Below are 64,529 nucleotides of genomic sequence, written 5' to 3' on the forward strand. Positions count from 1 at the left end.
TGCGTCTTGGTGCCCCTGCTGTCCCAAAGGCAAACATAGCAGGGAAACTTGGTAAAACCGCCTTGGAGACCCATCAGGAATGCCACCATTTTGAAGTCTCCTATGACCTCCCAGCCATACTCATCATACTTCAAGGCGTCCAGCAAGGTCTTGATGCTGTTGTAATCCTCTTTGAGGTGCACCGAGTGAGCCAGGGGAAGAGACGGGTACTTGTTACCATTATGGAGCAGCACGGCTTTGAGGCTCCTGGATGAGCTGTCAATGAAGAGGTGCCACTCATTCTGGTTACAGGCGATTCCGATTGCCTCGAACAGACTGGTCACATTGTGGCAGAAGCAGAGCCCATCTTGACGGGTGAAGAAGCTGGAAAAAGGTTGGTGATGCTTCCTCTGATCTGCGACTTGCACACTTTCATCCAACAAGTTCCACTGCTTGAGCCTAGACGTCAAAAGCTCGGCATTGGACTTGGTGAGACCAAGATCTCTAATCAAGTTGTTGAGGTCTTTTTGGTTGGGGTAATATGGGTTTCTCTCCTCAGCTCCACCTCTGAAATTGTCATCTGGATCTACAACGTCTTCCTCGCTCTCTGACTTGCTGCTCTCTTCTAAAGACAACTGCTCTCTCTCCGGAGGAGTGGGTACGGGGAGCTCATGGCAGTGTGGCACTGGGGCGATGGATGAAGGAAGGTCCGGATACGTGATAGCAGGTGCATTCTTGCCAGCCCGACGTTTGGAAGGGTCCACCATGCAGAAGTAGCAGTTGCTTGAGTGGTCAGTGGGTTCCCGCCAAATTCTTGGGATAGCGAACTTCATGGCTCTCTTTTCCCCTCTGTACCATCCTACAAAAATACATTTATTTCACCCATGACTAATGTGTAAGAGATTCTCGCAACATTTTTCATATATGATATATTTTTTCAATAACATTGAAAATTGTAAAACATTTTAAAATTAAAAACTTTTACAATTTTTTAAAAATTTTAACAAATTTTATAACATAAAATTCAGAGCAACAATTGTCCATCTTACCTTCCAGAGTTTTTTTGCAGCGCTCGCAGGTGAAATGAGGTGCCCAGGGTTTGTCTTGATCCCCGACAGGCATGCCGAAATATGCCTTGTAGGCCTCACACATCTTAGCAGATGCTTCCACGGAGTACTTTTTCGCTCTTGTCTTGATAAATTGGCTGCAGACATAGCAAAATGCGTCTGCCGGATGCTTGCAGCCTCTTGATGCCATCTCAGAAAAATGCAGATATGTATCCACTTAGGCAGCTGGAACTAAACTGAACTGGTGGGCTTAAGGCCCCTGTATTTATACTACTATTTATATTACTGGAAAGTTCTAGAAAGTTCTAGAAGTTACTCCAAGTTTACTCAGCACTGAATCTATCTGGAATGTTCTGGAAAATAGGTAAATTTCAAAATATCACTGTCCTGGTCACAAAAGCAAAGTTTGTGGGGAATAATAGTCATTTTCTATACTTTTGAGGCATAAGCAATTAGGAAATGACACTTACTACCCAGGAAAAAAAAAAAAAAAAAAGTTACACGGTGTAAGCAATTTGCTATAAAGTATTTTTTTCAGATTGCCTTAGTGTTCTTGTTGGTCTATTTTAAAACACAATGTCACTATAGAGTCTAGACAATGTAGCTTTTTTATTTAACCGTCCTCAAGTAATCACATTAGCTTTGAATAACCCGGGAACAAAAGCATCTCTTGTGCGTGCATTACCCCCAGAGTTAGGAAGGGTATTGATTAGTAATTCCTTTCAGCCATGTTGTACATAGTGGTCAACTTCAGTGGTTCCCTTCAATGGAAGAGACTAGTATTATAAGAGAGGGGGGTTGAAAAAATGTTTTACTTTGAAATGCTGTTTTAATTGTTTCAGTCCATGCTTTTTTATATTTTGTATTTTCTGGTTGATTTTTTCAAGAACTGCAGTGTTTGGACGACCCTTTTGTAATCAATATAAATGAGTGGGTTTGGATTTAATAAAAACATATCAATAAAATCTGCCTCAAGAAGCAATTGATCCACTAAAAACTTAAATGTATTTCTGTTAAAAACAAAAACACACTTTTTTTCTTTTCTGTTTAAATCAAAAGCAGTGTTTTCATAGTCTTGGATATTCGATAAAAGTACAAATGTAATGATAAAAAGAAAAACAATAACTTCAGAAACTACTATGAATCAGAAATTCGGTTTCAGAAATACAGACTCTTAGTAACAATAAATTAAAAACAAACAAAGTTAGAATAGCAAAACCATTACTATGAGATACCATGCAAAAAAAAACAAACCAAAACACAGCTCTTTTGAAATGATTGACCAAAAGTTTAGACACAGTGGAATTTGTTACACAAAAACACAGTGGCTCAAAAGATATGCAAGATTTGGTTTGGTTTGCCCACAGTAATAGGGTTCAAGTCTGTATACTGTATCTACTGTAACCAAGTACTTCCTGTAAATCATGGCTTAGAGGTATCCCACAGAACACTGAGACATAGTATTGGTTCCTAATTCTAATAATTCCTATAGCTAAAATGTATGCAACTACGCCCAACACTCTATATACAAAGAAACGCTGTTAAAGATGTGAACGCCATCATTTATTTTTACCATGCAATAGTTCCACTTTTCCAAAAGGAAATGAACACTATTTCCATGATGTATTTGAATGTAATAGTATGGTCTAGATGAAGTATTCGTTTAAGATTATCATAATACATGACTCTGAACAGTGCATTTTTTTTTTTTTTAGTATTGAAACATTTCCCTTTTTTTTTTTTTTTTTTAATTCCACGTTGTAAAGTTGAGTAAGTTTTGCACCAGAGCCTTTTACCACGAGTGTGGTTTAATCTGATTGTGGATTTAGCTGCTCTACTCACTCACCCAACCTGACGCCCTCCAAATAATTCCAAACAAGCGCCACGGACATGAAAATGAAAACAAATGCAGCATACAGTACACTGAGACTCAGTGCACATTAAGGCGCTCTTTTGCAGGTACGTGTGTCCAGTATGTCTGTGTGTCAGGGTACTGCAGAATTGTAGCCTCTTGTTTTGTGGGTCTTCCCCTCCAGATTCTCCGCCCAGCATTGCTGTCTGCAGTTCTGCCCTAAGGTTAGAAGGGCAAACTGTTACGAAGCACAGCCAGCAAGGTTAAACTACACAAAATTATATTATTTCTAGCAGTATTATTCTAGCGCTTTTCCTCCAGGCCTTTCTCATAAATCTGTAACCGCACGTGCAACCCCAAACTTAGCGTGTCAGCCGGGTGCATGCTTGGCTTCTGATGATGGGTTTTATGAGTCGTGTTATTTCTCCGTTTTGTGGAAGCTATTCAATCTACATTAGTGTCAAACCTACTGCAGCTCCTTTTTCTTCTAGCGTTCACGGTGAAGGGATAGGACTCTGATAAAGGAGTCAAGCTGATAACTTAAGGTTTAAGGGGTCATTATCATTTTGGACAATTAGACACTTTTATGCCAGTGACATAGTAACATTTAATCAGCCTATCTGCTGTCTGTAAAACACACCAAGGCACAGTTTGTATTTTTCAGCCAGAAATGAATTTGGCTCTGGCTACCGGCAGCGCTTTGCTGCAAAAGCGTCACAAGTTGTGGTTTGGCAAAGTGTACTTTCGGAAACGCATTAAGCAAATGGTCCAGTGATGGTTAGCAAAGGAGCCCCAGAAGAGTGATAAGGGATTGAAACATCTTCATTATATCTATATATCAAAAACGATTGCTGCTGCTGCTCAGTGTGCGCGTTCTTTACTGAGAAGTTCTTATGAAATAACCACCAGGGAGAAGTAGTGGTAACAAGCCACTTCTCCATTATTGTTGCGACAGTGGTGATCTGGGGACAATGATATATGGAGGTGTTTTTTTTTTTTTTTTTTTTTTAACTTTACCCCTTGTGTCTGAAGGTTTCAGCTCAAGTATCATTTTACATTTTTTGCTCAACAAAATGGAACCACAGTTGCAATAAATGGCCGAATATTTTTGCCCCCCCCTGTTTTATTTTAATATATAATTAGTCACAACCGTTTTGGACTGACAAACTGCTGGTTTAGGACAGAATACCAGTGTCTTAAAACTTTTAATTACGTCTTTGGATGCACAAAGTCAAAAGGTAGTATTTGCATTGTGCTGTGTGGTCCAGTGGTTAAAGAAAAGGGCTTGTAACCAGGAGGTCCCCGGTTCAAATCCCACCTCAGCCACTGACTCATTGTGTGACCCTGAGCAAGTCACTTAACCTCCTTGTGCTCCGTCTTTCGGGTGAGAGGTAGTTGTAAGTGACTCTGCAGCTGATGCATAGTTCACACACCCTAGTCTCTGCAAGTCGCCTTGGATAAAGGTGTCTGAAAACAATTCAATCAGCCGCTATTGTTACTTATGCAGCCGCGCCTGAGTAAGAGTGGACACACGCTTAATCGAAATCACGCACTCTTACAGGTGGATGAGAATTGTGAAACTAGTCACACTGTAAACTTTGTGCTGCTAAACAAAAATTAAATATTTATAGAGAATATATAATACCGTTAAAAAAAACAAAACAAGATTTATCTTACCTTTTTATTTTGTATTTCAAGCCTTTGCATAAACCCATTTTTATTCTGAGGGGAAACCGAACCAGAAGCAGCCCGATCTCCACACAACCCGCAAGAAAACCATTTCAATAAATACATAAGTTGTGGGGTTGAGAAACGAGATGAGGAAAACATACAGTACTAATGTACAACAACTCTACCCATCAAAGAGGAAGGAACACACACAGAACAATCGGCACCACATACATGTAATACAACCTTTAGGATCACTGAACCTAAACATACATTAAATTATAGTGAATGAGAAAATACAAGCACCCCTTTAAATGCAGAACGGTAGCACTTCAGAACATTAATGGACTGTGACATAACCCCCCTATTGTGAAGACAGTATCTTCTTTACTCAGTGTTCTGTAGTTTTCGGAAAGCAGTTTATCACACTGTGGTTCGATAGTAGTACAGCAGTCCTGTCCAGGGCAAGGTTTTGTTGTAATCAAATCCTAAATTATGCATATAAAATCTGCATACCTTCCAAATGCACACAAAAAGGAGTTGCTTAAAAAAAAAAAAAAATCTGCCATCATTTGTCTGGGTGTAGCCTGTAATCTAATTTATTTCAAATGTTATATTGTGATATACATAACAAAAATTGGGCCCAGAAGAACTTTGTTACCCGACTGACCTTTTGGAGCCAAGAGTAAAAATTGAGAAGTCGGTTACAATGTGGTGACATTGCTGAAGAACTGGTGGCTTATTACTTCCTTTTGCTTAGTCATTCACTTGCAGTTTTTTTTCTTTGACAGTATTGCAGCAAGTATGTTATAAAGTTCTTCGACCTGCTGATCAGCAATTTGCTATAAAGTATTTTTTTCAGATTGCCTTAGTGTTCTTGTTGGTCTATTTTAAAACACAATGTCACTATAGAGTCTAGACAATGTAGCTTTTTTATTTAACCGTCCTCAAGTAATCACATTAGCTTTGAATAACCCGGGAACAAAAGCATCTCTTGTGCGTGTATCACCCCCAGAGTTAGGAAGGGTATCGATTAGTAATTCCTTTCAGCCATGTTGTAAATAGTGGTCAACTTCAGTGGTTCCCTTCAATGGAAGAGACTAGTATTATAAGAGAGGGGGGTTGAAAAAATGTTTTACTTTGAAATGCTGTTTTAATTGTTTCAGTCCATGCTTTTTTACATTTTGTATTTAAGAACAGCAGTGTTTGGACGACCCTTTTGTAATCAATATAAATGAGTGGGTTTGGATTTAATAAAAACATATCAATAAAATCTGCCTCAAGAAGCAATTGATCCACTAAAAACTTAAATGTATTTCTGTTAAAAACAAAAACACACTTTTTTTCTTTTCTGTTTAAATCAAAAGCAGTGTTTTCATAGTCTTGGATATTCGATAAAAGTATAAATGTAATGATAAAAAGAAAAACAATAACTTCAGAAACTACTATGAATCAGAAATTCGGTTTCAGAAATACAGACTCTTAGTAACAATAAATTAAAAACAAACAAAGTTAGAATAGCAAAACCATTACTATGAGATACCATCCAAAAAAACACAGCTCTTTTGAAATGATTGACCAAAAGTTTAGACACAGTGGAATTTCTTACACAAAAACAGTGGCTCAAGATTGGGTTTGTGTTTGCCCACAGCAATAGGGTTCAAGTCTGTATACTGCATCTACTGTAACCAGGTACTTACTGTCATGACTTGTAGTGGTATCCCACAAAACACTGAGATATAGTATTGGTTCCTAATTCTAATAATTCCTATAGCTAAAATGTATGCAACTACGCCCAACACTCTATATACAAAGAAACGCTGTTAAAGATGTGAACGCCATCATTTATTTTTACCATGCAATAGTTCCACTTTTCCAAAAGGAAATGAACACTATTTCCATGATATTTGAATGTAATAGTATGGTCCAGATGAAGTATTCGTTTAAGGTTATCGTAATACCTGACTCTGAAGAGTGCGTGTTTTTTTTTTTTTTTTTTAATTCCACGTTGTAAAGTTGAGTAAGTTTTGCACCAGAGCCTTTTACCACGAGTGTGGTTTAATCTGATTGTGGATTTAGCTGCTCTACTCACTCACCCAACCTGACGCCCTCCAAATAATTCCAAACAAGCGCCACGGACATGAAAATGAAAACAAATGCAGCATACAGTACATTGAGACACAGTGCACATTAAGGCGCTCTTTTACAGGTACGTGTGTCCAGTATGTCTGTGTGTCAGGGTACTGCAGAATTGTAGCCTCTTGTTTTGTGGGTCTTCCCCTCCAGATTCTCCGCCCAGCGTTGCTGTCTGCAGTTCTGCCCTAGGGTTAGAAGGGCAAACTGTTAGGAAGCACAGCAAGCAAGGTTCAGCTTCACAAAATAATTAAAACAGGCCAGGACCATGGGACACACTTAACTAATCCCAAGGCAAAAGGGTGCGAGGTGAAGTGAGCCTATTGGGTGTAGAAAACAGAAGGTTTTTAAAAGCTTAGTTTAACAGAATAGGGTTTCAGGTATTCTAATATCAACTTATTATCAAATAAGATAATAAATCAATACATTAATAGAAGCAGCTGTAAAACACTGTTTGGTATTATTGCCTAAGACAGTTAGCATTGTGAAACGTTTACTTTAGGTTGTAGATATGTAAACTACATCTGTAAACAACTACAAACTGCCTCTCTCTAAACTACGTTTTAAAAAAACAACAAACATGAATTTGGCATATTTATTGGCAGTACAACCAGCTCTGTGTTCTTCCACAGCTTCAGATTCAGTACCTCTTTGCACTGCTCCCATCAGACCTCTGTGGAGCAGCCACTCAGTGCACCGTCAGGCTTATTCTGCAATTCAAATAAAAACACCACCATTGGAAAGGTTAACAGACAGCAGTAATGCACCATGGCAAATGGCTTCTTGAGACTTTACACTGGCAATGCATAACTGAGGTGATTTTCTAGTACGCTAGCTTCTCGTTAATCCAAAACATTTGGGACGGAACCCTGTTCATATTGGTGATTTGTTTGGATTGCTGATTGTAACCTGTACCACACTAACATGCCATGCTTTCGAGAGCTGTTGTGAGCATGCATTTCTTTTGAGAACAAGGCATTCAACATTTAAGTGCATGAGAATGTGAACAGAGACACTGAATTTTCACGTACACAGTACGGTTTAAAACGTTTTGTCATTTTTTTATTGGTTCAGTGCAAAATTAAAAGCAAATAAAGTATGGGTTAGGCAAACCTAGCAGAAATTAAGAGGTAATGAAGTGGATTTTGAATTTATTTCACTTCAAAATCAGGATTCTTTATTGGATTACACATGCTGCTTCAATATCGCAGCGAGGACATTCAGAACTGAATGTTGAGATCATGCCACTTTCATCCAAGCTTTCATTTTTTCCATTCCCTTTAGCTTGGTGACATTTTGGATGCAAAAAGCAGGAGAGAAAGAGAAATGTCTTTTACAATCCTTCCAATACTACGCATTTAATAAGTTATAGGCACGAAAGTGTACAACTCGCTTTCACTGAAGAGGAGGAGGGATCTGGCAGTAGAACAAGCCATTTAAATTCTGCATGCCAGAATGGACTGGGCTCTAGCCAAGTGGAAGCTGTGTCTGTCTTTTAAAACAGATGTGCGCTTTCTTTGCTGGTACAGGAATCGGCAGCTGGGTTTTCAGTCAGTATCTTTAATATCCTCTGCAGTCTAACATTAGAACTGATCAGAGGTCCGAATTCAAGGAACTGAAAAAATTTCAACCCTGAGCTTTTCTGCTATTCGTCATATTTAAAAAAAAAAAAAGAGCAAATAGCAAGACTTTCTCACGCCATTGAAATGGTTGCCAATTCAATAGGAGAAGTGAACATTCAGAGCGATGGATGAATGCATGCATGGACTATTCAGATACAAGCAATGCTGTTGCTGCTGCAGTAGCTCACCGTCCCAGCGTGCTGTGCTGCTGTCTTTATCTCTGGAGTTGTGGCGGAGGAGGACCTGGGTTTGTAGTGCAGGTGAGGGGCTCGTCTGATGAAGTCATGCTGGGGCTCGGGGGAAGGGCTTGGTTTGGAGCACAGGGAGGAGACGGAGGATGTCTCTTCAGCCTCTCCTCCAACCACGGAGAGGCAGCTGTGATCCGAGCTGCTGAACCCACTGATGCTCTCGCCAGAGGACTCCGAGCTGTCCACTGCAAACCAAAAGAGGGGGTCACAGTACAGGAGACTGGATTCCGCCTTTCATTGGGGTTTGGATATCTGCTTCAGCCTTGTGACCAACATAATAAACAGTGGATCCTATTCAGAGAACATTAAGTATTTTAGACATTTTAAACATTCTCTTAGATTAAACAAACATTGAGAATAAGTTTAAACCTTGAGAATAAACACTAAAACCCACAGATTCCCAGAACTGCAATCTTAATTTAATTAATCAACGATGGCTTTTAGTCTTGAACTAAATGACTACAAGCTGTTTCCTCAAGGGAGCCTAGTTTTAACGTGAAAGATTATAAGTAATGCTGGCACAGAACTGCGGTAAGGGCCAGTACAGGTAAGGATCATGCTTACACAGGAGGTGGAGGGGCTCAGCCTCATTGTCCAGCTCATCCTCCTCCAATCCGCCCAGCGCTCTGTAACAGCCCTGGCTCGCCTCGCCTTGCCTTGATTGGCTGTAGTAATAACCGTGGGGAGGGAGGGACCCCCGCCCCGAGGAGGATGAGGAGTGGCTGCCAGAAGATGACGCGCTGCTTCCTGAGCCAATCGAGTTTGGTCTCTGAGAGAGAAGGTGTTCGTAGGAGGCGGGGAGAATGGCAGGAGGCAGTGTTTTACATTCTGGAAAGAAAGTGCAACGAGAACGTCGTCAAAACTAGTTTTGTTTCAGCACCGCCCAGTTCCTTTAAACAATGTGACACTTACAAAATAGATGGATTTATAATTATCTGACATTTATTATGGAATTTGTAAGTAGGTGGTTTTTATTTACAAAATGTTTCTTTAACCAGTTCAGAGTTATCAGTTGAATCATACAATGAATCAACTAAAAGATCAAATGCTAGGTTAAAGATATTACAAGGCATAAACAGTTATTACAATTCTATTAACTAGGTAATTACCAGTGATTCTTGCTGTAACATGGTAACTACTGTGCAATTACACTGAAGTAGCCTTGAACAACATTTTGTCACTTAAATGATAAGAGCATGGAGCAGGTCATTACAATTACACACTTGGTATCATGCAAGAGCAAAATTACACGATCACATCCCGTCATTGAAAGTGCCATCTCTAGCGAGGTACAGACAATGTATTTTGTTTACTTTAGCATTTGCTTTTCATTGAAATAACTAGGGTAGTCATCCAGGCCAGTGGATGGCGCTGTACCTTTTCCTGCCGGGACGCAGTTGATAGCCCTGTCACTGATGGCCGCCTCGCTGTGTTTGATGTCCATAAAGGGTTTGCTGCCGATTCCCATGAACACCCTCTCTTGCATTCGGACTTCTGTAGGAGAAAGGCGGATAGGAAACAACATAATAAAACTCCAGTCTGCATTGCTAAAAGGTTAACCTTTCCAATCAGGGTTCACAGTGCTAACTGTGCTTACTTGGCACTGTTTACAGGGCAGAGAGGCTTGGCATTCTTGGCATATTTTTATTGGTAATTATATGGCATCAGTAGTGTAATACTTACCCTGTCGTATGTGAATTATTGTCAAACATTAAATTATCTAGAAAGTAGCATTAAAATAAATAAAATGTTATAAAACATACAGAAAATATTTTTCAAATCTAACCCAGATGTGTAGCTCGTGGGCATTAAATCCAAACCAGATTGTGACGAACACTTCATTATTGTAGACAGGCTTTTTGCTATTTCATGGCAGATCTAGGCTACAGCACTCGCCTCTGTTGCGGAGGGCTTGTTCCCAAAGGATCCTCTCCAGATCCTTGGTCCAGGCGTCCTTCACCTCTGCTGAGGCTGCCTGGAAGGTGTAGGTGTCCTGGGATTTCCTCCGCCGGAACCAGATCTCGAAGCACAGCCCGCTGTCTCCAGCGTTGTGGGTCATCCCGATATCAGAGGTCTGGGGGGAAAAAAAAAATAGGTCTCCTTAATTGATTACGGTAAATTATCAATATTAAATCTGCACCAGCATATACCAAGCAAGTCCTCATCTATAAATGGATACATATGGAAATCACATATGGAACCACAGAGAATTGTAATCTACCCACAGGAAATTGAACGCTTACCACATCAGTCATATTTTGAACTTGAAAACTTTTGTATGGGAGTTTATATTTTATAAAACCTTTACTGGCTCAAAACGGATATTCAAATGGAGTCTTACTTCCAGACCTGTGACAGCAATGCCCTGGCACTGTCCACCGCTGGTACGATCAAGGATTACTGTATATACCGTGTGTTAGAATGCGAGACATCATTCAGCTGTACCTTGAAGGACTGTTTGTAGAGGTATACATCGTTCCCCACGTCTGTTTTTTTGGTTTTGCTGAAGAGGATTAGATCCTGGAACAGGAAGATGTGACGGAAACACTTCCTCTTCCTGTAGGACACAAGGAATTCGTCCTGTCGGATGAGCTGGCCCTGCTCCTTCATGTTCACCTGCAGAGAGATACAGGGCAAAGTTCAGTACAGTGGAGGGATCCCACAAACACATTTCTACCATTTTTTAAAAATAATCAAATCTAAGAAAAAAAAAGTCAAGTAGACAAATGTTTCAGCTAGTGCCTTTTTAAATCAGTGCAATTGGAATCTTCTGTTAGAAATTCCAGTATGTCGAAAATAGAGAGCTGGTCCCAATTGAGGATGATCTTTAACAAACTGACTGACCAGAGAGTTAGTGGTTAATAGATGGTGTGGGCAATACTGCACAGACAAAAGGTAGAGAAGCCAGCAGTGTGGTCCTAATTAACTGGTACATGTTGTTCCCCCTAAGCAAGCTAGTATTAATACCAAGCCAGTTACAAGGAGCAGCTGTATGATAACAGGATAACAATAACTGATGGCTGAAGTGTGACAAGCTTCCTCGTGAAGGCTGAGGAAAGTTTCTGTGGACACATCTGGTCTTTAAATGATATTGCCTGAGCAAGGGCCCTGGTTCAAAAGGACTGGTTACAAGCGGCTGTTCTTACGTCGCAGTCGTGGATGTCGTCCATGGCGAGCAGGTCGTTTCCATGGCGCAGCTGGAAGCGCACGACCTCGAGGGCGGCCTGCAGCTCGGCTCTCTCCTGGCCCCGCTCCGGCCCGCACTCCTTCACCATGTCCTGCAGCAGCAGGTTGTACTTGCTGATTCTCTGCACTGGCTTCAGCAGGTACGACAGCAGGTCCATCTTATCTCCCAGCTCCAGCTGTTTGTTCTGCACTCAGTAAGGGAGAAAGACAAGCACACCACAGGTCACACACTTCATTTTACATGGCAAAAGAGTTCTAAAGTTTCAGTATCTTGCATGGAAATCATTTATACAAGCATTCTAAATGGCATTCCCGAGACTGACCAATTAGCTGGACAGTTGTTTTTAGTTAGTTTTCCAGTAATGCACACGCAGTTCTGCAGTGTTGAGACAGGTTCAATTGTATGTCAGAATTCCAAATGTTTTGTTTATCTGCTTATATGCCAGTTGAATTTGGTCTCACTTTATGTAAATGCAGAATAATAAAAGTAGAATTGAATAAGTATTCTGAATAATGATTATTTGTGTGTCTGTAAACAGTGCCCTGCACAAGCTACAAGCTAGAGTAAGTCAGTTGTATTACTACAGCATGTAGACAAACAAATATCTAGATAAATACTTTACACCTTATTATTCGGATTACCTTAAAGAAGTCCTGAGCATAGTTTATCAGCAGAGCATCAGACCGGGGTTTGTTTTTGCTGTACAAAGCATAAAGACCAAAGCTTTCTTTCTGAAAAGTAAAAGAAAATGCAATGTGAAAAAACAGTTGAATGTTTCAGCTGTGCCACCGGTAGAACATGAAAATGAACCAGTGTAAAACCTGGTAGGACTACAGCAAGCGAGGGTAATAAAGCTTCAGTGAGACCGTACTCTATCGTGTGTATCGCTTACATGTCGGAGGAAGCTTCGGCCCACCCGCAGCGGCTCTTTGAGGCTGCCCTCCAGCTCCTTGAGGAAGAAGTGCCGGTGGAAGTCGTACAGCTTCTCCAGGTTGCCGAAGATGAGTCCTCGCTGGCCCCGCAGATCCTGCGGCAGGTCCAGGCGCTCCATCTCTGGGAAGTAGTGTGTGATGATGTACTCCAGCGAGCGCACATAGTCCCTCTCCGTCAGCAGCAGCTCCTCCATGATGCACTGCAGCTTCCTGCAAACGCACAGAGCGAGCCCCAGTCAATTCAGGGGTTCCTGAATTGAAATCCCAGCTCCGTCACTGATTCACTGCGAAATCTATGAATTATAGCATCATTATCTCATTTTTAAATTTAAAAGTCTGAGGTTGGGGCTAGATGTAAACAAAAACACTTTAAAACAAGTAGGCGTTGGATATAAAATATGTAAGCGTTTTACCGTTTCTAATGCCTAGCTCCAAAAAACATGGAATATAGCAACTGAAACCTTTGGATTAATGTCATCGGGACTAAAGGTGAATTCCTGGATCTCAAAGCATGGTGGAGAACTTGTGAAGATTGCAAATCCTGGAGAATGCACTGCCCAGGGCCATCATTAACCTCAAAGGCAGGTCACAGACCAATGTTTCTTGGTCTGTTGTGGGACCAACACATTGGCAAGATAATCTGACAGCACAATGTTTGTTGCTGGTTCCACAAGATCTACTAAACAAGCCATTGTGTGACCGCAACCCCCTTTCTGAGCAATGCAGAAGAAAATCCCAGTGAGGAGCCAACCCACCCAAATGAGCACAATAGGGAGGCAGTTACTGCCCTGTACCTGTGAAGCTTCCTTGTAGGCTTTGTAAAAAAAAACAAAAAAGAGGAAGAGATTATGAGTTTGAAACACAGGCACAGATCTTAGGAAAATGAATAGATCGGCATTAAAAACTGTGGTGAATATAAAGAATTTAGTCGAAAATTGTTGTAGCGGTTGTATTTCAGGTATTTAATACAAAACATGCCATCAGATTTCTTGAAAATCTAAGATCTTTCTGCTAATGCCACCATACAGGCTTATTCAATACATTCATCAGAAACATGAAAGCAATTTAATCCACAGATTCCAATCATGGCTATGGTAACGCAAGCAATATAGTTAGGGGTAATGACTTTCAATTGCAAGATGGTTAATTACTTTGTGTCACTGCTGAATGGCACAGTATTATTTATAAATGCTCTTTAACTTTGGTGCACATAGTAAGGATACTAACCAATAGTTCCCAGAGTGCTCCCCTGGTTCACTAGGCCCTGGATCCCCTGCTGTTCCCAGTGTCTGGGGAACCCTGGGACTGGCAGCTGGCAGTGAGGACACTCTGGTCAGGTCAACGGTGCAGTCACCCGTGGGCCTGGAACACGAGTCTTCAGAGCAGAAGCTGCCGTGTCGAGATATCTGGAACTGCTGAGCAGCCTCTAGGATCTTCCTCGAGGGATGACCTCGTATTCGAGTGGAAGGAGAGGCCAGGGGGTCCGTATGGGAGGACAGGGAGCAAGACGCGCTGGACTCCTCACTGAGGGACCTAACCAGGCCCTGCTGCCATGAAAACCACTCGCAGGTCGGGGAGGCCACACGTGCGAAATCCAGGCCTTTGCTGGCTTCCCCGGAGCTCTTTGGAGTTGTCACTTCAGTCTTGTTGGATACTTGGTGGGCAGCCTCTTTTTTCAGGTTAGGGCCCTTTGAATCTTTGCTGTCTGGCTTGAATTTTAACTTGAAGCAAGTTACATTTGCGTAATCGTTTTCACGGTGTTGGTATTTTCTTCTTTCAGGCAGAGATTTGGGAGTTTTGACTGGGTGCTGTTGGTGTACAGGTCTTAAGTTCTCAGGGCCTTCACTGGTAGTGGGTGCTAATGGTGCCGGGCCTGCAGGTACTGGCCTCTTAGCCTCGGGTGAAGCTACCCTAGACTGCTGGGCCTTCTGTATATCCTGCAGCCTCTCCTCAAGTTGCTGCCTGACTTCCTGGCACTTGAGCCAGGCAACATTCCAAATCCGCATCCCCCTGGAACCTTTAAGGGTGTAGGCCTGAACCTTCACTTGTTGGAACTGCTCTGCTGAGAAGGCAGTGAAGTCCAGTCTGTACTTTTCAAGGGTCTTTAAGCTTTCTAGGCTGGTTGCTGAGCCGTTGCATGGATTGACTTTTTCCAGGAACTGTCTACAGTCTTTGGCAAGCTGTGTAGCCTGGAAAAACAAAAAGACAAGTATACCAAATCAGTTTTAAGTTTTTATTTTGATTTGTTTTATTAAACATCTGCTGCAATATAAAAATAATCCAAAATGTCCATCAGGAATTGGCAACACAACTTTCACTCTAGTATCCAATTGTTAGCAGTTCAGTAAAATTAGAAGAAGTCTTCAAAAAAATATGAACTCTGGTGTTTAAAAGCTGTTCTGTTGAATTCACCCACCTTCTCACAGAAGCGGTACAGGTTCACCATGGTCTCAAGCTGAGCCCGGCATTCCTGCGCCCTCGTCAGAAAGTCTGCCAGCCCTGATTTGAAGGTGTACACCATCATCCTGAAAACTTCGGCCTCGGGATAGGAAGAGCCTTGAACCTTCTCTGCCTCGGTCACCAGTGCCATAGCCTTGTGTTGCTGCTCCTTAACAAGAGCAAAACCCAACGTTAAAACGGGTCAGCGTTTAAAAACGTCAATATGCACCATCTCTTGGTAGCTCAGTGGTAATTGAGCCTTTTTTGAAAGTTTACCACCACAGTTCATATGCAAATCTATGGAAGCCTAGGTAAATACAACCATCTCTATCCAACCAGTAGAGGCTTAACTCTGTGGCTGGAGTACAGACACCATCTTGAACATACATCGCTATCAGAAACACAGGGCCACCACTGATTCAGACTCCACAGTCACAGGGGCCCCTCACAACTTACTGTGGCCTGGTCGAGGAACTGGTTAAAGTGGTGCAATGTCTGCTCCACTCTGTCCAGGGAATCCTCCACCGAATCGGCCTCCAGCAGCCGCTTCTCCCCCTCCGCATCGAACCACTCTCTGATCTGCAGGCAAGAGAACACGGACAGCACGTCAACAGTCAGTGCGTAATGCTAATGTAGAAAAAAGCGTGTACAACCTGTTGCCGTTGGTAACAGAACAGGTGTTACCTTATTAAATCTTCCCTCCAGCTCCCGGAGTTTGAGCAGAAAGTCGAGGTGCTGCAGGCCCTTGTTGGATTTCATCACCAGCATGTGAACCCTCTCCTCCAGCTGGTTATACAGCATGGTCACCGCGTCCATCGCATCGCTAGGGACAGGCCAATTGTATAATCCTTAATTGGGATACCAGAAAACTCTTCCTTAAATAACAAAACTAAAAACCTGTGCTGGAAGGGCCCAAGTTGCCCATCCATGCCCTAAGGTTGCTCAGTTGAAATTTTTATTTTTATAATATATTCACTGAAGAGTTTCTGAAGGTACAAAACTGTAGGACAGCCATCTCGTCTATGCCACTCCACTCCTATTCACGTACATCATGCTTTCTGTATTGGACAGAGGAAGCCCCATTTCTAGTTAGACCCCTATTTGCCATCCTCCCATGATGGAACAGTGGGAATAGTGGAAGTAGAATAATACTTGTCCTTTAGCCCAAGATTCCCAGCCCTATAAGCATTCTGATCCAGTCTCTCTCACCGGTAATCCTCGGAGTAAACTAATCGAGTCTCCTCCTTCTTCAGCCTGGCAAGTATAGCTCCACCCTCCCGCTGCAGGCCAACCAATCGTGCATCCTGCAGGACTGACATCATCATGGTCTTCTGCTCCTGAATGCACTGCTGCACATCCTTTTGACAATTAACATTGGAGTCAGTGAGCAAATACAAAGGTTGCATATAGAAGAAAGGTGTTTAAGACAATATATTCCTGGGTAGTACTTTTTATCCACTGCTTGCACTCAGCAATGCAACGCTAATATCCACAGAATGTGTTAGTAAGTCAGGCATCACTGGGAAGATTGGTTGTTCCTCGTTGTTTTTCAGGTGTAAATTGCCTTTAAGCAAAGTGGAATGAATTCAGATCATTCAGATGTGTGGTGCAGATAGTCACCAAGGTGTGGCTGTCAATTTAACAGAGAACATCCTAATCTGCATAATACAGTGTATGATATTGCTGCTGTCTTGAGTTATCAGTCCTGTATCCATACATAGGGTCAGCAGTGTGGAAAGAGTTGATCCAGAGAAAATCAGAAAGATGAATTTGTTTTGTTTTTTCCACCCAAAACACATTATGATCCCTAATGTATTATTAAAACCATTTTAGCATGAAGTAATAAAGTCAGAATCCACACACCTGAACAGTGTCAAGGCGTTTGTTGCTCTCAAACGTTCGGATGGCTTTGTGCAGCAAGCTCGAGGCCTCTCGTAGGTCTGAGAAGAAGGGATCCAGCTTCTGAAATGCAAACATGTGCAGGATATATTAACAGCAGACTCTGTGGTTCAACTGCTGTAGGTGCAAGAGCTTATGTGATTTAAAAGTGCAATTTCCTTACAGGCATTGTAAAGACTGAGGTATCTCCTCCATCATGAGACTATTATTGAAACCCTATGTTTACGACTGTCTAATCGAGGGTGTAAATTGGTATTTCGGAGGGAGATTTTCCCAATTTAAGTGAGAAAAGGTTCTATTTTTCATGACTCCAGTGGGCCCCTTTAGTTATCCTAGTAACGATTGCTGCATAGTACTTGGTAAAGGCATTATCAGAATCATTTTCTAAAAGGTCCTACCACCTCTCTCTCCAGCCTAGCCTCCTCGTACACAGTCCCCACCAATGCTCCCAATCCTGCCCTCCAGTGGCGAGTAGTCTGTGCTGTCCCAGTGAACCGCTGAAGGGATACAGACCTGCGGGAGCTGGAGCCAGTCGCTGTGGCTGTATGGAAGAGACCCATCCAGTTCTGCCGTCAGCTGGCTCCCATCAATGAACTTGTGTAGAGCCTTCAGCGAGGTCAGCACCTCCACCTGATAGAAGTGCATAGAAGACATGACTGTCTTGTGTTGCTGACTGAGGAGTCTGCTATGATATTAGAAAACGCCAAGGATTGAGATCAGTCTCTGTTTAGATCAATTAAACAGCCACCACCGTGTGCATTTTGTCTAAGCGCTCGTCCAGAGTGAATATAAATTACAGTACTCACCCTTTATAACGCTATAGTGGGGAGTCATAGTTACAAGACTGTGCTATTTGCATGTTATAACCGATTCCACACTATAACAGGGCGCGTTATAACGGGTGAGCACTGTATAAGTTAAAGTACTAAATTGTGACATTTTAAACTTTGAAAATATGTAACTTTCCAGTTGTGGATGTACTCACGGGGAGGCCTGGTTGTCTCTCCAGTCGAGTGCCGGTCTCCTTGTCCACCAGCACCAGGACACAGTGAAGCATGCGAGGGACCTGCTCCTGTGACATCAGGGCAATACAGTACTTAACATGCAGTCCACATACTTACACATCATTGTCACACAAGTGATTTATCTAATGTTGATCCAGCTCATTTGTCATGTCATTTGCCCACAATTGAAGATTAGGAATTGGCTGAAATTGGATGAAAGCTCACCAGCTGCTTTTTTTTCTTTTCGTCTAGTACCAATTTATGATATAAAAAATTAAAGAGCTTCATAAATATTACAATAGACTTTAACAGTGTTTGGCTCTAGGAGCTGTATTATCAATCTTCTTTATATACCCTCCCCTCACCAATGTGCTTCAATACTGCCCCCTGTGATCAGAAAGGGTAGTTTGCTAATTATTCTATTTAGCCCTCTTGTTTTAGAGCGTGATAACAACAGTGTTAGCCCTGTTGGAATGGCATGCATACAGTTCCCAGTGCTCCATGTCCCTGGCTGTGGTTTGATGGAGGTAAGCCCTGCATACCTGTGCCATTGACAAGGCTTTATACAGGGCTAGAGGAGGGGGCTGCTTCCTTGCATCTACGACAATGGTCATTCCACGCTCTCTGACGTCTTTCCTGGAAATGCACAGAAAACAAAGTTACACATGCTGTGCACACAGAACATGACCACCTTGAGAATTAAAATGAGAATGCTTAACAAGCAAAGACCAGGCAGGCAATGAGCAAAAGGATTATTTTTCTTTGAAATAACCAGCTTCATCACACTCGTTACATTATTGAATACAACCTGCTGCAGAGATTAAAAAGAAATAGTGTAATTTGTTTCACATACAAGGTGTGCTGCCCTTTGCTCCCCCTTTGAACTTGCAATTACGATACCCCTTGGACAGAGCCTTTCAATTCCACAGGCTATACTGCCACCTTGTGGCATAGAGATATAACTACAACAACTGCAGCACAGTGGATTGATCCAGTACACACACGACACAGAGTGCGACTGCTATGAGTCATACCTGGGAATGGAGTTGAAGTAGAGGAGGAGTTTGGAGAGCTCGGTGCTGGTGGTGGCTGCTGATCTCCAGGCTGTGTGATCGCTGCACACCTGAACCACTGCCCTCCCTGCCTTGTCTCTGCTGCCTGCATGGGGAGGACTCCATTACTGCTTTCTCAGAACAGGGATTCACTCTGCTGGGGGGTAACCAGCCTCAGCCGTGGCAGCTAAGACTGGCTGGATTCATACAGCATCGCAACATCTTATAAACAGTGCAACTCAAAATAAAGCCCAAAGTAGAATACTTTTAAAGCTATGTTTCCTACTTTGTATCCATGTTTTAATGTCAGCCCCATCTTTAAACAATATCTTTTAATAAAGTACCGCGTCTCGTAATGCTGAACGACACACCAAAGGCTGAAGTTGTTAATGATGTTGCTCACTTTAAAGAAATAGATGCAGGAAAAATGATCTGGAAAAAATGATCTGAAAAATCACCAAAAATGCACAAGTGGGCCTGCATAAGATGTAATACACATGAGAAAAAAATACACAATGGTAGATCCTTAAAGGTGAAACAAGCTCCATTGTAAATATGTACTTATTTTTGGCAAAATCCCCAACTTTCTGACCCTTTCCCTTTGGATGTAATTAAACTGGTTCGTAAAGTGTAATAACAAACTTCATAATAAAACCTGTGACACCGCTTAATCTCCAGATCTCCCGCACCTGGTAGACACATGATGCCTGAGTGAAGAATCTGGCTGCATGGCCCCTGAGAAGTAGCTGGCGCCACCCTCCTGGTCACTGCGGTCCGCGGCCTGTCTACAGACAAGTCCTGTGGGCCTTTTTCACTGCCTGCCCCGGCAAGGGAGGCATCTGCTTGTGCCGTGCAGGTGGGACTGGCATCTTTGAAAGAAAGAAAGAAAGAAAAAGAAAGAAAGAAGCCACAGGTATTGTTTCATCAGTTACCAATGTAGGCTGACAATTTGATCAAAGCTGTCTTAGGGGCAAGTTTTTGAATGAAGGTATGACATCATTTTCCTGTCTAAGAATCCTACATGTGAAAAGAAGAACAATTGTGACAAAACTGTACAAAAATAAACCTTTTTTTGTCATGGATTAGCAGTTGTAGGTTCTATGTCTTCAGTATATTACTGTTGAACCTGACAGAAAACACATATTGTGATTGAATAAAACTGCAGAAGGAGAAATCACACACGCAAAAGGTGACGTCACAACTAACCCTACTGCAGCTACAAGTAGCGCAAGCAGGGAAAAGGTTGCCCACTCAGTCATGATCTAATACAGGGGGGTATGGCACACACAAACACACACAGGGAGCCACAGGAGAATGCATCCTCCCACAGTGCCAGCTTCCCTTTTGTTGTCCCCTCTGAAGCTGTGACATGCCCTGGTAAAGTGATGGATTGTTTTACCCCCCCCACCCCCACCCCACAGGTGACCAATTCATCTAAATATTAACCTCACAGGCTTGCCATGCTTCAGGGCTTTTTATGAGGCTCTGTAAAAAGTTATTATTACAGAGGGCTGCATGCAGCTCTGAGCAAGAAGCCCACCAGTGTCACCGAGGTATGTAACACAGAGGGTGGGGGCGGGACATGAAAGGGCATGGGGGTGAGGTCACATTACAGATGGAATTGGAAGCCTCTACAAGCATTCTACAAGGATAATAATAATAATAATGTACAATAGCAAGACAGTTTGATTACTTTCATCTTTTACAGTGGGTAACAGGTGATGTAGGATTGTGTTGTTCCACAGCAAATGGTACAGGGAGATATTTAGCATTGCATTAAATACATTTGGTTATTTCCTAATCACTATGTACGTATCAATTTAATGTCTTCTCATTTTCCGCAGTATTTTATTCTTTAAATAGTCAATAAAAATAATGAAAGATTAAAAGTTGGCAGGAAACAAACACTGCAGCTCATCAATCCCAGCAACAACCAGCAGGTAGCGCTACACCCCACAAATTCAATTTTTTTTAATATATATATATATATATATATATATATATATATATATATAGCCCATTTGGACTAACTTTAAATAATACTGTGTAGTTTATTTGGAGACATTCATGGGCCCTGCCTAGTGTCTTGATTGCCCATGCTGAAGCAGCTGCTTAGCTGTTTAAGGCAAACTGTCCACTGTGCCTCCCCCCCTCCCCACCTCCCCACCTCCCCACCCCACCACTCGTTTATCCCGATCTCACCTAGCAGTAAATCGCTCAAGACTCGGGCAAGACTAATTACTGGTTAAATCTGAACACCACAAGGTACAACAAGCCTGCAGGGCAAGTGGTCCCATCCCTACAGTGACCCTTTCACGTGCCATCAGAACATCCGATTCCCAGAACACATTGGATCAGCCCCGTCTGTTCACTTACATTTTTCACATGCTGCTACCGGAAGTGCTATTTAGTGACTCCACATCACATAGCAGATACTCCAATGTACAGTAACCCCAGATATTTTGGTGGGAGTGTTATTTTTCTTTGGTGTGGAATGCCTCCCTTTCTATATATAAAAAGGCACTGAGAATGGGCTGCTAAGTGCTATGATTGTCTGGGTCTTTGCTGTCCCACAGGACCGCTAGTAACAGCACTGTCTCTAAAGCAAAGGAATGCCGAGTGAACAGGCAATAGACTCAGTAAATTCTATTTTGGCCCTGCCAATGCTCAGCGTCTATTGGAACTGAATGCAGCCTTTCCTGCTGGAGGTTGGGTAAAGAAGGCCAAAGAGGCTTCTAGAACCTCTTGAACAATCAGCCTTTCTTTTTAAAGTCGGCAGGATCACAGAGGGGTCTTTCTAAGTGTGCTCTTTGAGGGGGCGTTTAAATCGCTCCTACATTTCACAGGGCCATGCTATTGAGATTCCACTTTGTGTATATAAAAGGGGAAGGGTCCAGCGCTGTGATTCTGGTGCAGACAGCAGTGTGGGAGATGGTGGATTTTTATTTTTTTTATGGTAAAAGGGTGGAAGTTTCAGGTCTCATAAAAATGATTTTTTTTTTTTTAAATATCAGGTTCTCTTGATTTGATCAATCTAACCCCACCGGGATGGATTTTTTTAGATAATTTTGAAGAACCAGTAAATCCACCTAGATTGCAATAACCATGGATAATCTCTAAACATAAGTGGTTGATGCAATTCGGGTCCATTACATGGTGCTGTGAAATGCTCTAAAAAAAAAAAAAAGAAAAAAAGTCTGCCCTGGATTATCCCCGAGGGGTACAGGCTGACCAAATCAAATCCTAAATTCAAGTAGACAGTACTCAACTTAGGTCCTTATAAAACTTTACCTTACAATGTTTTCAATTCAATTGAGAACATCAGGATCTGCATTTAATTCTGTCCATTTTACCACTGGCTATAGGAAGTACTACAGTATAATCATTCTATCACATTTGGAGAAAGAATTGCTGATTCACATTCTAAGTTCTGCTCAGCCTTTAAAATCAAGAAAGCAAATTGTGTGTTACCTCTTTTGGCCATTTTATGTCTGTCCACCTTTGGAGATAATAATCCGAATGATGTTGTTTTCTTACACGGTGCTACATGGAGGGCTGGAACCACTGAAACCCTGTCACTTATATTCGTCAATGTTTTTTGTCCACTCAAACACTTTATGGAGGCACTAGGTGTCCCTGATCCTGTGTGCAATTTCCTGTCAGAAGCAGGAGGAGAGGGGTGAGCACCGCTCTTGGACTGTCGTTCCCCTGGCTCCCTCCAGCTAACAGAAGCAACACTGTCTGAAGTACAGGGGGACCGATGTTCATGAACCACCTTGCAGCAGGGGGAAGGCTCTGGCTGGGGACCCCCATCACAAATGGAAGCAGAACTTCCACTCAGGTGGCCAGACTCCTCCACTGTGACCTTCATGGTTCCAGATTCAAAGTTCACTGGATTCTGAAGTGCAGCCATGTAGGACTCCCGATACCTACATCTCAGTTCCTGGAGTTCCAAGTCCTGGCCCATCTTCCTCCTTAAACATGGGGTGCAGGGCTCCGCAGAAAACTTAATTGACCTGCCACATGGTATAGGATCTCCACAGACTGCTGGAGGGGACTGGACTGGCTCAAATGGAGGTGGCTCTTGCTTAGTCCACTGAGGAGCCTGTACTGTCCTATTAGTTTTGGGCAATGCTTTATCTGAAGGGTGGTGGCCACCTTTAGAAAACTCTACCAGGTCCACGTAATCCCCTTCCAAGTCTTGGTTCCGGCTGTCCCACGTGTTTGGCGATACCCAACCTATGGGCTTGTTGGTCGCCCTTGTCTGGTCCACCTTGATTAATCTCCCACAGTTACTGTCGATCAGTCTCAAAGAGACCGCTATGCCATCCTTGGCTGGAAGAATCCGGGTTTCCACAGAGAACCCAGACGTCTCTTTTTTTGAAGGCAAACGGGCTGGGACTTGAGGGGCCTCGGACCGCTCTGGGGTGGCCGGAGAGCTGGCCATGACTTTAGGCTTATCAATAAACTCTGGCGTGGCTACTTGAGCCCACGGCACTTTCACAATTCCCTGATCCGTGGACAGAAGGCAGGTATGCAGTGGAGGCCCATGGCGCCCCTGGTTGATCTCGTCCAGCCAGTCCCTGGTGAAGATGCTGGGATAGGAGGTCTCAGGGATGGGCGTTTCCTCCACCTCCTGCAGGTCCTCTAGAAGGCTCTTGAGGACAATGCGAGCCGACTGCTCCCTGAAGGGCTTTACCTGCAGGTAGAAGTCTCCTGGGCGCAGGAGGAGGGTGTTCACAGAGGCTAGCTGGATCACCACTCTGTCATGAAGACACAGGGGCCAGCCCTCACAGCGGAACAGCACATCAGAGTATGGAGCCTGTGGTTATACAGGAGTGGGACAAACATTACTTCAATGAAATACCTTCCTAGTAACTCAATCAAGAACACATTTGAATTTACAATGGGGAAAAGGGAGATGTGGGGGCCATAACCAGGTCTTACTTCTATATTCTTCAACAGCCAGACAGCCCTTCGGCCCATTTTTCATAAGGTCAGTACACAAGGCAAGGGTCAAACACTAAAAACGTTTCTAGTAATGGTTAAATCAATCCATGCTGGGACCAGAATGTATAAAGTGATGCTTTGTTCTTGCAGGCTGCCTATGAGGATCTGGCTGAACTGGTGATAGTATATTTCCTATATTGTACACTTGGATTCCAGGTTTAAACCCTAGAACCCTGGGGAAGGGGACAGACATTCCAACATCCCCAATTAAACAAATATTCTAAGGTACCAGTCCAAGAACCCCGCAAATTAACAGCAGGTGCCAGGGCATTGGACATGCCCAAGTGTTTCTGTTTGGATACCTGTTCTTGCTGCTTGGTTGGAATCAGAGCAAGTGTTATGTCAACTGTCTCTTTTCCTCCTTGATGGTGGTAGGAGGAGGGAGGCATGATGCTGGAGAAGGGGTTGCACTGAGGGGCCTGCAGCTGCTCCAGGCTGGTTTCTCCAGGCAGGTCTTACTTTTAGGCAATGGTTTTTGAAGAGGGGCATGCTGACTATTTACTACAAATGGTGCTATTCTGAAAATAGATGGAAATACTTTAATAAATGCTGTAGTGACACACTAAGGTATGTGTGGGGTGAATAAACATTTGAGATCTGTTTTGAAAACGTGGCCTAGAATGCCACAAAAAACACATTTCCCCACTCATGGATAATTAAGGTGCCCATTCATTCAGATTCAAAGCCACTATCTGTGGGTATTTCTCACTCCTTCTGGTGGCTGCTGATGTATGACTGGCCCTAGCTAGAAGCAGTTGGTTAGGGCCCCAGCAGCTCAAAAGCATCTAAAAAGATTTGGGGGAAAAAAAAAAAAAAAAAAAAAAAGGAACTTCTGGTGGCGTTGGTGTATCATTAGCCAAATAAATGTCAATTAGGAAACTTTAGTGCAGAAGACAATGGTTTTGGCCAGGTATGTTACAATATCCCCATAAAACCTTTTGAAGAATAGTCTACAGAATTGGCATCTGTGGTTTTATTAATCTGAAACAATGAAACAAAAGGAACTGAAACTCTAGCAGTTATTCTGTAAAGGAACATAATTAAAGCATATGACAAGTGTATACCCTTGATGACTGTGCCAATGCTTTGTGGCTGGTGCCCAAGCTAGTTACTATTACCACCCAGAAGATGGATCTATCTGTGATAAAGGCTGAGTTGAACTAGACTTCAATCCCACCTGCAATTATCCCCAAGCTAACACCACAAGAGGGGAATGCATGGAATACTGCTCCGTTTTCAGATTCATATCCTTGAGAATAAACAAGCCACTCTGCCAGACCACAGGCCTTTTCTACAGCTGTCTGCCTGCCCTCAGCTGAACATTTTCTCAACATTCAAAACCAGAGAGATCTCAGAAGTGCAAACAATAGTTTTATTCTTTTGTCTGTATACAGCGTCTTTTAAAGAAGACCTTTGTTCAAATGCTGTATCAAATAACATTAAATTTCAGATGGCTGTACACCAGGATATCAATCTTTGTCAGATGTGCATGGGTTTTTATGTATGCATATTTCAATTTAATACAGTAGGTCATATGATTGCAAGTAGAGAAGAACAATCGTAATCAAAAAGAGATCTTTCGCTCCAAATAATACAGAAATATATTTAATGTTGTCCTTTAATGCCTTCCCTATTAGCATTATGATATTATTTGATCAGGAATGTGAAAATGTTGAAATATTAAGGGAAAAACCACAAAGGCATATTTATGTTAAAATGTTACAGGAGAAATGTAAAGTAAAAAAGAAAAAGAAAAATCACAACGGGATGTCAAACAAAAAAATTATTCTTTGAATAATCATTTGAGTCTTTAGTTACATGAATAAACAAACAGTCTGGACTCTCTCAGAATAGGAAGTTCCCATGACTCAAATACTGTAGCTCAATTCCTAATGAACAGAGCCCCCCTGAGAGATGTGGAGTGTTTAGAGAAGGGGTGCAGTGGCAGTGGCAGGGAGCTGGTGTGCGAGTTACTCACGCAGGCAGCCTGCTGCACGCTCTCCAGGATGTGCTTGACAGGAATGAGGAAGTCCAGCAGGCAGCGCAGAGCGTCTCCTTGGTAACGACCCTCTATCACCCGGAAGAGCTGGCTCAGGACGGTGGGCGCAGTGGTGTCAAACGGCGGGTAGAGGGCCGAGAGCACACTCTGGATGGAGGTGTCCAACGAAGCTGGGTTCTGCAGAGAACAGAATGCAGCGTCAGGAAAGCAGAGAGGGATCCTGCCTGGTGCTCATTCAGAAACGTAATGAGGAACAATGCTCTTTTGGCTGCTAAAAGATGAGACCGACCAAAACACGATTAGCTTGTTGGATCCAGTGACCTTCTGTATTGCCAACATATCTTTCAATCTGAAATAGGCTAAACAAATATAAGCAGCATACTGATGTTAAACCCAAGGCATTCCAATAACCTCCACCGCTGAATCGGATACATGGTCACTTACAAAGTTACTCAGTTTAAAAATGCCAAGGCTGCTCTTTCCAATGCTGATGAAGCACACGTGATACAGTTAGTTACAGTAGTGCAGGTTCCACATCAGGGAGAGGCAAAAACAAGCTGGATTTAAAAACTGGCAGCATACTATGCCACTGTGTACTGTATCTATATACAGAGTAAATTAGACTTCTGTAATGTTACTATAGACTGCTACTTGAGTAGTTATCAGTAACAGGGAGAGTTATGAACAGAATCCCGGTCCAGACCTGACCCTGTGACCCGTCTTTCGGGCAACTAGGCTCCAAATTTAGCCGTTCCTGATTTAGAGGGACCGTTGACGTACCAGACCCCCCCTCTCCATTCTCAGTGCCTCTGCAAAGTGCACAGAGGGAACAGGGCCAGAAAAAACAGATTCTTAGACCCACACATTTCCATGTACAGTAAAGATCAGCAATAACTGGACTTTCTTACAAAGGATTTGGGGAAAATACTGTATTCTACTCACAAATATGTAACACACAGATATAGGACAGTGTAATCAATTGATTGCCATTGATTTATTGATCAATTCTGCAGTCCTTAAAATGCAATCTTTAAAATCCTGCAATGATTTATTTTGACAGCTGTGAAGCAAACAGAGCTACATGAGAAGGCGCATCTCCACTGGCCTAGCCTGGGTAAACACCATCTAAAATGAGAATAAAGTCACTCTCTTACAATGAGACTGTAAACACTTGATTTTAATCTGGGGGTCATTCACAGTCACAGCCACTCAAAGCATTGAGGTCTCAATAGGAGATTGACATACTCTTCAATCTCATGGGAAGGGCTATCCGTTACAAAGTCTGGGTAAAACTGCTTATCTTATCTTTAAATACCAGACTGCACCCTCAATAAAGAGATAATTTTCTTAACTGAATAAGCAGTGCAATGCTTTTAGAGCAAGAGGAATCAGAGGGTAAATGTGATGGCATCATTAAAGCATTGCACAGCAGTTGACATGAGCTGAATTAGGCATCTGTGCTTGGACACACCATGCATCGTTCGTTCCTTCAGTTCACTTACAATCAGGAATCACTGACAAAAAATTGAATCAAGCTGTGTGCTGCAAGTAATTAGTGCCGATTAATTCCAGTGAATCAAAGGGTCCAGATGGGAATACTTCTGCCCTTGCTGAAGGGATTGTTACAACAGAGGGAACCTCTCTGAACAGTCTGGCACGTCTTCGTATCCCCTTACAGAACTCTGCATGCATTTTATGCATAGTAAACGGAACACACGCCTACATTACAAAAACACACACCTTTCATAATGTGGTGCACCAGAGTTAAAAGGTTAGCATAACTAAACATGCACTGCATTGCTTTATCAAATTTGAAAAACTACATGTTAATGGTTAATGATCTTAAAAAAAATAAATAATAATTGGGTGCCTAATTTAAAGATGTTGTCCTTGCATGCTTTAAGACTGTACAATTTGTTTTTAACGTTCCATAAAATTACTGGAGGTTTCGTATTGATTTTTGACTAGTATATATTTAATGCCAAGTAATCTAACCCATTTTTTTTAATCAGTTGGCCTACCAAGCGAGCAGCTGCGACAGCTTTTGAAGTCTCTTTGCTGTTGTTCAGAGTAAACAGATGCTACGTGCAAGATGAAAACTCTTTCTTAGATCTTTCTGAATCAATGGGGACAGGAATTAATCAGCTCATTTAAAAAACTCATTTAAAATGGGACCCCAAGGAATCATTTTAATGAAGTTGTTTTTCAAATACATCACAATCTGACTTTGAGAACTAAAATCCCTTGGAATACAAACAATAGAAAAAGATACAGCTCACAGTTCAGAGTTACTGATCTGACCTCAATGGTGGTGTTTGTACAGAGATTAGCCCTTACAACAACTGCCAACAGTCTATTAAAGGAGCTGCTTTTAAGATGCAATAAGCATCTAATGGTAAACAAAGTTTAGCACTGTTGAAACAGATCTATATTAAAAAAAAAAAACCTCATTATCCAAGGCCACAAACTGCACTTAATGGCAATAGATTACAATTCCACCCATTTGGTAATGCCCTATCCCAGAAGATAAGCAGTACGCTTGGGTACCATAATGAGTTGCTTTAATTAAGGTAATTACCCAAAGTTTGAAGTACTTTCCAAAGCCTTCAGGCTCACCGGACAAGCTTCATTGAAGCTGCTCATTGCAGAGGCCTTGGTAAGCCGATGTGGCCAGCATCACGCCCGACTGCATGCAGCTCTCAGATTTGACCAGTAATTAACACCAGGTCAAAGTGCGGAGACCTGGATTTGAACTGTCAACATTCCACACTTCAAACCAGAGCCTGAGGCCAGGGCCCCCTAAAACAACAGCACAGGCTTCTGTCCTTCACAGCAGGTATCCCTGAGCACTTTACAGAACACTGAAGACACCTAAATGAGCCACATCTGGAACGCCAAGGAAAACAAACACATTGGGAGCCCGGTTTAAAAAAAAAAAAAAAAAAACACAAGATAGCCTTAATATCCCTGGGTGTACGTACAGTTTCAGTGTAGGAGCAAAGTAATAAAAAAAAAAAAAAAAAAAAAAACACCCAGACAAGTAGCTGGAAGGATATTCAACAGAATGACAGATTTCTTCATGTAGCCACTTGTTTTAATGCCCTGCAACTATTCTGTGAAGTCAAAGCATTTTAAGGAGGACCTTATTTAAATTTATTAAAACTGTATTGGTATTTAGATCCATCTCAGTTTAGATCAATTGAATAGATCTTCTTGTGCAAAACAAGCACTCAGCCACCCCCATCACACCATGCTGTGGTGTTGTTACCGTTAGAGAACACAAAACAAGGTTAACTTAGGCAGAGACAGTGAGCACAGATCTGCATGAAATCGACTGGAGATAATCCTGGCCCATTAAATAGCCTTTAAAATAATTCAGCCTTGTGAAGGGGGAGAGGTGGGTAGGTGATTCAGGCTATGAGTCAGGGCTCTTGTAATGTCTGGTAGGGCAGGCAGGCAGGCAGGCAGGCACAGAATGGGCCGACAGGTATCACACAGAGCCCCTGTTCAGTTAGAGATACCTGCATAGCGAAACGCCTCCCACAGCGACAGGGAACTGAAACAGCTGGCACTTTCAATGAAGCTTCACCTTTAAAACCAGCCCCCTTGGGCTCCTCACTTTTTGTCTGAACCAGAACTTTGATACCGAGTTAATGAATATTTCCTACACTGTACTAGTTTGTACATTAATCTGTATGGATATAAATTAAGTTGCTCTTCCTAGCAGGGTTTATGCTCACAGAAGGAAGGGGGAAAAATAGATATTTTTGCCATTTCATTCCGGGTAATCGTGATAATTGATTTGAAGAGGTGATCCTGTTTATAAGATTAAGTGTGATAACAAACATTAGCTTTTAAAGACCTCAAAAGTCTCTAAAAGGTACAGTGGCACATTTGTATATCAGAAGAACTGAGGGGGCACACAGTCTCACTCAACTCCCTACCTGACCGAAAACCAACCACATGACTACTCCTCAGTATACAGCACAGTAACCGTGTGTACCATAAATTAACTCTAAAGAAGAGTATAAACTATGGAATTAAGACAATCAATTACATTCAGAGGAGCATTCCCCCACCCCAAGTTAATTTCGAAGCAAATAGGAGGTCATTGGGTTTAACACATAAGAGAAACTTTCTCAAATTCTGTTTGCAAGTTAAATTATTATAAAAGACAATGGGTTGTATTTTCCCAAGAGTTTACTCCAGTCTTTAATGAACTCCTATTTCTTGAAAGGAGAAAAATATTTGTTGGCTTTACTAAACTCGTATCGAACACCTAAGTCATGTAATCTGAGGTATCTTCACCTCTCGGGTTGTTCATTTCACAGTTTTGTACACTGCTGTCGGATTTTAATTTTTCAAAAAGCAGGAGTTAAAGACTGGAGTAAATGCTTTGAATATATGGCCCAATTAGTCTACTGAGAACCACCACCATGTTCCCAATTTGCAGTGTGAGAATAAAACACCCCTCTGCTGTTTTCAGCTGGTAATCTTGGCAAGGCATACCACTTCCTTTCTTATTTATCGGGGGGGGGGGGGGAGGTCGCACTTATCCCAGGGACACTGTGGCCTTTGTCTTTCAGGTCTTAATAAGCTCTGAGACTTGGCAGAACACACACAATTCAATCATACAATTCAGCCACCGAAAAGCCCTCTCCACTCTGAATATGGCTTACTGAGGAAAATAAAAGGGGGCTCTTTTTTTTTGAAAGATTTTATTATTAACTGTTTCATCTCTATGATGTCTGGCAATGTCTTCCGTGTCAATAAACATCAAGCAGAAAGCTAAATGATGTTCTGATTTGCTTGAAGGCCAGATTCCTATTGAAAAAGGACAGAAAGTGGTTTGTGTCAAAGGTTATACTGCTCTCTAGCAAGGCTAAGCTACACCACACTTGCATGAAATCTGGCAAATAATTAGTAATCTAAACTCTCTCATATTATATAAAATCAAAAAGTAATACTGGAGAATAGAGTTCAAATAACTAACTTCCTAAATTAAAGAATGGTCAGGTATCCCATCAGAACTCTTTTCAAACAACCAAATAGCGTCGTCCTTGCTCCCCATGGTGGCATCACCTTCATTGATAGTGTTTTGGCAGGTGTTCAGCTGTGTCACAAGCATAGCCCTCATTTTCCAGTAAAACATATTAAAAACAGATTCAGAGCTGCTTTATCACCTGCATTATGTCCTTATTTTATGGTGCTGTGCATTATCTACACCCCTAACACACACTTGCATTCGCACAGGAGTCAAAGTCTTGGGTTTAGCATCAAGTACGTTATTATTACATACACACCACCTCTGTGAGAACTCTGTTGGATTGTCACCACAGATAAGTTCCTGTCGCAGTTTTTCTTGATCATCCATTTATATAGGAAATACAAAACTGGAAACGGTAAGTGACCCAAGATGGATAAAGTGTGAAGATTACCAGAGACCCGAAAAAACAAACAAACACACACATAAATCAGCAGTATAAAGAAGAAGGAACTGGATTCAAGGGGGGAAAAGCAATAATGTACCTTAATGACTATACCTGCATTGCATACTGTATATCAACACAGTAATACAAATCATGGGCTTGCAATACCAGCACATCCAATTTAGTTTACGATTATACTGTGTTCCTAAAAAAGAAGACATGCCTCATCACTTCTTTTCTCAATTTGTTTCTGCCGTTCAATCTGTATGTTTCAGCTCCTGGTTTGTGGTGCAGGTTATGAACAGTACTTCAGTGACGGTAGGTGTTTACGCCCTTTGGCTCAGCCTTAATAAGCATGTTAACGTCTAACAGATCTCCTTGTATATTAGGCATCTACAAATCAGCAACTCTTTCCAAGGGAAACAGAGCAGCTCACGCCTGCAGTTTTTGATGCCACTGGCCCAAAACGCAGCTTGTGCACTCCTGCAGTAAACAGGTTTTGCATCATGCCGACCACAACGTTGCAAAGCCCAGGGTTTTTCTGAGGATAAACTAAATGTCTTCATTTTTTGACAGGCCTGCATTTGCTGTCTGTAGCTTAGACACTTTTTTTTAGGAAACACCAAATGTCTTATTTAATTTCATGAATTATGAAGAAGGCACAAGAAGCAGTATTGTTCAGCTAAGCTGTGGCATTTACCGTGCTGGTCAGTTGTCAATGATAAGGGAGCCAAGTTTCCAACTTGGACTGAATGCTGTGCAAAACAGCTGTGTGTTACCAGAGCAATGGATTACTGGCTCTTACTGTAACTGGTTGGCTCCAAACCAATGCTGTCTGCCTTAGTACAAAAGGTTAACAATATCACAACTTTAACTTTCAGATATAGATACTCACAACAACATGCAATTGCACTGTTGTTATCATAATGGACATCGATGAATCAATCATGGGATTTAAACCATGTATAAACACTTGTTGCACTGCATACTGCTCTGAAGGGTTGTGCAGTGTCCTAATAGACTAAACTTGCACAATGGTAACTACAGCGCCATTTATAATGGCAGGACAAGCACCTCCTCAGTACAGTCCAGGCATGAGTTTTCAGATAGCAACAACTGCTATCTGAATGAACTGATGCACACGTTTCAACACATTCTCCTGAATAAAAACAGCTTTTCACAGACACAGAGCAGATTCCCTCGATTTCCTAGTATTTCAGTCTGAGGTTTTCCTCTTGGTCAGCACGTCTCCAGTATATTCTTAAATGCATAATCCAAACGTTTCCTTGAATGTCTTCATCAATGGGATTCAATGGCAAACTCTGCGAGTAAAGGTCATACTCAACGTGCAACAGTAAATAGGGCTGAACATTATCAGTATATCTTTAACTGCCTTGTCACATGCTGGAAGTTATTATTATTTTTTATTAGTTAGTTTATTATTAACTACATAAACAGCATTTAGTGATAATCACATCTGGCATAAAGACTAATCTAACACAGCAATATCAATGTTAAAGAACAGTGTGAACATTGTCACCTACATGGAAGGTCAAATATACCAGTTCATATTCCTGTATTTAATATATAGGTTCAGCACATGTATTACATACATATTTCAAATAAAACATATAGAAAATATAATTATTGCACTCACTCTGTCCCAGGCTTTCAAGCAAGATTACTTGTACATATTACTTATTCATCTTTCTTTGTTACAGGGATCAAGGGGACAAAGTGTTAAACCAGTGGCTGCCGTTGGTTATTCGACTATAGTTCGGTTTACAAATCCAGTACGAACCTCACTGCATAATCAGTAAAACATCTACTCAAATAACATGCTTTATGAAAAGATGATTGTTAATGAAGCAATGCTGTCAAACTGTTTTCATGTTTGAACATTCTTTCAAAACTTCAATGATTATTATTAGATATTCCATTTTCAATGAGCTGGAAAACAAAAGAATAATTGCTACCATATTACAGTAAAGAAAATCTACCCATTGCCCGATCAAATTACCTTCTAAAGAAAGAACATGTGTGTATTTCAGACGTCATTTTTGCATTGGTTTCCTTGCAGGATATCCTTTTCATACAGTTTTTCAGTCTTTATGAGCGAATACAAACATGGTCGCTTTTGCAAGCAGTGTTGGTCTGGACATTCAAATGTTTGTCACGGCCCAAGAACAATGCAAATGGCAATCATGTGGTTTCAACGTGTGCTGATCATGCATTTGTTTAGGGAGTGTGGATAGGGTGTAAGTATATGGAAGGACGACAGGTATGTGGATGCCCTGTACAAAAAGTAAAAGCAAAAAACGATAGAACCATGCTTCTTCCTGTTCTAGAATAAGCTGCAATCTTGTTTTCCGATTGCACCTGAACCACATGAAAAATATTTTCAAACTACTTCAACAGGTGAGTCATCTCTACAGATCCACTACAGCGTGCAATTAATGACAACAAAACAAATATTACCCTCTTATCTTAGATGCCCTAGATTACCACTTTAAAATCGCTAACTCCCTTTAGCAGTGCAAGACAGACTTCAACAACAGAGTGGAAAGACACGTTAAAAGTATTTCTACAGTAATTAAAAACACTGTATGAAAAAGCACTCCATGGTATAATATACAACAAGATCAAAATCTACTTTAAACTTAGTTTCTTTAGGTATTAATTCAGGAAATACAAGGAGGAAAAGAATCAATAGCATCTTCTGTGGAAGGTGATAAAGTCCAAGCTGCATGGCACATAAAAACTAATAATTGACATCGGTGACTTGAAGCATAACTCATAACTAATACCGAAATGCTGTTGTGAATTCAATTAAAGGGGACCTAGTTATTAAAAAAAAAAAATTGTAATCATTTCATCAGTAGTAGCTCTTTTAATATTTGCCAGACAGATTGATCGATCGTGCACCAGCCACTCCCCCTAAAACAGCAATATGTGTTTAAGAGCAGGTGCCACCTTGCATTCACACAGATAATTAAAACTTTAAAAACGCCTGTTACTAATGTGGAACTTTAAATTAAATTAGAAAGCTGTCTCGCAAATCTTTCAAGTGTCCTCCTATCAGTGTTTGAATGGATACCCCCAAGAGACAGACAGGCAGACTAGTTTGGCTTATCATGGTCAAAACTTTAACTAACCAGCTATAATTTGTTACCATATTTGACATAAGATAGAGTTAAGACAGAAAGAGCAGATTTTCTAGGGGAAAAACAGTCCAGTTACAATAAAAATTTATAAAAAAAATATATATGTTATCATCTTACACGGAGTACTAAATATCCTGTAAAAAAAAAAGCCATTTACCATCTAGATATGCAAGTCCAGTTTAACATGTTACTGATAAAATTAGTTTAAAAAAAACTGCAGTTACCATCTTTCCTAAGGTGCCTGAGCAATTCCAGAGAAGAGTGTCATCTTTCGTTCGTTCTTTCTTTGGCAATGCAGCTGGTAATCCTGTCCCGAGGAATTCTCTGAAAGTTGCCCCCAGGGCTAGTTTAGCCTCCACTCCCCCACAGATCAAAGCCCAGCACTGTGACACGGTCGAAGGGCTCTCAAGGAGCAGCAACTCAGGGTGCAAAGCAAGCTGACCTGGCCTGCCCCCATAGCTGTGGATCTCTTAGTCATTCACACACTGAACTCTCTGCACCAAGCACTGGAGCTGCAGCTGCCTGCTTCTTTCTGCAGGAGGTATGGCCAGTACTGAAAGGAGGAAGAGGGAAGGAGAGAAGGAAAGGGAGGGGGAAGAGAAGCACTTTCCCTTTCAGAGGAAACCCCCCTAAAAGGTTTGAGACCTCTCTCAGCTGCAACTCCAGGCCTCTCTAATTGCAAAACATTTCCAGAGAGGGCAGTGATTCTTCTGCAGTGTGTACAACAGGTCCCCAGGGTCACTTTCTCCACACTGAAGAGATTTGAAATCGTTAGTGGGTACTTGGATGTGGTATCCTTCTTTCTTTCTTGCTCTCACGCACTGCCTCTTCATTCATTCATAAGGTGAACATATGGCTCCATGTTCACCGGGCCAGTTTAGGACAGTTCAGGCTTTTCAACTCACAACCCAATGCATTCTGGTAAGCACAGTCCTGCTTCTCTTAAAGGAAAGAATGGTACCTGAGACAGGTAAAACGTACCAGAATGCACTGGGTTGCGAGTTGAAAAGCCTGAACTGTCCCAAACTGTCCCGCTGAACACGGAGCCATATGGTCACCTTATTCATTCACCAACCTGCAGAATCACCTTTCAATAAATAAAAAAAAAACACAACTCTGAACCAATCATGCGATCTAGTTTACAATGATGTTCTGGTACAATAAGCTCCCTCTTAATTCGACAGTATCTGGGCCAGATTCATGTTAACAGACACTTTCTTTAAAGGCTGCTTTTTAAAAGGTGTTTCAAAATGTCTAAACGGGTATTTGAGAAGCTACAGCTGTGCACGCACACAGTACTTCCTACACAGTTTTACACTATTCTTACAAATGTGCTTGCACAAAACAAGAGATTTGTACAGTAATACAACTGTTACTAGCTGTTCAGTTCACTTGAATATCTATTTACTGCCTTGCCGTGAATGGGAAAGAAATGTCTCAAAATAAGACATTAAAATACAAATCAAATGTATTTTTTTAAAACATGACAAAAAGGAGGCTTTACAAAACACTGGAGTGGGAGAAATGGCAAACATATTTGGGTGCTGCTTGGAGCAAACTGAAAATTAGATTTGCTCATGAGAGGCATTTCCTGGTTAAAGCACCTAATATAAACAGAAGTGTCCGCTGTGAAATAACTTGTCTGCCATCTGTACAGCTGGAATACGTTTTCAATTACCTGCATTACTGTTTATCTGCCTCAACATCTTCATGTGTTTATGTCTTTGGATATTTGTCTATGTTTTACTTTATTTGTAACTGTCATTATAAAGGAGGGACACGTCAAATCCATTCCACAACTCCATTTTAGTGAGCGGAGATCCCCTGGGCAGTTATTAAGTAAGGGATAAGATATTGGATACTAATAAGAAGCATGGAAACAGCTTGACTTTCTCTGCATTCCTCTTCTCTCAGACCCCTCTGCATTGTATCTTTCTCTACTAACCTTTGTAACCTAGTTCTCCCTGAAACTCGCAATGCTATTAATAGCCCTTCTGTTGCAGTACTCAACAGAAATGAACTATTGAGCAAGTAAAAGTCAACATCTGATTAATACTGCTTTCAGCTTCTGAGTAACCTTAAACAAATCACCACAGAGTCTCCGGATCTGAATGCCTTTTGGCAGGGCATTTATTACAGTACTAGATTCCATTTCTGATTGGAGCACGCCCTTTACCTTGATCGCTATTGGCCACTTGTGTCGGTTTGAGAGCAATAGAGCATACAAGCCTGGCTAGTACAAGCACCAATAACAGGACAGAGGCGGTAACCTCAGAAAATAAATATATAAAATTAAAAATTTAAAAATCATTTGTTTCATTTTTTCATTGTTATTAATATTTATTTATTTATTATTTTTTTATTTTTTCTGCTCTTTAAACAAAAACCCTGTCAATAATCACTTCCCTTCAAAGGCAATTTAACTTGCACGGGGAATCCTAAATTGCACAAACAAAAAGGCGAGGTCAGAGGAACTTCTTGATAGTCCCGTATTCAACACATGCTGGTTGTGCATTATTTATGAGACTGTGCCTGAAACCTCCATGAGAGAATGAATGAAAGTGAACATGCTGGAGGAACGTCAAGCAGTGTAACAGCAAAGCTCATCTTCCCCACGATTGGCCGTGACCGATTTAAGGATCATTAACAGTACTGGCCCTGTGTCAGAACAAAGCCAGGCCTGGGGAACCAACACATATTCATGTTGTTATCTGCGCTTTCTCCTGCTCCGCTTGTTCTCAGTAAACCACTTCACTCCTCCTTTTGCTAATCCCTTGGCAAATTCCACCCGATCTCTCTGTTCCGGTGCTCCCTGTGCACTGTGTCAAGTTTGCATGACAGGGAGCCTCTTTGTGTGATTCAGTCCTCAAAAACTACAAGCAAACCATGGCAACACCAAGCAAACTGCATTTATCAACTTCTCCTGTTTTTAAACCAGGGCACAACACAAACATGAAATGGCGGCAGTCACTTAATGAAATGGTGAGATAGGGAAACCCATAACTTTCATTATCTATTGTGTAGCACTTTCACCCACTCCAGGTTTTCCTAGTAGTTCGATTAGCCACAGTGTATAGGATAACAAGCTCAGGTGTGTCTTGTTAAACTCATAGTAAAACCAGGAATGGCTCAAACTGCTATGCAATGGGAGTCTCTTCTCAATAACTTAGAGGACCAGGCTGATCTGTGCATTCTGGGACTCCTTTGCTGCAGAAATGCCTTTGTCTCTCTGATCAGAGAGTTTCAAGCTTGCCGTGAAGACCTCCCTTTTAAAGATGTGCCGATTCATAGAAATGAAGGCACTGGAAATGTTTATAAAATCGAGGTGAGAATGGAGAACAGCGGATATGCAAACAGACACAGTATGTAAATCCAGACAGGAATTCATAAATAGATAAATCCATTAAAAGGTCGTTATACAGCAGTTAGGCCTCCTTCAGGAAGAAGGACTCCGGGTGAGCCAGACGAGCCAGACCCCCTCCACCTCCCCCCCCCAACCCGACAACAGTGGTGGTCTGGATGGTTGCCACGGCTACGCTGAGCAGCCTCTTCTTAAACCTTCAAGCTAATAATTATGGGACATGAATTATGCTGCTGGCCAACCAGAGCAGACAAAATTTAAGGTCAAAGAAAATAATATGTCTGTTTGCTGTAACCTGCCCTGCCTAAATATTTATACAAGTATTTGTCTCATTTATTACAATTAAAGAAACTATAGACAGTTCCTCCCAGTATGTTTTCAATACATAAAGCCGAAACAAAAAGTGTACTGCCAGAAAACAGTTTAGCGTGTACCTTGTTGAGTCACCAACTTAAAACTGTTCTACACAACTACCTAATTTCAGAAACTTCAGAACGTTAGCATTGTTACTTTCCTGTGGTTAGTTCTCTAAACTACAATGAGTTAAATCAAAGTAACATTTGGGCTTGAATGATTTGATTATCATGCATTTGTCTCATTTTTGAGACGATACTGAAGTCCAGTACTGTATGAGGTCAATATGAGATTTCTTACTTCTTCAGGCCAGAAGGCTGATTCAAGACCATGGAGTAAATAAATAAATAAATAAATAAATAAATAAATAAAAATGCAAGATTTACTTTATTTGGTGTTTTTTTTTAATTTTTTTTTTACACCAAATAAAGTAAATCTGTTCATCGCTGTTTGGAGTGTTTTAATTAGAAGGATCTAACACACAAACACACACACACACACACCAGTGGGTTTAATTACTTGAACGTAGCATGAGAATAAACGTTTGCCAGTAAATTAAAACGATCAGCTAGGACAGCCCTGATAATGGTCTTCCGGCTGCCAAAGTCAGTGTGGAGAACAGTGTTTATAAAGGAATAGTGTCCCATTGTTTGGTGGAAGGGAGCAAAGCCAAAGTCTGCAGCTCAGATAAAACAATACCCTCCTTGCACGTGCTCCTGCCTTCCCCTTCCCTGCAGCTCTTTAAAACACAGTGGACCCCGGGAGCACACAGTGCTGACCATCACAGCCTGACTGCTAGCTTTCAAGATTTTCTTTTGAAGCATTAATGAAACTCTCAGATATGCTGAATATATTTTGTTTTACTTGGCCGGGACTACAAAAAGAAAATGCTAAAGAGGGGAGGGGAACGCAGAACTAATGGGGTTCTCTCTATTAATAACAGCCTTTGTGTATGTGCGTGTTAACATGTGTGTGTGCGTGCATTTCTTACCAACTCTATGCTGATGCAGCAAACCTTTCAAAATGTAACAGTAGGAAACCGTCCATCAAAAGAGTGTTGAGTCCCTGAGAATGTGCTTCATTCAGCTGTTATAATGTTATTTCAGCATCAGAAGCCCTCTTAAGCAGTGAAAGCAGAAATAAGGCCCCTTTAGCTGCCATGTAAAGGTTACAAAGCCCAGTTGGGTAATTAAGCTCACAGTAAAACCTGAAAACAGACAAATGTACTGAAAGAAACTTAAGTTATACAATTAGACAATTAGCTACGGTGCTGTCATAGCCATGGTCCAAGAATCTAATTGTCCATCAAAGCGCTGTATGACTAAGTGTTAATGGTACAACAGCAGGTCTGGACAAACCTACTCGACTACAGTACTCTAGTCAGTGCCTTAAACCTGAACAGTCAGACTCTTGCCAAACACGCTATAAACTGATCAAGACTTAAAAAGGAAATATTCAACCAATAATATATATCATTTCTGCAACAAATCTGAACAGACAGAAACCTGCATCCCCATCGCTTAATACAGTGTCCCATGACCAAAAACTAGCAACAAAAAATCCCTATAACAGCCAATGGTGATAGAACTACTGCCCTCTGAGCTCACTCAGCAACAGTCAAAACACTATTGCCCTCCGGCATCACAGGTTTAATAAAACAGATTCCGACCGTCTTTTTTCACCTCATAATGGAAAACAGTTTCTCTGTCTGTCTCTTTTCCAACCCTCGGGCCCACAGTTTTCCACTATATGCCTCAACTCCATTGCCTAATTTCAAGGGGTGGTTAGGGAGTTTGTCAGGGTACTTTCTGTCCCCGGTGTTTCCTGCCAGCTACAGCAATGCTCGTCTCTGCTAGCAGCACTGTGCTTGAGAAGAACAAAGATGGCTATAAATGGGGAAATAATTAGCCAATCATTATAGATTAAAGAAGGAAAATAAACACTTGGCAACAATAACATGTTCAGACTGTAAAAGCCTTTCATCAGGATCACACAAATTAACAGGAAAAAAAACCCAAAACAAAGCGATACAAGGAGAGGGGGAACTGCACTGAGGGTCTCACTGAAACACAACGGCACATGCTATCCAACCATAACACAGCTCCACTCTCCAAAGTAATCCCAATGCAACAGTGTAAAATGTTCTAGAGCTGTAAAAAACAAGAACATGGGGAGCCTCTTAAACTAACCAGTCTTCCAGTGATCACCCCATCCCGATCCCTCAGGACATTGCATTCTCTAAATGCATGCAAATGAATGGAAAATCAGTTTAATATCTCAGGAGGGAATTGTGGGATTGTACTCCTGGGGAAAGGGGTCATCTCTAAACTCGACAAAGAAATACATATCCCAGTTTCCACAGTGTTGGCTCCGGTCAGGTTTGCGCTAGTTCTGCAACATATTTTCATTGCCAGTTTACAGCCTCGGTAAGGCAGTACACCAGTAAAGATGTTAGCACACCGGGTGAGGGGAAAATTGACAGAATTGCCAGGAAGCTTGTGCAGGTGTAGACAGTGGTGAAATCAATAATCATATTAGTCTCACTCTCTAACCTTTGATGAGGCAAAGCAGCCCATGTGGAATACCGAGTTCAGGCTGCTTGAAATGGTCCTTAGCAGCTACTGTACAGCAGCTATGAAACTTGAGGGACCTAAACTTCTTAAATATGTTTCATGAATACATGTGGGTAAGAACAGAGCAAGGGTATAGTGAAAGTCTTCCAAAATAAACTCTTTCCCTTATCTGACTATAAAACCCACCAATTGAGCTGATAGCATTGTTATTGCACCAAGAAAGAAAAAAGCAAAACAGGCAAACACTCCCTTCTTTGGAAAATGCAACAACAGAAATATTTGAACTTGTACAGCAGCACCACATGTTTGTCCTCCTAGAACTGGCATCCAGCCTCAGCTCAGTTCTAAGCCATTACCCAGGCTTTTCTGTTGTTTAGTCTCATATCCTTCTGATTTTTGTTTTTTTGGGGTGTTCAAAGTGCCAAGCTCTCTGAAGTCCACATCAAGAGACTGTTTATAAGACATTGAGTGGTTGCTGACAAACTCGTCGACATTTGAGGTGGTAATTGAGGGGCTAGTGAAACCGCAAGGACACAGCTAAGGGAGTTAATGAATTGAACTAGAGCAGCTATCAGAGATTCCCTCGGTATGCCTGCTTAGCTGTCTGTGTGACATCTTTCAATAATCTATTTGCTTTCTATGTCCGTATAAAATTTTACAGCATTTTATATAATATAAAATCCTGTAACTGTGACTAATTCTATGATTTACTGTATTTTATTGCCTAAACAGATATGTACAAACACAAAACGACTTGAAGTAAAAGTGGTCACTGAGTGCTGGACCATGGCATGGGAAAGCACGCTAATCCCAGGTGATTTACAGTCCAGTAGAAGCATTTGGAAACAGTAATCCTCTGCGGAGATGCATTCGATGCGTCAACAGCAGATGTTTCGGATGCAAACTCTGCCAAAGAAACTGCAGGTTAGCTACAGTCAAAACAAGGCAGACCACAAACAAAAAGGGCTTCATTGAGGCAGGGCGAGAGCCTACCCACTTCTCCTGAGAAACAGACAGGGCAGGGGACAGTATCTCATAGACAGATGAGGCAGTCCTGCAGTGTCACATGCAGGAAGTCCAGCGAGGTGAGGTGAGATTCCACTTTCAAAGCCATGAAGAGACTGCTCATACAAAGCAGACATGCCTTGAGAGAATACAAATCTAAAAGCTGGCGGAGGAACACTCTCAATGTGATTCAGCATGTAGCTGTGCTTTGATCTGTGATCCATCTGTCATTGTCTATCCAGAAATGACAATTATCCATGGCCTTTACTTCTCTGGTTTCTGCTGCTTTCTTTTTTAAAGAGATGAAAATACTGTACTGTCTCTGCACATAGCCCTTTCTATGAGCTGCTTACCAGCTCCTCCCAGATAATGAACACATTATTTTACCCAGCTGGCTGAGAGATAGGAGTTTGAAATCAGCATCCAGCTGCTTCTCACTTCAGTCTCCGAAGTTAGAAAGCCTACATCAAATGCAAAATGGAAAGCGGCAATGCATTGAGTGAAACGTTTGTTGTATCAAGAATATCTGAATCCTCATTTATGTGTTCGGATTACATATCCATTCTGAGCACTTGTTTTCATTGTGAAAGACAAAGAAGAACTTCAAAATCACACTCCAAACCAACTGCAGCAGAGCACACTGTGATGGTTCCAGACAGTGCATGTACAATGGGTACCCTCTAGTGGTCTATCATGGTTACTGCCTCAATTGTAACATAAATTTAAAAAAAACCAAAAAAAACTGCAATTGTAACACCTGCGCACCAGGAGGTGCCAAATCTCCATTCATTTTATTTAAATAATGCCATGATATTAATCATCACACATCCCTACAATATAAATGCTTCTTGCTCAAAATGAAAACTGTCACAGTACTGGCAATCCAAAAAGCACAAAATAAATGAGATTATTGATAAAATATAAAGAAATGGGTTCAAGTCAAAAGGTACAACCAACTCATCATCATAATGACATCACAACCACCAACCAAGCCAAGCCAAAAAAAAAAACATACCTTTATGAGGTCCAGATCATCCTACTGCTAGAATCTATCCTTGGTGGTTTCTAGAAAAAGGAATTAAAAATAGCAGTTTATACATGTAGGGAAAAGGCACACCTTTTCTTTGTATGAATCTGAATTTCAAAAGATGCTTTTCATTTAAATAAGGAAGACAAGCACAGAAGTAAGGTAGCTACCCTTCTCTCGCTCCTTCAGATTCAAACTGCTTCTAAGAATCAAAACGTACAAACTGGTCTAAAAATGATCAGCCATCTAGTCCCAGCGTAGTGCTCTCTTTTGAGTAATCCATTTCAAGTGCAAAACCGTTCAGTGGTGTTCTCAATGGCTTCAGTGGCTACCATTGTAATTGCAGGCTCAGCTATGCATGTTTTTGCCTTACAGAATTTAACCCTTCGGTTTCCAGTTACAAGGACTCATTTCACATCTTTCCCATGGGAAACCACATAGATGTGTTGCAAAGATCCTTCTTAAGATAAAGGCATCCCAAACTACATTACAGTCCTTCTCTAAAAGTAACCAGTGGCTCAAATCAGAACTAATCACATGCATAGAAGCGAGATTAGATTATTTAAATAGATCTGCAATGTGGTTCGTATTCCTAACTGTGTTCAGCCCTATGGGAACTTCATGACCAACTGCAATGTCTTTACTGGGTGAACAGGAGTGGTTCTGCCATCCGCACACAAACTATATCTTGAAAAAAGCAGCAGCCAGGTTTGAATAATGTTGTGCAGCTTCGTTGTGTTGAAAATGACAGCAGAGTCTGAAGGTCTATTTATATGCAGCCATCCAGCACAGCTACAGTAAGGAGGTGAACTTTCCATCCCCTAACCCCTTATCACGGGGGTGGAAGATTCACTTTGTTTCAGACTTTGCAGCCGATATGCTGCCATTCTAAAATCTCCAGATTTAAACCCTGGAATTTAGCACTTCAGAACCACGAAGCTAGCTCCTCTCTCCCCACCTTACAGGCTAACCCCCAGTTTGATTTATTCCCCGCTGCCTCTAACTGGACTGACACAAGTCTGCAGCTGGCTAAACAATGGGATGCTGAAGCCCCACTTGCCTGAAGTTCTAGGCCTGTATTTATAGCTTGCTGCCGAGAGGAGTCCTGGAATGGGGTACAGACAGCAACAGCTGGAGAAAGGGGCTGGAAAAAAGAGTGCCTGGGAGTGGACAGGTCAGATGTCTGCTGGCAATTAATCACCCAAGCTTCCCTGAACGGACAGCCCTTTTCTGCTGAGCCCTGCATGTGATTTATGGAAACATGCTACAGTTTTCTACACTCAGAAACTCGTTTCAAGGTAACGGTCCCTGTTTAAGTGGTTAAGTCAACAGTGTCTAGTCCGTTAATTACAGTCCTTCCCTAGCTTGGTAATCTGTTGCTTGGCTGACTGGAGGTCGCCCCTTGATCGGAAGTGGGCTGCAGCGGTGATCTGACATTTGAAGTGGGCTTTTCACTTGTCAAACTGAAGTGCTGCTTTTTTTATTTGCACAAAAAGGACCAGCCAAGTACACATCTATACATCTGCACTAACCAAATGTCATTGCAACACCATCTACTGTTTATACAAAGCAGCTGATAAATACAGTACTTGTATACTTTACATTAACTGTGGATACCAGACATGTCGTCTACAAAATGTTACTTGCTATAAGTGTTTCTTCACTGTTTCCTTAACATTGTAAAAACAATACAAGACGATACTCCATCTGTAGTACAGCTGCTGTATATCAATGCACAAAAGCCAGTCTTGGTGTCATGTTATGCCTTGGCAACCCACAGGGCTGTTTGGAAGTTAATCTCTAGCAAGTTGCAACTGGTTCACAACACAAAGGGAACCCTTGTGCAGCTGCAGGCGTGCCGAGCGGAGCTTAGGGAAATACTGGTTTGTTATTTTTGTTTTTTTTAACATGAGGGCCTATTGGCATTGTGTTGGTCAGCTATTTTTTTATTTCTATTGGTTCGTATTCTGTGGTTTTCTTTCGTAAGGCGAAGAGCGTACCTTGTATTTCCAAGCAATTGTGCATCTGCTTACATCAGCCCTAAGATAAAATTAGCTTGTAGTGAGTTATTACTATAGATCTGGTGAAGCCAGTGGAAATGGATATCCAGCCTGTACAGAGCTGGTTGCATTTGTTTGCCCTTTTCCAAGACAAAACATAGCTGCAATAATGTAAATCTACAGGGTCTTTTTAATGACCCAAAGCGGTGGTCCTAGGACCTTGCTGCATATTATCTGATGCCCCACCCTGCCATTACTCTGCAGTAAATGCCCCCCACCCTGTGGCACACTGTATATAACCAATCATTGCCATTCAATAGTTACCTGGCAATACCATTTCCAATTATATGAAACATACATCATGTACACACTCAAAATACCTCGCTACCACGGTCAGCTAAAACAAGTCTGAATAGGACGACTGTGGGTTTGAACCCTGGCCAATGTTTTTTCAGACTTCAGTAAGTGCGAATGAATAACTGTTGCACAAGCTCGATGCGATAAGCTTCGGCAGATATCAGATACGAGTGCTCAGTCTTCTATTCGTGTAAAAAACAATCCTTTAGCAGAGAGAAACCACTGGGAGATAAAACCCCTGGTTTGCTCTACTGAGAGAATGATCAAATTGAGACTTAAAACAAACCCTTTTAAAAGTGTCCCACAGTAAAAGCACAGCGAAGTATAATAAAGCACAGTGAAAGCATGGTAAAGCATAGAGAAGCATGGTAAAGCATATTAAAAAAACATGGCAAACCAGGGTAAACTATGTTAAATGCATAACACAACCAGGAGATAAGCGTGGCAAAAGTGAGAAAAAACTGTGCAGAAATACCGTGGTAAACTTTTATAAGGTAAGCTAGCTCGTATTTTTACAAGAATGTGTTACTGTATACAGTACAAGCTTCAGAACACAAGGGTCAGAGTCAAGTTCAAAGTTCAAATCATGATTCTGCTCTTTCAGGGTGACAAGTTCAAAGCTATAAAATAAATAAATGTGTTTTGTTCTTTTTCACCCTATGGATGAAATATCTCTGGCGAACATATTTACTTTCAAAGTACTTTTTATAAACAAATATTTGTCCCAGCGCTAAATAAAACAAGAATCACACAGCAGTGCAAAGTAAGAACAGGACTGTCTTGTAAGTAAACTTGTCTTTGTTCCCAGCTGTAAAGCAATGGGAGAAAGAGCGACTAACCCAGACCACTTTAGATTCACACTGAGAAGAAACTTAAACAACATCTACACTGCCAGAGACATCGAATGTCTGTGTCAGACCATAAAAACACATGGAAGGGGATGCTATAAACTGTTCAGATAACTACTGACCACCTGACTTTAACCAAGCAACTGCTTCCACCAATCACTGACATGATTTGAAGCACTGGGTGTACTGCAACACAAAATACATACCAAAAAAACTGAAATACATGCATTTTACATATCTAACATCACACACAACCATGTATCCTGACTTTACCTGTAACACCTTGATAGGAATTCAATACAGGAAGCACATGCAGTACAGATTTCCTACAAAGAAGGATGGAGAGTTTCGTTTTAAATAGCATGGTGTTATTAAGAAATATAAATACCTGGTTATCATGATGTATGCTTCTCAGTCTCTATTTAAATTTAGTCGTTGCCAATGGTTTTTACCCCGGGTTTCTCCCCAATTTGGAATGCCCAATTATTATTTGTATCCCGGTTCACCACTGCAACCCCCTGGCGACTAGGGAAATGGAGGCTGAAACATGCGTCCTCCGAAACGTGATCCTGCCAGTCTGTCATTTTTCGCACTCTCCACAGAGAAGCCACCAGACCTATAGTGCCGGAGGACACAGATCTAAATGGCTCCACTGCAGACCTGCAGGCGCCCTATCAGCCACAGGTGTCACTGGTCCGTGGTGAACCGTGGATTGCTCTGCCAACCTAATCCCTCCCTACCCGGACAGCACTCAGCCAATTGTGCACCGCCCCATGGGAACCCCCGGTCACGGTCGGCTGTGACATAGCCTGGATTCGAACCTGCGATCTCCAGGCTATAGGGTGCATCCTGCACTCTACACAGAACGCCTTTACTGAATGGGCCGCTCGGGAGCCCCCTTCTCGATCTCTTTGAGACCTTTATTAAAAAAAAAACAAAAAAAAACACCCCAACACACAACACGATCCTAACCTTGAGGTACAGCAGACATACTTCCTGCCAAGACTCCAACATCCGTTTACTGTACTGTATAAACAATTAACGATTTGAATAATACAATGGAAGAATCGATGAGCTGTAATTATTGCACAATTACACATGGACTTTAACCAATCAGTCATCACATCACAACCGGACTGAATTGGAATACATTAGAGCAGATCAGAACATATGAGATTATCCACCAAATGGAACCTTCAGCCAAGCCAAGAAATGCACACAATAAACTGGGATGGGGAGGCATTGCCAAGGTTATTGCTTGCTTAGACAGGATCATCAATTAAGTCATGTATTTATTTGAAAAATGATACAGCGTACAATACACTATTAGGTCTATGTAGCTATTTAAGGACAGTAACCTCAGAGTGTATGACAGCGATGAATAAGAGGTTACGGTTATTACCAAAGGTTTTCAGTATCGTGTCTGTATTGAGTCACCCCGCGCAGTGTGTAAAAGATATTGCCTCCAGGCTTGGAAGGCTGCATTAAGAGATGTGTACACTTGTGGTTAGAGACATGGTATCTGAAGTAAGTTGCCCTGGGGGAATTTCTTTCATATTAACATACTCATCATAAGACACCTTTCAATATTGCTCATTATACATTGGATTATTATTCAACTCCAGCTATTCCTCTCAATCCCACTGAGCCTGGTCGTTGTATAAATACTGTCTCAGAAATGTATGATGCTGGTAGAAGGAATTCAGTATGTTTGGAATCCTCTAGCCCCCCCCCCCCCCCCAACCCCCATCCTATCATAGATTTACATATACTGGTGAACAGTGTCAGAATCTACTACAATGCTGGGCAGTCACACTAAAATTATCAGTCATCAGGATCTGGCTTTTCATACAGCAAGTCAAGTTATTAATATGGTGCCTAACACAGTGTTATTTTAAAATGCAACTTACGCGTTGAGACTACAAAAAAGCCATTCTGTTTAGAATGAAGTTTGGGTATTGAGGCACGAATTTAGACATGAAAGACCTGAGCTACACTTGAGCTGCTCACCACTGTGCGCCGGTGTAACAAGGATGAGAGATTGAGAATCCTGAGCTGAACTCGGAATACTGGACACAGACTGGATTGGAAACACTGTTTCTGAGACCTTGGTTATCTCGCACTAAACCATGGAACAATTCCACTGGTGTACTTGTCACATGGACCCTTCGTGAACTTTACTTTTTGTGACATAAGGAAAAACTTTCAACATTACGAGCAGTAGTGAATTTCCCCTGCTTCGGGGTAAACAGGAGACGACAAGAAATAGCAGACGGCTGTCCAGCTATATCAGATGCCAGTTGTGCATGTAATTTAGAAGCTCTTCAAATCGCTTGCTTTGTAGCGTAGCTGGAGTAAGCACAGACTTGTATTGGTTTTACTGACTGAAGAGGTGACTCATTGGTAATTGCAGGATCATTCCTGCTGTGAAACACGGATTTAGCCATTTATCACCTGGACAGGTGACGAGTCTGCATTAGACAATTCATTTTCAATTTACATCCCATTGTGAGATAATTTCAGGCCGCTGACTGAACCACCAACTTCCCTGCGCCTAAAGCACCAATAACACCAGCAACCATAGAGACACTTGATTACTACCTGTAAAAAAAAAAAAAAAAAAGGGACGCCATGTTTTAAAAAAACATGAAACAAATACTTAAAATCAAAGCCAAGCTTCCTCAATTGCAGTAGATTTGACTATGGTACGAACGCAATGGTTCATTCCATGTCAAACTTTTCAGACCTAGAATTATCCCAACCCTAGCATGCAATTATATTTCACCTGGACACTTCATTCCCAGCAGAAAGTTTCCATTGAGGGGTTTTCCGAGCATCTCCGAAACTGTAATCCTGATTTTCAAATGCTGCCGTGGACATTTAAAATGTTTTAAAGCTGCAGCAAATTGTTATCTGCAAAGAGTCCTGTTGAACTGGAGTCCACTGAACAAGGTTGGGGTCAATTCCAATTCCAATTCCCATTCCATTTTAATCAATTCCAACACATCATTGATCAAAATTGCAATCAGCAGCGTTCTGTTAAAATGACCTTCCCGCAGTGGCAACAAAGTACTTAAAGTCACTGCTAGTCGCTAAAATATAAATTCGAAGGAATTGGAATTGATTTAAAAAAGAAATGGAATTGAAAACAGGTATTGACCCCCAACCCTGTGTGTGAAGAAGCTGAAGAAGGGTAGAGCTCAGAGTCACAAGCTAGTGCCTGCGTCTCTCCAGGGTGCTGGTCATGACAGATGCAACTTTATGGCTTTGTAGGTTATAAATGACCACCTAACCTTCCACACTTCCACCCTGTTATCAGAAGATCAGCTTGGCAATGCTTTAAGGTACAGAGTCCATATTACACAGCAATCATGAAATAAAGAAAATGATGCATGTGTAGGCTGTGTGTAATTGTAATGGGTGTCCAGCAATGTGTTTTAGTTTACTTAACATGGGGCTGTATCTGAAAATCATTTGCTGTTCAAAGGGTTAGAATAGCTACAATGTAACGCAACAATGTTTTTTCCATTAAGGGCGAACGTGCACATTCCTCTGAAGCGAGAGGATAATTCTCATTGCAAACGACGTCAGATTTTTCATGGTATTTACCACCAAAATTCTTTAGACTAATAAAACATTTTAATAAACCCAGTCGAGACAAAACACCAGTGACAGGGTATGAGATAAGTGTTCTTATCTCACTCCTGTAGCGTGCCCACAATGTGAAGCAACGATTATGTCTGGACTGTGACTCACTTCCTTTGCAGGTAGAGCAAACCCTTACCTCCACTCCCACTGTTGCCCTGGAATCCGAGCAGAGGCTAGCACAAGACAAAGCACAACTAAAACAGAACCAGTAAGCTTTGCTTTCACTGGTGCTAGTTCAGTTCATATCGGTACCTCTGGTCTCTATGAACACTTTAATTTAACTGAAGTTTTAATAATAGCTACAGTTCCAATACAGTATCTCAATAAAGTAAAGTACCTTGATGAGTAAATAAAGCTACTTGATTATGCAAGTCAAAATCTGGTAAAGCTTTAACAGTGATACATACTCTTCCCCCTTCCGAATGCAGTTTTCTTTAATGGCACTGTATAATGGCATCCCCCTTCAACAGATGAACCACTGCAGTGAAACTGCACAATACATAGGGTGGTATTGTACACTGTGCCGTGGACAGCAGTACTACAATTATTATATATTCAGTATAACTCAGGATCTTGTTAGTTGTTAATTCTACGTGCACCAAAGGTGTTTCTTGATAGTTTAAAAACACAAGTCTAAGTGACTGAGCCATTCTGCAGGGCTGCGCCTCATGCTCAAACATTGACATAAGCTCCGGGACGCGGGTAAATAAAAGCAACACTGATTCATTATAAAGCAAACACCCCCAGGTGAGTGTAACTGACACCAGGGTGCGTTTCTTTTGTTCCTATGAACTGCTATTTTTTTAGACTGACGTGAATCAAGTTTCTTGTGGTAGAATTACAACCACAGATGAGCTATGTATCTCACAAATGAAACATGCTCTAATTATGCCAGTGTTTGTACTTTGGCTAGGTTTGCATTGAGTAAATCACTTTCATTTTGCTCCAGGGTGAATACAAAAAAAAAAAAAACAGTAAAATAAAATAAATATATAAAAGACGGTTGTCAGAGACAGTGGGGCTCCGCCGCATTTTGCATGCTGGGTTTCAGTCGCCCTTCAGGGCTATCGCCACCTGTCTGTCACCTCTCAGACAGGAGAGACGCAGGAAGAGGCTAAATCGGGTCCAAGTCCAAAGAAGGTTTTGTGCAGTTCTGATTCTGAAAACAACACTGCTGTATGTTTATATCAATAAACATTCATTTTAACACGAGCGATGTGTCCTCCTTCAAAACTAGATGGATATCAAAACCACTTCACCATTAAAAACAATCTGAATTACTACTCGAACAAACTAAAAACGAAACAAAAATATATATTGTAATACAGCATGCATACGTTACTTTTCTAATGCACTGAATACATTCAGTTCATTTCTCAACACAACACCCAATATTATAATTATATTATCCAATATTATATATCCTACACATTGTGATTACTACCTAAAATCCACGTCTGCAGTGCACATAGTAGCGCTTATTAAGACAGTCAAATCAGAGCCTGCACAGCTTGAATAGGAAGCAGTAGGACTAGCAGAAGCCAAGAAACAGCGTTACACAGCTGACAGGAGATCAAATTCGCAATGAACCATGTGCTGTAATGTACAAGGATAAACAGAGAAGACGTATACAAAAAACTTACCGGTATATAAAAAAAAAAAAAAAATACAAACTTGACTGCCTGCAGTATTCTGAAAAAAGTCCGTGTAAATACAATCCGTGCACTTCAGTCCACAGGAAAATTCCGTTTGCAGTTTGCTGTCGATCGGACTACTTCACTTGATTAACTCCTGTCTCCTGAAGACAGCAAGCAGACAGGCAAACAAGCCCTTAAACAGGTGGGCGGTATTGGAAGCTTAGACAGAACAAGCCCTCTTTTCTTCACCAGGGGGAAGGGGTAGCTCCTGCAAACAGCATTGTTTAGTTATCCTGTTTCTTTTGATGACTTGAACGACTGGGTGGTTTGGAAGCAGAGAGACAGACCTCGATAACCTCCCCCTGTCCTATTTCGGGACTCAAGTGAAGCGAAGGTGTACTGTTTCATGTGCATGTAAAACGCAACTTTAGGAGTCCGTCCCCCCCCCCCCCAAAAAAAAAAAATCAACCAATTTAAACTAAATAGTTACATGTTTTGTTTTGGGTTTTTTTTACCGGTATTTTAGTACTAGACACAAAGGTGGCATTTTGAACGAGGACGAGTTGTATAAAAAACACAATGCAGATAGATACATATGACACAAATAGTGTTCTGATACCGTGGTACCGCAATGCATTACTAGTGTCTATTGGTTCACTGGGATATGGAAATATTAACGCTGTTATCCCTGTGGTGCTCTTCTATCTCTTGGTACTGTACCATTGCATTGTAGTTTCACTGCTTTAAAGTTTTTTGGTTATAGCAGTTTAACCCATAGATAATCTTCTGTTATGCTGATGGATGGCATCACACCATTGCCCTCTGACATCACAGGGTTAAGCAGCTCTTGACCTCATAGTGGAAGGCTGTTCTCCTTGGCCTGAAAAAGAGACCTCCAGTGAGCAATAATGGTCACTATGACTGTATCACTATTTATTATGAAAGCTGCAATGTCCCACAATCACGTGTATATTTTTCTGTACAATTTATTCAATGTATCTCCCGAAGTTTAGCCTTCTGTCCAGAATCTTGCTGACAGCTGAAAATACATCAAGTGTATTTTTAGCTGTCAGGACACAAGATTCCTAACCCTGAACCCCTGCTTGCTGTGACGCCACTATGGGAGACAAAAGACCTGCTCCGGCTCAGCCTTGCAGCAGGTGCTGGAACTCAAAATGCACAGCAGCATTCTTCCAAGAAACACAATCAGAGCTGATATCTTCAACATGATTTAAAACAGTACCAGCATTCTTTAATGTGTAATACGTAATGTGTATTCCATTGATCTACAGTATACACTAGATCTATCTATCTATCTATCTATCTATCTATCTATCTATCTATCTATATATCTACCTATCTATCTATCTCAAATAATTAAAAAGAGAAGGTTATGAAGGTTATGAAAAAATATATATATTTTGTCACTGCTTACATCCCTCGAGCTGCTGAAGTTTAACCTTAGAATGTGTTGATTTATCGGGCGTTCACCACATCTCTTGTATGTGTTTATGGAAAGAATGTATTTTTATGATAATGTTTTTATTGAATATATACTGTATGTATATATATATATATATATATATATATATATATATATATATATATATATATATATATATATATATATATAGGTTCTGGATGCATTATCATTTGGTGTTCTTTTTCTTCAAATACAATGCTACAGCTTTAAAGTTTAAGCTGTTGCTTCCTGGTACATAATCGCTTCCTGTGCTGTTGATCACATTTCCTAATCACTTGGGCGAATCTGAGCTACAACACAGGAAGTACTAGCTACCAGGAAGCAACAACCAGCGCTAATAATGCCAGGACTAATAAAAGGTGTGAAAATGGATTTTGAAACCACAAGGAATGTCTACCATCCCCACGCAGGTGTTCAGGTAAAATGAGTCACAGAGCCAGTAGACTGATTTAGCAGTCATCATGTGGGGCAGTGTAATGTCTGAAAATACACTGGACTGGAAAACGGAAAAGATTCCACAGCCAATTAAAAGCAGGAGACAAGGGTGGGGGTTATTTTAGACTAAACAAAAGATAACATTGCATGATGGGCACATTGACTGAGGATGAAAAGACAACGCTTTCCAGAGATTTGGCAGAATTCCCAAACCAAAGGATTATTATTTTTTTAAAGTAGAGATTACCCTCATTTCACTCCAAGAGGCGTTATACTGTTAATCAGACATATGTTCTCAAGCACATTTAAAATGATGAATCCATGATTCCTCAGAATGGAATTGGGTTATTTCTGGGGGTCGGTTGGGGGCTATAGTGAGGTCCCCTGGGGTCTTTCAAGGGTTTATTTAACCTGCACCTGGTGGGAGGGGGCTGTAGTGAGAAAGTTAGCCAGAAGGGGACAGTTAGACAGGGCGTAGAGCTGGTATACAGTAGTAACAGCATATGGACAGTTTCTAAACAATTAGGAAGATTAACTTTTGAATTTCAGATGTGGTCATCACAGCCTGACCACTGCCTTAAATCAGGCAAAGACAAGGACTCGCCTTTGAAGCACACAACCACACTTCCACAAGAAATTCTACAGCCAACATATTGACAAGATTTCACAGCAGAACTAGCGGTGATTCATTTTTAAAATGGAAAAAGTGCATTTCCAAAAGGTTATCCAAGTTCAGCATCTCCCACGAAGCAAATTGATATTAAAAACATCTGGCAACCACCGATAAGCCTGATTTTGTCAAGGATTACAAGGAAATGAACATGTTCAAGGTAGCAGATAAGGCAGCCATAGCATAGCAGTTTAACTGTTGTTGAAGCTGACACCCTGGGATCCTTCAAGAAGCTGCTTGATGAGATTCTGGGATCAATAAGCTACTAACAACCAAACGAGCAAGATGGGCTGAATGACCTCCTCTCGTTTGTAAACGTTCTTATGTTCTTATGTTCTTAACTAGTTACACAGCAGCCTATGGAAGTAATCAAACACGTAGGCAAACAAATCCTGTCATTATTTTGGGCTGGTTTTGTCTAAAAATACCGCTTTCAATGGTGCACTTCCTATATAACCCCACAGGATGGCAGTGTGAGGCTTCATTTGGGTTTATATGGATCTGCATTTGCAATGTCATTTTTTTTCCAGTTTTTTTTTTCTTCTGTATTTCAGTACCAGTACTGCTACCAAATAATTATTTTTAAACTATGAATACTGCCTGTTGCCTGGAGGCTTTACATGCCAAGTTCGTTTAAGAACAGCAATAACCCACTTTTAACTTATCTTGTAATATTTCCATAGCTGAGGACGTGTAAGTAGGACAGTCATGAGTTATTTGAATACCACCTTTGTAGAATTTTAAAGACTTGGTTCACCTTGGTGGTTGACACATTAAATTCAACATCCAGTTTATACAGAAATATCTGATCAGGATGGCTGACAATCAATGGGTTGCCTCTGTTCTAAGTCTCCATTCAATCACCTCTTTTCACCTGCCTGACTTAAGCAACAAATGTTGCCAAGCTACTTGAGGCGAGGCACAGACTGGCAAGTCACCACCTGGCCTCATCGGACACCTGACAGGTAAACTTTCCCCAACCCATTGTTCACCCTAACCCATGTGAGTGCAAAGGCCAATGCAGTGCTCCCTGTTGACCCCAGACTAGAAACTCTAACAGGACTGGAACCGTGATTGCTTGGCTCACCCTGTACCTGATGAGGCACCAAGGCCACCAAGGTAAAACCGCTTTGATCACCCTGTCTCAGAATCAATCACAGTGAACATTGCAGGCAAAGATGGAACAATGTCTCCATCTGTGTACAGCCTCTGCCTCGTACCATGCCATCTGCCTGCAGTGCTCTTCAGAATAAAGTGTAGCGATTGAGATGCACAAGGAACAGGTGATTAGCATTCAGCACAGAAACTCTCCAGGGCTCATAGATTTTCCTGGGGAAATTCATGCAGATCCACCATATAAATCTAAGCATCTGTTTATACAGATCACTGCAAACCAGGTTAACAATGGTGAGTGACAGAGCAGTTCAGATGATGCAGCATTCTGTAATGCCGATATTCCTCTTGCATGCTTTACTGCCATACTATGTTAAACTTTTAATGACCTTTGTAGAATTTTAAAGACTTGGTTCACCTTGGCATAAGCTCCGTTATTGGCTCAATTCAAACTGATCTGCATACTTGTGTTACATTATTTATCACTTACAACAAATTGAAATGATCAGTAAAAAAAAAATACCTACATATTAAATACCGGCACAAGTTGTTAAAGTATGGAGCTCAATCCACACAATCACATTGCAAAGTGCATATATTGTAAATGGTAACTACAGTGGGGCTACATTTTAAAGTGTATCCCAAATACTTTTTTCTTCCAGTCATGTTCTCCATTTTGTTTTTAAAGGAAGATATCCCTCAAAATACTTTTCAATACCTACATTAAGCACATTCATTGTCAAACAAGCAGGTATTTTTCTCTTTAAACAAATAGCACTTTGAGAACCTTATCTCCTGCAGTAGAATTAGCGCTAAGAGAGAAAGAGCAAAGGGACCCCATCTATAGCCATTTACCTTGAAATTGAGGCCTCACTTCCATCAACATTTTATTCCCCAAGGGGTTGGTTATAAAGTGAACAGAGTAATTTCCAACACACATTTCTTTCTTTCAAATACAAAAGCGCACAGGTAGAGCCCAGGCACCTAATCCCCTGGTTTCTCTCTATGTTGCCAGCTACAGTACCCACTAGACTTAAATTCACCCTGGCGTGTGTGTCTGAAGTTCTCCTGGGGTACTGTGTGTGCATTTCGATAAGAAAGAGGGCTTTTATATACAAGAAAGGAACTTAGAAGTCAAAAATTAAAACAAGAACAAAAAAATCCATTTATAAATAAGTATAGCTATTGTTAGAACAACATTCACACACTTCCCTGTGTAAATCTTTCCTGTGTAAACACAAGATTTGTGGCTACTGCTCCTGATTGTGAGGGATCAGTGTGTCTCACAAGCCTCTCAACTGTCCCTGATTGTGAGGGATCAGTCTGTCTCACTAGCCTCTCAACTGTCCCTGATTGTGAGGGATCAGTGTGTCTCACAAGCCTCTCAACTGCTTTTGATTGTGAGGGATCAGTGTGTCACATTTTTTAAATACAAAATTTGATTAAAATTGAAAACATGCTTTTTAAATTGAAAGATTTTTGCGAGGCTTAGATAAATGTAGAAGATCAACGAGATCAGAATCAACTGTACTCAGTCAGCTGTCCATAGGCAGAAATTCTATACAAAACACATAAAGGGCCATATGAGATGTAAGCTAGGACAATTTACACAGTAATAGTATCTTCTCTGTATGCCATCCCAATTTAAAAAGGATTAAACCAGAAGAAAAACACTGCTGTCTTAATTAGTGCTATGAATCTTGCTCATGAAGTGTGATTTATTGTAAAGTGGGCTGCACATTGTACTTCATGTTGTTTGCTGCTTGTGCTTTTCTGGGTGCTTGTGAGTCATTGGGTTTATTAAGGATTCTTGTTCCGCCTGTCTCTCGGGGATCATTGTAAATGGGAAACACATCTCCAACGATGTATCCTGGTTTTGAGAAAGTGTTTTGAATAGAATTGGATTCAATAAATGATATGCTCTCACACAGGAGACAAGGCAACAAGACAAGGAATCACACAGCTTGTCAGTCTAGCCATGCAAATAGACTAGGCTGCTGTAATTAGGAGCAGCAAGGGAAGTATAGTAGAGAGCAGGTTGAGCCCCTCAGCTGAAAGTTCACGGATACACATGAGGACTTGGGTGTCAGCAGTGAATTTATCTAAAGGTTCGCTATAGACAACAATAGCGAAAATGTATATCTTATCAATATTGGCACAACAGAGTTTGGAACCACTCCGAATAATTGTGAACGTCATAATAAAAAGGTAAAGGAAACTGAGGAAGAAAAAAACATTGTTATCCATAACTTCAAACACCACAATTAGCAGACAGTCAGACAAACGTTTGGGGTAATACCTTCACAAGAGATAAACTTGGCTCACACTGTAGGGGGGTGTTCAAGAGCAGGTGACTTGATGTCTTTAAGAAGATTCAGTGAAGCTCCATAACTCTCGATTAGAAACCAGATCCCTTGATTTTACTAAGCAGTTCTTTAGTTGCCATGCCATCACCAAGCTATAAAGTTAGAGTGACCAATTATTATTTTTATTTATTTTTCCCCCAATTTGGAATGTCCAACTATGTTTTTTTTCTCCTCAACGCAGCGAGTCCCCACACAAGTTTGGGTTGTACAGCCCTCTCTTGCTCAGACGTTGTCACGGTATGTTAATCTTTGCCTGTGAGAGGGTTCCTTAAGTACTCTTTGATATTCTGAGAGGCTGGAAGATAGAGCCTGCTGAATACTGAAGGCATACTCTCTTCAGAGATTTCTATGTAAATGCAAAACAGTCGTGTCCAGGGTCAACACAGGCCACACAGGAGAAACACTGAGTCAGACTTTAAGGGCAAGGAGGGAGATGATGCTGCAGAGTTGAGGATGTTTAGACTACAGCTTGTTATTAATTCTTCCAGCACTAGCTAACTTTGTAAAAAAAAAAAAAAAAAAAGGCAACCCTACTATTGTATAGTGGCTTACCCAAGCGGGGGGGGTCTACTTTGTAGAATGGAGTGGTGTGGCCTAGACTGCACTAGTAGCTTGCTGTAGAGTTGTGTGATGCTTAATCAGTTAAGCTGCTGAGGATGGATAGTACTGTTGCCCCAGGTAGCTAATTTCACACTAATGTCAAAACTTCCTTATGTAGGCATGACTTGAATAACTTTGCAAATGAAGATCATCTCTAGAAAACTGTGACCCAGTCAACAATGTGGAGCAAATGAATATCATCTCTAGAAAACTGATCCAGTCACCGATCTGGAGCATTGCCTCGTTTTTTTTTTTTTTAGCATTGTTTCAATAATAAGACGTGAAATCTGGGGAAGACCAAGGGAGAACCAAAACATACTAATCCAGCGCTTGTGACCTGGCAATCTCACAGTGGATTTGCAGCAAGATTGCCTGTCACAAAATGACACGTCTGTCTGTTTCTAATTATAATATATAGCATTACTGAAAGGCAAGTCGTGAAGGGGAAATGACCCATTTGTAGAATTGGAAAAGGTCACATGTCGGGTCTGAAGCAGAACTGCTGCGGAAGCTTTGATTCCTAACTGCAGAAAAGCTGGACCGGTTCCATATTCTGTACTATCATCCCCGCAGGGCAGGTTTGACTCCATCCATACAGTACATTTGTTTGGATCTAAATGCACGGATACTGAACGATGACCAGCACAAATTGCATATTGCATTTATATAACATATGCACACACACACACACACGGACACACTCACACACTCACCAATGCTAGGGTATGTTCAGCTAGAGCCCCACATGTGTGCTGTTAAGATGCACATGTGAGCTACTAAATAACAATTAGTTAATGGGCTGGGAGAGCACAGAATGGGTCTTGTACAAAAATCCCCAGCAAATCCTCTCTTTATCCCCAGCTAATCCGGTGTCAGCCTCAGACATTAATGATGGCAAACACTACTGTAATAAAATTTCAAAATATTTTAAAAGTTTCTGATCATTTTCTCTCCAGCTTACGACAGCACAGTCAGAGCAGGGCAAGGACTGGGTTGTCATTCCAGCCAGAGCGGCCTTTTACATAATGACTTTACTGAGCAACCTTTTAATTTATTCATTTTTTTATTTATTCTTTGTTTCCCTGTCATTGACATTTTGTCCCAAATTTCAACTAATTTGTGAATTTTTTTTTTGTTGTCATTAATTTGAGCAGTGGACGTGCATGCCTGCCTCAGAGAGCCATCTATCCATCTATAGCAACGATTCACGTGGCCCCAGGCGTAACAGATGAAGTAGTTTTTTAAAAGGAAGCGTCACCAGTGTCGAACAGAGAGATCCAGACTGGGGTTTTAAAATGGGCTGTTACTGAAGTTAAGATAGCCTGTGATTGACATACAACAATATGACAAGGTTTAACATGGATCTCCTATCTCTCTTACCATCTCTTAAAATTGGCATACATAGTTCTCTTGAAGCATTCTACAAGATCAAACCACTACTTGTCCAAGATGTAAGGGTAACCCTGGTTTATGTGCACGATCAATAACACATATATAACATATATGTGTATGTGTTATAACTGATACATAAGACCGTACTTGATAACAACATGCTATAACAATACTGTGTTATGAAAACATCTACCTAAGGCAGTTATAAGAAATCCGATAATTACTTTATTATATGAAACTTTGCAATCTTAATATGCTATTAAAACTATATCATAATAAACTATCATTCCCTGATAATAAGAAATAATTGCAATTTAATTCAGGGTTTATTAAATGCATCCCTCTCTTTTCTCTCTCCCCTCCCCCCCCCCCCCCCCCCTCTTGTTTAAAGTCAGCGACAGTTTCATCCTGCTTGAAAGAAATTGGAACGAGTTCAGTTGAAGGGGTGGACACTTCCTTCTTCAATACCTTGTATTTCAGAGGTATCCTCAGTTCACACAAACTCATACACAGAATCTTCTAATTAGACTGCATCCCTACAGAGCAAGGGGGAAGACAAGGACACTAAACCATTTTAACCCTAAAACATACCAATCATTGGTTAATCCAGTTGAATAACAGCAAATGATGTTATATAAAATGTATTTAAGGTATTTATTGAATTTGTTAATTGAGACCACCTCAATCTGTCTGTTACTTCTAAAATATGACACATATTTCAAACAAGACATATTCATATAATCTTATGATGATATAAACATCTTCAAGTGGTTTGTTTTCTCATTAATTAACATGAATTGAAATAAGAGTTCATTAAAGACTGGAGTAAACATTTGTTTACATTACTTAAAACAAATATTTATTTGAAGATGTTTGGAATTTTAACTCAGTATGAGTTTTCACCAAGTCTCAAGGGCATGACCACTTCTTTATTTCCCCAAACACTCTACTCTATAGCCATTCTTTCAAAATTAAATAAGCAAATGCAAAAGTTGAAATCTGATTCAGCGAGAAAACCATTGGTAAAATATGTTTAGCGGAACAAAACGCCATGACAAAACTGTGCTGCTGGCAATTAGAAAATATGTAGGTCATTGGAATCCAGGTCATGTGACAGTGATGTCATGTGGCTGCAGTGCCTACATGGGCCCCAATGAGTGTCTTCAAATTAGTCAAGGACATTTTTCTGACATGCCTTGAGTCGTGCGACCTAACTCGGGACCTTTCTGCATGGAACATTTTAATCATGCCATGTAAATAAGAATGGAATACTCCAAGAATTCCTGTAAGGGTTGCCTATTAAAAGGGGGCATCGCTATAAATACATTGACTTCCTCACCCAGACTCCATGGGTAGCCTGTAGAAATATCTTGCTCTCACAACCCAGCAACATTTCACTCTACACACCACGGCACCAAAATAATAAGACATGTTGGTGGGCAGAGAAGCAGCCTAATTCCCCAGGTTCATTAACATTCAAGAGCCAGCTTTGAGTCACTGGTGTTCCTAGAATTTTGGTGCCCATAATTTGGTGTCTCAACCTGCCAAGTTTAATTGCTCTTGTGTGATTTTTCCATAGCAGCATTGCAAAGTTCAATCAAATGCATTTCACAAGTGACCTAAGTCTATTTAAATCTAGCCCAGCATTAACTAAAATCAGAGATTTGTTATGTGTAGTTTTGTCCTTATATTAGAGCCATCTGCCATTGATCAACTGTAGAAACACAACAAGGAAAAAACGAAATGGTCATGGATATGCAGTATTCATGACAGGGTGGTAGCGATACTGTTAGGGCTCTTGTTCAAAGACAGTTCATTTTTGAGGGCTTAATACAAAGCCCCAGAACAAGAGGCCTAATTCTCTACACTTTCCCTGTAGTTCTCTTTCTGTAGGTCTATCATGTTGCCATATTCAATGGTCCCTATATCCACCCTGATCCAGGGTTTGTGCATCAGGAGAACTAGTGCCTGATGCTGAAGCGACTAGCCCAGCCAAACCATGCTGCTCACCAGCGTGTACCAGTGTGAAACTAGCTAGAAACCACTTGCAGTAGATGCAGGTTATATAAGTTAAATTATTCTTTGAAATAGTAAAACTGTGACCTTCTTCAAAAAAATAGCCTGACCTCATAAAATTAAATATTAATTTACTAATTATGAGTCAGTATAGACCCAATAAACAGTACATTGATGGTCATGGTTTGCGGTAATGGAAAAAAATGAGCATATTGTAAAAATGCAGATGAGACAGACTCATGGTCATGCCTCAGAACAATTAGCTTTGACGTTCTGTAACATGACTGCTTTTCTTGTTGCTTTTTACTGACTTGCCACTCAGTACATGCGTTGTCTTCATTTATTTGATCTGTTTACTAATTGGGGGTTTATAATGTTGCATTAGGGCAACTATTGGTGAACATTCTGCCTTGAAATTAGATTGCTATCGTATTAGGCAATTAAGTGATAACACTCTGGGTGTTTTAAATGTGGGATTAATTATTTCATTTGTTTATGAAGATTGAATTCAAACTGATCCCTGGGGGAACATACAGGAGCCAGAGATAATACTCTGAATAATACCAATGGAACAAGGGAGCATGCTGAGACAGGGGGTTAGTGCATGTAGAAATGAATACATGTAGAAATTAGCCATGTTTTTTGTTCCCATGCTTGTATGCATTTATTATATCTAACTTTGTTTCCTACATTGCTTTACCATACAGTAAGTTACCCTGCTGTCACGCCCAATACCCATCAGTGGTGGTCTATGGACAACCAATTTCTATGTCAGAAGTCATAAAAGCAGTGAAATTTGCAAATGTGCTTGTAAAAAGTCAATGTGCCCTTCACACCTCTTCTGTCACATTTCCTCACTGAAAATATAATTCTTTTCACACGGTTACTGAAAACATCAGCTACTAAAGATAGAACATTGCAGCTTTTAGCGCTAAGAAATGAGTGATAATTTGCTAAATTAACCAAATGCTTTCTTGCTTCTCTAAGGCGTTGATTGGGAATGAGTTTTTATGAACAGAGAAAGAGACGAGAACAGGAAACCTGGTCCATTTTTAGCTCTTCAATGTGGCAAACCAAACAACCCCAGTCCTAAATTACAGCACCCAGGTTTTATGATGTGCCACACATTTCAAGGTTGTTGCATCCCAGACTAAAATCAACTGATCTTCATCACTGTCAACCTCAACTTTAAGCACTAGTCGAAGCACTCCATTCACAGCTCTCCAGCACTCTCTCCCAGCATCTAATGCCTCTCTGCTATACAGCTACTCATAAGAAAAAGAGGATTCAACATAACAAGCATTACCATATATCATCTAGATAAAAATGGCAGATAATAAGAATTTCATTTCTTAAACTCTACGAAGGCATGCGCTTTGACATTGCTACAAGATCCAACTCAAACACTGACATTTAGGCAGAATATTGAATACCTTCTCTACGGATAGTCAGGCTTTTTCTTTCCCAGTTCATGTTAGCTCTGACAGGGACCTTATTAAAACTGGAATATGCCTTGCATTAAATCCGGCTTGAAATGAACAGCCTGTCTACCAAGGACCAATTTGATCTACCTCAAGGCTATGCCTGGTAGCCGACATGAGCGTGGATTTCCACTGCTGGTACCCAGTCCCAGAGACAAGAGAGATAAGTGTCTGGGATCATTGCAAATGAAACACTCCCCTTTTAGAATTTTTGATTTAGTAGATTAGTAGTAGTAGTAGTCTTCAGGGCCAAAATAGGCAGGATTATAGAAGCTGGTAGACCTGATCACAAACAGAGACATAGAAGCCGTTGAACCTGAACTGAAGAGGAACAGTGGAATATATAGTGTATTACACAGTCAGGAAGACTGGATCGCAAGGGGGGCAGGCTGGAGGGTGGTAGAGGAAGGCTTGCAAAGAGAGTGCAAGGAAGGTAACAGCAGCAGGCATATCTGATCTCAGGGGGCAGAAGAGTGGATTTCTTAATGATCTTTCTGGGCCACATTGTGATGTAGAAGCAGGAGAGCTGCTTCTATTCAGATTCCCTTTTAAGATTTGTCTGGATCCTTTTCCTGAGGTGGGAACGACAGCTTTTTTACATAGGACAGGGCTCAGGTGGTCAATGTGAAAGTTGTTCAACAACCTAAAGGTTTTACACATTTTTTAAAGAGCTGAAAGTGTCCCAGGCCTGATACACTGTCTGGCACCATTTAGGCAAGCCCCATCTCATGGATTATTTTATTTGTTTTATTTTATAGTCAGTCATAAAATCGAGTGGCTGGAACAGGGATATCAAAGTGAGATATAAATTACTATAAATGTACACACACACCTCCTGCAAAATAATTCACTGACCAGCACACACAAGTCTCTGTAACTTTCGGTCTTGTAAGTATCTGTCCTAGAGTTAATGGGTCCTCTGATGCTGGACACTTGGTAGATCCTCCCACAGTCACTCGGTGCAAGAGTAAATCAGGTTGATTTAGCCTGTGGGATACTCCATGCTTGCAATGTTAGGTATTGTACAGATGTACTGGGTTTGCACATGCACAATCTATCTTTGCATTAGATAATTACATTTTGGTTTATTTATGTACTGTATTAAAAGATTGACTGAGTGCATCTTGAGCTTAGGAAGATGATGTCAGCCTCCTTTCGCTAAATAATTCAGAGAGCTGTGTTAATAACTTAATTTTAGAATATACCTCACTTTGTATCTTGCATTTCAGTTGGTTTTTGGATGCTACTGTAATTTCCCTCTTTACAGTCAATGAATGGCAAGCTATATGGCAATGGAATTAACCAGTTCTTTAGGGAAATTTGTATGTATGTAATATTTTGTAAGGGTTGAATCTATGCTATTTACATAAACTATGGTTCTTTCCAATATACTGAAACTATTTTCATAGCTTTACTGTGCGTTATAATAAAACTGCCAGAATTAAACTAAGGGCAAGTGGACTATTTCACAACAGAACA

The 64,529-nt window shown here is 41.1% G+C and overlaps 1 protein-coding gene across 1 annotated transcript; it reads right to left on the bottom strand.

The window, feature by feature from the left end:
- Positions 1-4,565: 4,565 nt before the first annotated feature.
- On the bottom strand, positions 4,566-35,228 carry LOC117964424 (uncharacterized protein KIAA1755-like). Its single transcript, XM_059003491.1, has 24 exons — positions 34,909-35,228; positions 26,071-26,268; positions 22,554-23,904; positions 19,772-19,951; positions 19,065-19,188; positions 18,573-18,666; positions 18,012-18,098; positions 17,540-17,656; positions 16,991-17,089; positions 16,337-16,485; positions 15,812-15,950; positions 15,584-15,706; positions 15,105-15,296; positions 13,916-14,877; positions 12,649-12,898; positions 12,398-12,487; positions 11,716-11,940; positions 11,015-11,185; positions 10,466-10,643; positions 9,947-10,063; positions 9,134-9,397; positions 8,510-8,754; positions 7,347-7,409; positions 4,566-6,887 (listed from the first exon to the last, which is right to left on the bottom strand). The coding sequence occupies exons 1-23, from the start codon at positions 34,909-34,911 to the stop codon at positions 7,365-7,367; spliced, it is 5,403 nt and encodes a 1,800-aa protein (XP_058859474.1). The 5' UTR covers positions 34,912-35,228; the 3' UTR covers positions 4,566-6,887; positions 7,347-7,364.
- Between the last annotated feature and the right edge of the window lie 29,301 nt (positions 35,229-64,529).

This window comes from Acipenser ruthenus, chromosome 29 (assembly GCF_902713425.1).
Source record: "Acipenser ruthenus chromosome 29, fAciRut3.2 maternal haplotype, whole genome shotgun sequence".
NCBI lineage: Eukaryota > Metazoa > Chordata > Actinopteri > Acipenseriformes > Acipenseridae > Acipenser > Acipenser ruthenus.

Bases quoted from the DNA above. Each gene is read 5' to 3' on its own strand.
- LOC117964424 (XM_059003491.1), bottom strand. The intron at 10,644-11,014 runs GTACAGCTGAAT...TTTTCCCCCCAG, and splicing joins TCTACAAACAGTCCTTCAAG to ACCTCTGATATCGGGATGAC. The intron at 9,398-9,946 runs GTACAGCGCCAT...CTTTCTTTCCAG, and splicing joins CTGCGTCCCGGCAGGAAAAG to AATGTAAAACACTGCCTCCT.